The sequence below is a fragment of the Manduca sexta genome, chromosome 21 (assembly GCF_014839805.1).
Source record: "Manduca sexta isolate Smith_Timp_Sample1 chromosome 21, JHU_Msex_v1.0, whole genome shotgun sequence".
Classification (NCBI taxonomy): Eukaryota; Metazoa; Arthropoda; class Insecta; order Lepidoptera; family Sphingidae; genus Manduca; species Manduca sexta.
In genome coordinates, this window is record NC_051135.1 from 3,669,418 (window position 1) to 3,741,506 (window position 72,089).

The window sequence follows — 72,089 nt, forward strand, 5'->3', positions numbered from 1 at the left end:
GCTGCAATGGTCTTGTCCCTTTGTCTCTATTACGAGTTGTCCCACCATCGTTATCTACATGTGTATCTGTTGTTGGTATCACTCTATATGGGGACGGTCGGGTATTATCACATCAGGTTGCGCGTACAGGCGCACGGCAAGGGCCTCAATTTGCATACAAGCAAATATCTCGATCTGCGGGCGCTGCACAGGCAGATTACCGTCGCAACGCTTCCGCACTGTATTGAATTCGGTACCAATGGCCCCGACTCCCATTACAAACCGCGTTCTCGTTAGTGTGATTCTCGAATGATAACAATCACTGTAGATACACCAAATGGATATTGTATTCTATCTGCGTTTTCCCCGCGCACGCGTATTGAGTGCAGTTATCATAGATGATAAGAGAATAATCATATCTGTTTAGAAAGCAAAATCTATTAAAATGTTCACTCTCCAATGAGTTGCGTACGTTCTAATATTATAGATAGGTATAACCATCACGATATTTTCGATTTCCTCATACCTAAAACTCTAGTCTAACCTTAGTCATTCAAAATTACGCCTAAAAATAACTAATAGCAACAGACCGCAGACAATAAATTATCTGTACTTTTTTACAATAGATACCTAGTAGATATCATGCAATAAATAAAAAATCTACGTAAGAGTTGTTTCAACTATTATAAGTTGCTATAAATAAAATATTTACATTCAGAGGCGTAGAAATAAGATCATTTTGGGGTGAACTACATTTAAAATGATCTTCTGGGTATGTAGCAAAAATTAAGCTATGATTACAAGTACTCAACCGGGGGAAGAGCGGAATTCTGGGATTGCCCAAAAAGATACTGGGAACCCGGCGAAGTTTGTATCGTAAAAGTAGATATCTACAATTTATAAGATTATTTTTTTATTGTATTTTTATTGGACCACCAACAAAACATACACCATACATATTTATATGTTACATGAAACAATAAGTGAGTGCTTCTTTGCGAATATATTATAGGCTTTCACCGCATAAACATATTACATAACAATAAACAAATGGCTGCACCATAAGTCCAATATGTTCTAAATATAAGACAGAATATAAAACTAGATTTAGGTTTCAACAAGCAAGTTCAATATTCTCTTTTTAAAAATATTGAATTTTTGATCAGCGATTATCCCAATTAAACGTTCCAACTCCAATTGATTGAGATCCATAATACTGGCTGTTTCGTGTAGGTAAGATTTGAATTTCGTTGCGTTAATATCATTTTTTACGGCACGTAGTTTAATAAGGCGTTGACTCCAATAAAATATTAAACCCGCAGATGTGTGAAATAATATGATTATTCGGTTTATAGTGTATTTTATTTATTTGGTTAAATATTTTTCTTTTTAACTTTTTTGTTGAAATGTAGAACCTATCTGGAAGCAACCAATTATCGAAATAAAAAAAAACATACTTAAGTGGATCAAGCCGTTTTTCAGTTTTAGCAAGACTAACGAACGGCAATTTAATTTTTTACATATTTGCTGATTGCGGTACCGAATTAAAATACTAAAGTTGGAAAAAAAAAATAACGAAGTTTCGCTGGTGATAACGCCAAAATAATGAAAGTCGGATGAAGCTTGGAAAGTGGGAAGATAGAAGCAGGATTCTAAGCTAGCGAGAAGACTGTGAGAAATGTACCTACATGGAAAATACATTTATAATACTTATACTTAACAAAGACGATATTATGACGTGTAAAATAAATTATGTAAATACAAGTTGATATGCATTTTGCAACATCTCCGTAATGACAAATCCGCCCACTTTAGCAGTAATAAATCCATAAGAAATGAAGTCACGGTAAAGGGAAAACTAGTTTAACGAAATTACGGTACTTAAATGGTTTTAAGGTTCTTTACACTTGTTTACACTTCCTGTAAAATGCAGTCCGCGGGTAATGCACCTTCCGTAATAATTATAATATATGAAACCGTAAAAATAAAGTGTCAGTGCATGTTGTACCGTTTAATTTTAGTTATTTATCGATTCAAATGTAATGTTTCGATTTCCAGTATCCACGCTCTGCGTTTAGCGCCTATTTATACAAACGAGCAATCTTCTAGTAAAGAGCAAAAACATCTAAGAAAACTTGTCCAATAATCGTTATCGTTTATTTTTTATGATATATTAGCAAAAATAAAAATACTGATTATTTTTACAAAGAAATTTCCTAGCACCACAAAAGTATTGATGTTTATTGGTCGATTTACAGTCACGTTGTAATAGTAAAGGGTTTTGGCTCCCACACGGCAAGGAGATAACGGGGACATCAGCGCTCGGCTTGTATAGGCTCGGAATACACAGGATTGGCCGTGTAGCCAACTTGTACTAGGGAAAGAAGGTACCTACGTAGAAGGGTCAAATAGTGCTGCGTGGGAAACGGGCGCCGGCCATACGTCTAATATAAATGTACTTTACGTGGCTACAACTATTGAAACTGCTACCTTGAGGTATAAATCTTTAATTGAGAGATTGACAGATAACCGCCGGCACCAATAACCTGCAAGTGGAACCAAAATTTATGAAAAATCTAAATCAACATCGAATCAGCTAATTTAAAAATTGCTACAATATTCAAAACACTAACTCAACTGAACAAAAACATAGTATAATGTAACGTTGAACTTAGTAGAGTTATTTAGGTATCCATGCTTATTACAGTGGCATTGTTTAAAATGATTACTTTATTCGTACCTGTTTATAAAATAAATATAAATCATCCAGGTATGCAAGAGATATTATAGTGCACAAGTATGTGCGCATTACACAGGTGCACTCTCTATTCACTCATAATCCGGTGAGACGGCAATCCGACATGACCGGAGAGGGCTCATGCGCAGGACCAACGGCTTTATGTGCTCTCCGAGGCACGGGCATATCACACCGCCAACTTCGTGATTCCGAGCTGCGACTGAGTAATTTTTTAAGATGTAAAAACCCAGTCCCTATTATTTTTAGCCCAACGTGGGATTCGAACCCAGGACCTCAGCTGGATAGTCGTAATCGTGCCACGTACGCGTTACAACTGCGCCACTGAGAACAACGACTGCTTTTGTGACGTTTATTGTACCAGCACTACGACAAAAGAATAATATAAGAATGTCCATCTTCATGTCGAAATTAAAATTGCTTGTTTAATTTAATATCTATGTATAAAAATGTCTATTGTATACTACTTACACTTTATCTGATAAACGCTTACGTGATTAATATGTTTAAATTACATGAAAATTGATGTTAAAGTTCATAGAGCAAAGATGATTTTATATAAAATTACAGAGTGGATGTGGCAGTTTAGGTAAACAGAGGGCAGGCAAAAGAGTCATTGACAGGGGCATGCGAGGTCGCATGCCGAAGCCAGTCTGTCTAGGGCTTTAGAACTCACCTGTGCCCTGCTGACCCACCGTAAACAACTGTATAAATTGTCGTAGATGACAACTAACAAGCCGATAGTGAATGTTTTACTAAGTATAGCTTGGTTACACATGAACATAAAGTTGAGAGGTCTATAATTTGCCATTTATAAGAGGTCATTTTAACTCGTTTGAAGTGTTTGTTAAAATTAGTTAAAATGTTTATCTAATAATATATTAGAAACGACTGCTAGTTATATTAAGTTTATAAGTACTTATTGTTTACGCAATAATTTAAATGTTTTTGAGGAAATTTGGTTTAGCAACAATTCTAAATTTCCTAAAAATCCGTTTGCTACTTCTAAACATATTATTAAGTATTATTTACTTTGTACACAAGGCTTCATTAGATTTATTTTTTGAAAACAAGAATTTGATTTTTTTCCTTTGAATAGTCCCAGTGATGCAAAATTGGGGCTTTACTACATTTCCGAAGGGAAAGGTGTTAGTTGAACAAAATGAGGGAGGAGGGTAACATGTAATTATGTATATAAAAGACTAGAAGAAATAAAAGGACAATTAATGAGAATTCAATAAGAGAGACATACTTATAAGTGAAATTTTGTTCGCCTACCTGATAAATAAAGTACTGACCCTTTTCATTTTTTTTATTGGATGGTTTAATTATAACATAATACAATTTTCAAAAATAAACTAAATGTACCTGAATACCTAATAAGTACTATAATAGATTCTAACCAGCGAAATGCCATTGTGCGTTTTCCGTAGCACACAAAAGTAGGTAGTAGGTACCTATTAAATTATGTTCTAAATAAAATCTAAATATATTAATCTAGGACATGTCTGGATTAATATTAGATACCTACATAACATTGTACATAAATAACTCTATACTTATGTACAGTACTTAATAATAATAATATAATAATATCAGCCCTATATTATATAAGTACTGTCCCACTGCTGGGCACGGGCCTCCTCTACTACTGAGAGGGATTAGGCCTTAGTCCACCACGCTGGCCTAGTGCGGATTGGTAGACTTCACTCACCCTCAAAATTCCTATAGAGAATTTCTCAGGTATGCAGGTTTCCTCACGATGTTTTCCTTCAGCGTTAATGCAAGCGATAATTCACAAAGAATTACACATTTTACAACTTTTTTAGAAAAATCAGAGGTGTATGCCCTTGGAATTTGAACCTGAACCTCGGCAGTCCGTTCCACACCCTCAGATCCATACCCAACTAGACTATCGTCGCTTCACTCTATACTTTAATAGGATCATCGGATTAATCGATATGTCAAAATCCGTCTAAGTACCTACCACAGACCTATAGCCAGATAGCTGCTTCGTAATAATTCTAAATGTACTTAAACCCCAAAAAAATTGTTTTCGAGAATAACCTGCTCAAGGCTTTAAAAAGCTCTTGATTTTTTGTACCCCCAAATTTCTGCCGACGGAGTTAAAATCCCTCAAAAATTGGGAACTAATATCCCCCCTATGTTGCAACAGTGTCTGAGCAACAGTGGCCCCACTGCCATGCCGCCCGTTATCGTTGCCAGGTGACTCCAAATACATTCCCCCAAAACTTAATTTCAGAAATTGGCGTTTTTGCTAAAAAAAAGTAAGCGAGGGCCCTAAAAAATTACTATTTTCATGCTTTGATGCAAAATACTAAGGCTCGACCGAGATCTCGGTCTCGGCATTCTCGGCTATAAATCGAGCTGAGAATTTTGTCTCGGTTCTCGGCTAAAAACCGCCGAGATTCTCGGCAATTACCGAGAAACTTTGTACGGAACAGAATGAGATTCAAATCAGCGCGCGGCCATATTCGTCGCTCAGTGTGAGTGAGTGAGTAGGCAGTCTGCGTTGTGATTGGTTGGAGTCCCAGTTGGTGAACTGCGGCCGCCTTCACGCCGTTCGTTCACGGTTTATTTAGCCATTGTTGATTGTTGTTAAATTGAAATTAATTAAAATATTCTAGTTAATAAAAGTAAGTAACAAACCCACATTAGGCCAGCTTGGTGAATGCCTAAACCCTCTCAGTAGTAAAGGAGAGATGTTCCCAGCAGTGGGATCCAATATTTAATACATTGTATTAATTATGTGAAATTATTTTTTGGTTTTGAGTGGTTTTTGAAGGCGGTTAAATTTTTTGTTAAAATTATTTTATAAGTATTATTTTGCTGAGTTATTACTTGTACGATAAAAGGGAGACACTCTTTCAAGGGTGAAAATACCGAAAAAAAAATTATACTATATTATGTTATTTGACTTTGATTGTTAAGCGGTTTTTTTTTTATAAAACAGTGCCTACTGTAGTATACAGTTAACATTTTTTATAGTTTATTCATGATTTGTCTATTCTCGGTCTCGGCCGAGATTTTATTTCATTCTCGGTCTCGGTCTCGGCCGAGATTGAAAAACCCGTCTCGGTCGAGCCTTACAAAATACGCAATATTTTGCTCTAAATATACTTATTTTTCCGACAGTTCCTCCAAACATTTTATGACCCAAATTTTCCTTCCTTTCAAAAAACCAACTTGCCAACTGTGCTGACGGCAGTTGCTACTCGCTCCAACGTGACTGAGCAGTGAATAATACCTCTTAAGATGCACAGATGATACGATGCCACACAACTGTCGCACGACTGTTGCCATCGAATAATAATTACGACAAATCGATCGTATATTACATCTAATATAGATATGACAGTAGAAACTAAAAACGTTACCCAAAATAGCTGTAAACAATGAAAAGCCGCATCAAACACCAGTGAGACGGTCTGCACAATCATTGTAACATGTATGGCCTATCTTGTCTTGTTTTTCTAGTGATGTAGTTCCGATGCTACAATATCCCTGAGTGAAAAAAATAGATTTTAAATCGATATTTTAGTAATGTTTCATTTATATAATATAATATAAATATATTTACTCGTCACTTGAGCAAATCTTTGAATTATCTACTATTTAGAACATGTGTCATTTATTGCGTTGGCTGTAAATTATAAAATTATTAAAAGTGTAATGATAAAAATAAGTTATTCCATTGATTTTAAAACTGCATTACCTACTTAATTCAATTAATAACTACATTTGTTTTAATATACTAATAATGCTACGTTATTTTATACATTTTTAACGAAAATGTTGTAATCGTTTCTAGAGCACGCCGCTATTCAGTTCGGCCATGACAACAGTACCGGCTAAGGGCTAAAGGGTCCGCCACGCTTCACCATTTCTAAAATTAAATATCCCATTTATTATCCACGCGTTGGTATTCTAAATCGTTTATCGATCTAAATATCGAGTGTGTCTTAGTGATGTTTCAATTCCGATGGTTCAATACATTGAAAATAATAATTCACATGAACATCCCTATTGTACTTATGAGTTATGACAAAAATGGTGCCCGTTTACCAGCTGGCACTTATTGTCTGATGATAAAAAATCATCTCTACAATTTAATAATACACACCTGGAATGGCGACTGTGCTTGATTCAATTAAACGTTATCAGCATATTATAGAAAGTAATTCAGACGACGAACATAAAGTAAGTACATATTTCAGCGATAGAAACCAAATCACTAGGTGCTGACATTTTTCTCAAAAATGCATATGTGCTGAATAAAATATATTAATTTGATGATGAAAGAAGCCTCTTTTTGAGGAAGACACACACATACTATGACAACGTGTTCTCAAGCTACCTCTTGAATAAAATTGTTTACTAAAGGTGTGATGTGTATAAAATAACCATATGTGTAATAGACTGTAAGTAATAATCGTGTATAAGTTTCATAAAATTACATTATAGGCTTTGTAAACCGTAGCCCAAAACTTATTAATTTTGATCTGAATACGACAGAGTGCAACTTAAGAAAACAAGAATCAAGTTTACCAGCAATCTATAAACAAAAACTTTTTTCAGATTTTAAAATGCATAAACAGATTATATCATTTGGCCGTAACAGTTCAACACTTACAAGATACAGGTGTGGGACGGACAATAAATGCCCTACGAAAAGACCCTGGAGCAGTGGGCCCTGCAGCTCGCTCTCTTGTTCAGAAATGGAAGGAGATGGTGGAAGCAGACGAGAGTGACGAGGGATGGACATCAATATCATGAAAGTTGGTACAAATATATCTAGTTAATAATTATATTAATAACAATCTTGTTTAGTTGCTTGTGATTCATAGCATAATTAAGAATATGGTGACATATAAGTACTTGCCTAAAAACAGAGGTAATATGTCAATATACTTTGAAATGAAGACATCCATATCAACATAACCACTTATATAAACAATGGTAGGTTGTTTAAAATTATTTGTATATGAGTTGTCATATATTTACATTTACAAAGAAAGTGTTGAGGTTACCTAATTTCTTTAATTGATGTTGAAATTAAAAATAAAAAAAAATAAAAATGCTTTATTCATCACATAGGCGAACATGGTTGCACTTATGATAAGTCAAGGTACATGAGAACATTTAATTATTACTTAATTAGATTAGCTTATATAAATAAAGACAATTTATATTGAAAATAAAATAAATGAAAAATATACCTAGTAAACAAAGAAGCCAGCTCGGGCTGGCAGGGAAGAAGAAATAAAATGATGTATATATGTATTTTTGAATAAGCAATAAGGGAGAAGCAGCGTCGCGATCCTCACCAGTGAGGACAATAAAAGCCCTAACCTAGCTAACCTACCAGCCTTTCACTAACTACCTAAGCGATGACTACCCGAAGAAGAAAGGCAGAAAGAAACTCCGGGCTTTATTTTTTGTCATCAATTGTCCATTCTTTTATAATATTGTTATTAAATTATGTCGAATGACCTAGAAATTTATGCATTTTTAAACCAATCTTGAGTATGTCATGTGGCCAATGTTTATATATTGCATACAAAAACAAAAGTTTTATTATTTTGACAAAATTTTATTTCTGTTCATTATATTTTGACCTTGGAATAAGAACATTTTAAATAAAGAACTTATACTATAGAGTATCGTATGGGAATCATATTTATGCCAGTCAACATGTTCTTTTTGTTTACTTTTTACCAAAGACGATATAAAAGGCACAGGCGCCTTCATAAAACATTCAAATTAGGCTCAATAAAAAACTTGCTGTATACTTTTCTGGGATTAAAAGTTAGAAAGCAACTTTAATATGCCAACCAAACTCAATCACTATGGTAATCCACACTGCCAATTATACCAGGACATCAGCACCATGTAACGATAAAAAAAATGCTAACTATTCAACCTAATTCCTAGAAAAAAATAGTAGTCTTACACTAATTAAGGACATATGTGCTCAATTTCATAAAGGCAACTGTTTATACAGGAAAACCCACAATAAAAATTCCTGTATAAAACATATGAACTAACAATATATAGATTGAAAACTTTTGGTTTCTGGTGCACACTTTTATTTGTATTTTTTTTTTTTTTATAGCATCAACACATAACGGCCATGGCAGCGGAAGAGAATCAGATGATAATGGAAGGCAGGATATAAGATCCAGTAACACTAATTCTACCTCTAAAATGAATGGTACTAACAGTGGAACGAAGAGGGAATATCAGAGTAGCGAGGTATGTGGTAGTCATACTAATATTATAGATGAGAATGTTAGTGATCATACTTAAATGTTATTTGTTTAATGCTGAAGGGATTTAAATTAAACTTAGCATCCATGATAATTAATTTGCTTGTTTACAAAAAGTTATGTATACAAAGAAATTTTAGTGTCTTATATACTTATTTTGAGTAATGTCTATAATTTTAAAACCCTATTTTTTTATAACATACAAAATGCGAATTCCATATAGATAGATATTTTTAAACAAAAACCTCTCCATAACCACACACCACAAAATGATTACATTTGTAAAATAATACAAATAGTAGACAGAAAGTACATTACCCAAGGTTACATTTTACTGTTAAGGTATGGTAGAGTGGGGTTTAAAGGTACAATTTAATAATATTGCCTCAAAACTATTTAACGTAAAGGTCCTGGAAAAAATTTATTACATTTATGAATGAATATATTATAATAAATATTTATTATACTTTTTAGGATGAAGAGTCTAATGCAAAAAGGTCAAAATATTCGTATGATGACCATAACAAAAAAAGTAGTAAATCTAGAAAAGAAGAACCTGTGAAATTAAGAAAAGATGATTCTGTTAAATCGTCAAGAAGAGAACCAGAATATGACAGTCATGAATCAGATGCTTCAGATTCTGACCAGAGTAATTCTTCAGAGTCTTCTGTTGAATACAGCAAAAATAAAAAGCCGGATAACAAGGAGTCATCAAGTAATCACAAATCGTCATCTAAACACTCCTCCCACAATAATCATGTTACCGAAAAAAGGGACTCTTCCAGCTCCAAAAAATCGAGCCAAAAAGAAAGATACTCTGAACATCACAGTTCAAGCAGCAAAGAGAGACATTCATCTGAAAAATCATCAAGTAAAGAGAAGTCTCACAGACACGACAAAGAGAGTTCACACAAACACAAGAGTTCTGATGATAATAAAGATTCAATACCTGACAAGAAACAAAAATCCGATCATAAATTAAGTAGTAAGGAATCTAAAACTTCAAGTAAACATAGTAAGTTAGATGATAATAAATCGCATAAACATGACTCCAGTGACAAACATAAAAGTAGTTCAGAAAAGCATATAAGCAAATCTGACAAACACAGGAGTTCAAGCCAATTACAAAATACTGACAAGGAAAAGCATAAACAACCAGAGCCAGAAGTAACTAAACATAAATCAAAGGATAGTCATAGCAGTAGTTCCAAGGAGAAACATAGTTCCTCTAATAAGGAAAAATCAAAAGACAAAAATAATTCAAGTAGAGATAAGTCCAGCAGTCACAATAGTGACAAACATTCATCATCAAGTCACAGTAAATCAAGTAGTAGTGAACATAAAAGCAAATCTGAGAAACATGAAATTAAAAGTAGTGAAAAGAAATCTAGAAGTAAGTCTAGTTCATCGTCAGAACATAAAACTGTCAAATCCAACAGTAAGACGCAGGAAGATGTACCAAAGAAAAAGGATAATGAAAATCATGAAGACAGTGACGATGGAATCGATTGTGGTTCAGGTATGCGCTAAACACTTAACACTAAATATGAAATCGCACGATAATCTGAAGGTATGCATTTCGGAGCCACTTGCTTAGTGCCTGTTAGTATGTGCTAAGATGAGAGCACCATTATAATTTTTTAAACATTATGGTAAATACTAATAATACTTCTATAATTACAGGTGCCAGTTTCGCTGAGGCTCTTGGCATGATAAGCCCTGCAAAACCCAAAAAGAAATTACCGCACATTAAAGATATACAATCACCCAATAGTTCATTTACTAATGATGTAAGTTAATATAACATTTTATATAACCCTGAGATGTTTTGATTATGTCTTATTATGTATATATGTATGTCCTAATTATGTGTTATAGTTGAGTCCAGCTGCCCTATTAGCGCCTACAGCCAAATTAGCCCCTCTACCAGCATTAGAGATTACTGCTTTGCCAGAAATTTCACCCAATTACCGACCAAGGCCGCCTCCAAAGGCCCTAATGCATTTCACGGATGATGAAGCTCTAAATGCGGGCATATCTTCCAAAAACCAAAGGTATTACCAGGCTTTTATTCATCGTTTGTATCTAATGTATTGCAAAGATATTCAATAACAATAGAAACATTTATTACAATTTTAAAATTACTGAATGATTGATTTGTTAATTTATATTTTGGTGTTCTGAATTTCGTATTTTCATATAAATCAAATCACAGATTGGACAATTTATTTATTATGTATATCTATCGTTCCAGAACCAAAGTTTACTCGGGAAATAAAGTGATTGGAAAAATACCATCACTTTACGAAATGTGCGTTCACATACTTCAGGAACATATAGACGGTGAGTATTTATTTCGAGGATTTGTGATAGCTTTATCTGTCATTTTCATATATAATTCTTTTGGTCACTAATGCCTGAACGGGTCCTGGATCATAGAATATCAGTGGTTTATAGACAATTTAAGTTTCATAAACTAAACACTTAAATGTCATGAGATTAGTGTGCGTGTTTTTTTAAGGTACGTAAAACATTGCGGAATCCAGAAAAATATATTTTTTCATTATAGTACCTATATATTATAGACATATAATACACACCTACAAAATTCTTATCAAATAAAAATATTATTTCATGAATACAATATTACCGCAAAAAGCAGGATGTACAAATAAACTATTATTCAGCCACAAAAAAATATATTGTTTAATAATTTTATCATTTATCATTGAAGCTCTCGAATTCACCGGTGGGGTGCCATACAATATTTTAAAGCCAGTGGTAGACAGAGCAACACCGGAACAGCTGTTCACGCTGGAGCATTATAATCCGTACCTAATGGAGGACACCGATCACCTCTGGCAAAGGTTCTGCGAGAAAAGTTTCAGGAACAAACAACGACGTGAAATGGAGTCCTGGAGAGAAATGTATCTGGTACGAGCTAAATCTTATAATTACTAAATATGAACTTTATCAATGAAAACCATTCCACTAACAGCCCTACTACAATGGCGAATTGCGAGCAATTTCAAAGCGAGGTGGGAGCGAGCTCGCCGTGAAGTCACAGCCTTCAGCCCACATAAAAAAATGCATGTTAAGAAATAAAAGAATTTGTATACAGGTTGTCCTGTCCTGTCCAAATAACATGAAATAAAGTCTCCAGTTACAGATTTTTTAGAGAAACTAACATCATTACAGCTCAAGATATATGTTTTACAATTTTTGTTTTCCACTTTTAATAACTTTAGTATTTTTCACTAAACTGAGAGTATCGTAACATTTTAAGCCGTTGCCACGACTATAACTTTTGAGTTACAAGAGTGTAAAACACAACATTACCTGAGCAAGTAATGTAGTAAACTTAGCTATCTAACCATCTCTATCTGACAATATACTTTTAAGTTATAGGACTGAACTATATTTTTACAGAGATGCCAAGAAGAACAAGAACACAGATTGAAAGCTCTAACAGCCAACATTAAGATAACACAGGAAGCGAAAAAAGCTCCAATCAAACAGACAAAAATGGCTTATGTGGATACTGTTGTGAAGCCCCCACGCAATATTGCTAGAAAACAAGTAAGTAAGAAAGGCATTTTATATTATTTGGGCTTAAAACTACATAAAGTGGGTTTTTGGTAAACCGGCTTAATAAAAGAAAGAAAAGTGTTTATTACTACAAAATAGAACCCAAACGCTATAAAATGGAAAAAAAAATACGGACACGGTCAAACAGCAAAGTTACCCCACTGCACCTGATGGTAAGTGAAGTGGGGTCGAATAGAATGTCGACTGACGAGAGATGATTTCACCTCGGTAGTCGAAACAATTATGCAGGCCAGTTGGAACCGGATATACACAGACTGCCCCGGAACGCGACACACTTGCGTGGCCCACTATGGCGGCTTTTAAGATCTTTACGGTGGTCACTATCCGGACGAATATAAAATACATATATCCTACCACCAGCAAACAATAATATAATCGTTAAAAAAATATGTTGTCAAAATTATCTCATTTTTTCACACCAAATCAAAAATAATACAATATTAGTCGTTATTTCGAAAACTTCAACTTATATCCTTTATTTCATTATTCTTTTGAAATCGCGTACGATTCATATTTATACGTAGTATAAAGAGATAAAAATGATCTATTTTTCCAGAAGCGTCGAAAACGGAAACGGAAATTGTTTACGAAGCTATTATTTCCGAAAATACATATTTAGGATATTACCTGTGTTAGACTCCAAATATTTAGGTAAATAATTAGATGGAAACTTAAAGAACACAACAGTTATGGGTACTCGGATTTATTATTTTAAAACTGTTTAAAAATATAGTGGTTCTTCAAAATTGATTCATCAAACCCTTCTCTAATCATAATAAAATCAATCTCAGGAACACTTGTACAAACGATTATATGCTCACGGTAGATATACGTTAGCTACTTACGTAATTATATTATGTTTTATCTTTTAAGGTAACCGTAACTCGAATTTTTGCGTAATCTTATAGACTAAGTTATGGTTTCGCTTAAGGCGATACCTCAAGGTCCATTTTCATACATTTTGTTTCGGCTTTAATCTGGGTAACTAAACAAGTATTGGCAAGTAAAGAATTTAAATTCACGTCTAGTTAGTGATTAGTTCTCGCAGTTGAAAGAAAAATGTAAAAATAATTAATAATCATGGATATTTCGGCCTTTAAAATTTAATACGACGAAATTTAAATTCTTTACTTGCCAATACTTATTTAGTTACCCAGATTAAAGCCGAAACAAAATGTATGAAAATGGACCTTGAGGTATCGCCTTAAGTATTTTTTGTGTGGATATTTGAACATCGCCCCTTGAGCGTACTTGAAATTAAAATGCGCTTGCGTGAACATTGGGTGCGAGTAGTCTTCGAATAATAAACCGAGTAACGATAGTTAAATTAAACTCAAATGTATTAGTCCATTGAAAAGTTACATTTAGGGTTGCGTTTTTTAGAGGACGCAATTTTATTTTTTTGAAGTGTAGGGGGGGTCAGTGTAAAGCTGAAACTAAGTTTGTGGGGTCGCCACCCTTGTCCCAAGACCGCCATCTTGAAAATAGGGGTTGAAATGGTTTTTACGATGTATCTCTTAAACTATTTATCTGACAAAAAAATGTATAAACATTTTTTGTTGCAAATTAAATTCTCTACAACTTTGGTTCAGTAACTTGTTGTCGTAGAACTATAAATAAAAAGTTATAAGCGAAAATGTTAAGAAATTCAATGTTAAGCAATGTCCATTGCAACGTCATCAGAACGTGTGTTTATAAGGTTCATAATACTTTTTTGTACTCTCATTAATACCCAAATACCCAAGGGACCATTAGGGAACAAAAGAACATCTGCCTGCTATTATTATTATTATTTCTAACCTCTCTTATTGTAAGAATAGCTGATAATATTGTGTTGAAGTTGTCGTTCAACTTATATCTTTTAGTTGTGCTACATATTTCTGTACGTGCGGATGTATTTTATTCTGTTTTTAATTGTGAAGACGATTTCGAATGATTTTAGATACTTTTTTTTTATTAGCATTTTGACTTTTTAAGTGTGCTTTTTTATTATTCCACCATGAGTGATTGTTTTATTTGTAAAAAACCTATAGGTGAAAATAAAATTAGAACTGTGAAGGCAAAATATGTAAAAACTTTAATAGAGCGAGCTGTAGCAAAAAATTATGAGATTAATGAACAATTTTTACGAACTATTTCGGAAGTTACTGTACATATTGCGTGTTATTGTTATTACGTGGACAATCGAACCGATAGTTCAGCGTCAGTTTCAGAAGCTCCAGAGCCAAACTTTGATTTTGTGAACAATTGCTTCATCTGTGCCAAAGCGATTCAGGATCCAAGTAATTCGCGTACAAACCGACAACCGCGGGTTTGTGTTGTACGTAATGAGAGTACAAAAAAAAGTATTATGAACCTTATAAACACACGTTCTGATGACGTTGCAATGGACATTGCTTAACATTGAATTTCTTAACATTTTCGCTTAAAACTTTTTTATTTATAGTTCTCCGACAAAAGGTACTAGACCAAAGGAGTATAGAATTTAATTTGCAACAAAAAATGGTTATACATTTGTTTTGTCAGATAAATCGTTTAAGAGATACATCGTAAACAACATTTCAACCCCTATTTTCAAGATGGCGGCCGTGGGACAAGGGTGGCGATCCCACAAACTTGGTTTTAGCTTTACACTGACCACCCTACACTTCAAAAAAATAAAATTGCGTCCTCTAAAAAACGCAAGGTAAGGCCTAAAAATGTAACATTTCAATGGACTATATGTAAATTGGCAGTTTACGACGTATAGTATTGTCAAACAATTTATGGGGGATAGAGGCAAGGAGAACCATCTTGTGTGTGGAAAAGTGTCCATGGAAAAGCATCGAATTATGGTGCCACCATGATAGTCCCTAACCTTATTGTACACCCTACACCGGTATACCAACTAATACCAAGCAAAGCTCGCGGTGGCCTCCCTCAGCGTATACTGGACGGCCCCTGGATTTCTTGTTGCCCCAAGCAGCTCGGAATCGTCCTGCGCGATACCGCCTTGCGGCCCCTTTATAAGCTAGAGAGTTCAAATTCCCCCAAACTTTAAAAGACAACTTTGGCGACTACGAGAAGGGTAAACTGACCATCCACATTGTCGTACATCTCAGAGGCGCTAAAATTTGAGTGAACAGCTCCCCCACTGCTCCCCCCGCGACTCTCTATAAGCCCTATTTAGTCGCCTCTTAGGTACGATAGACGGGATGCGGTGGCAGATTCTCTAGATGCCTCCAGAACGCAGAGAACGAGGCGCCGGTAAGTCGTCCACCGAGCGCCTCCTTCGTCTTCTGGCTGCCGACGGGATCATTCTGCTCATGACCCCGATCAGCGATCTTCTTCCGCGAGATGACGCATTCGCAGGAGGTCATCGCTCGCCGTGACCTTCAGCCGCCGACCATGGTGAACACCATAGGCGGCTGCAAGAGGTCTACGAGACCTGACCACGGCTGTTATAAGGTCGCTGCGTTTTAGATCTCAGGCCGGACACGCCTGACGAGTGCGGTTGATAAAAATAAATGAAAGTCTGTAATTGAAAACAGTCCAGATCCTTTATTTTTCAACATCCATGAGCTGTCATAGATAGTAAATATACCACGTTAGAGAATTTAATATTATTCAGCATTTTTATCGCATTCCTCATTTCACTGAGTGTAAGATAGTGTTCTTTGCCTCTACCCGCCATAAAAGAATTATAGAAAAAATATAAACATTTGTAATATTTATTTACTTACTCAAATTATAGCTAGGTACATAATAAAATTACTGTGCGTAATTCCTTATTATTCATGCTTGAAGGTACTGATTAATATTAGCTGTTTTTTTTTATAATAAATTCTTACCACCGCGATATTTCTTTTATTTGTTTAAAAAACACTTTTTAATTTGTAAATACTTGTAAAGAACCTTTTTTGTAGGAGACAAAATTACTGCTTTAAATTTTAAAAATAACTTCAAGTAAAACCAAAAATCCTATTAAAATTGTGACTTTATTGTTGTGTAGTATTTATAATATTTATTAAATGCAACATAGCAGTTTTTGCAATAATAAGTTTTTGGATGATGATGTCATAAACCAGGCTGAATATAGTTCGAACTCGACCAAGCTATTAATCTCTTTCATTAATTCTGTTTAAATCCTTACTAAGAAAAGCATTGGAATATTAAATATAAACAACTGAGAAATGGTCTATGACTATGTACTAATCTAGTCAACATTTCCTGTATCGTATTTATAACTTTTCGCAAGATGGCAGACGTTAGTCCCGGTTTTAGCCACGTTCATAACGATCCTCCATCGTCAATCGTCGACCTATAATCGCCAGAGGTACCACCCTCGAAGCTGATTTTTATTTAAGCTACATTATAATATAAAAAACAACAAACAACCGTATTCAATGAATTTTGAGCAAAACACTAACACACACTATTGTATGTGTTAGTGTTTTGCAATATAATAAATGATTTCATGAGTCTTCCCAGTCACAACGATATCTTGCAAATTCAATTATTGTACCAAGACAAATATCTGTTTCAGGTCAGAACTTATTATATGTCACTATCCGTTTATTTATGATGATGTATTTATTTGAAGGCGCTGCACGGCACTGCGCACGCGTCGACAGCGAGTCCGGCCGCCAGGGTGGCGTCGCTCGCGTCTGCGCCGAACGTGGCGCGTGCGGGCTCGGTCCGCCCGCCGCCGCCTGTCACTACATCGTCCTCTTCTGCCCACAAGCCCAAAAAAGCTCCTCTAATGCAAAAAGCGCTGCAATTCATGCGAGGGCGCAAACGATGATGATTCTGTTACCACTAATTTAGTCATTAATTGTGATGTTTATGAGGCGTGCACGCCATTTTGAGGACCGCACCAAATGTAAAATCTTTTCTGCCTGAATAGGGTAGTCGGCTTTAATTATTTTCCTTTTATCTAAAATTTACGCAATACATACCTAACACAAAGAAGAAGCCCATTAAAAAATAAACAAGTTACAGAGTTTTAAAACAAATGAAAGTGGAAACTCAAATAACAGAAAAGAGATAATAGACAGGTGTGACAATGCAGATTGTAATCATGCGGGCGTAAGAAAGAAATACCCATACCGCGAGCCAACTTTTATGTATTGCAATATTTGACATATGAATCTCTACCTCATTTGCTAATAGTTTTGATACTATATTCAGTTTTTTTTTTTTTGTTTACTATCTACTGCGTGTAAAATAATCTACAAAATGACATTTAGACTCAGTAACTACCCTATTATCTCATTAATAACCATAGCCATACCGCCATTAGTGTGCGTGTAGTGTGTTGGGGTTACGGACTTGATTCGTACTTCCGGATGGATTTTAAAAAATTACGGTTAAAGAAACTTTATTATCTCATAAGAATTCGATTCACTTACATGAGATACAAACAAAATAAAATAAGTTGAAAAATTAAGGCTCAAATTGGCGTACTCGTCTAGTAATTAGAATAGGTAGGTGATTACTTTCCACATTGAATGAAATATCTACAAATTGTTGGAAATACATGACTGATTGAAATAATCGAAACTAAATTATAGCTCATTTCATCCACGAAGACGAACCTCACCATTTTATGAGCGTAGTGTGCGTGACGCGTGTGCACTCACGCTGCTCACACACACTGTAAGCGAGTAATAAAAGTAGGTGAGCGCGTTTTCGTGGAAGAAATTTTCTATGTTATATTGTATACTTTTACAATAATGATATTTAAATACTATACACATCTCACAAAAGGGCAAGATTTAATGTGAAAATAATAATATACTTTCATAAATTTTAATTTTATTTATTTATTACCTCATTGATTATTATATTTCTTTGATATTTTGTCAATATATATTTTTTTGTATTTATATAAACTATGTTATGTAATTTATAACTATCCTTTTCAACCAATATTTCTAAGTCAATTGGTCGCACTCTTCCTTTTAACTGGAAAAAGTAAATCGATAGTTCACAATAGGGTACCGGACTCATTTTTGTTCTTTACTTTTATCAAATATTTACATAATATAAATTATAACGCAGAAGGAATTTTTAAAATCCGGTAAAAAATCAACAAGTTATAAGTCTTTGAATTTCGGTGGAAGGGGTAATTAACAAGAAACAGAAGAGACGAAATATCCACATGTGACGTCATCGGGAATTACGACGCGTGCGAAAGAAAGAGGTGTAGCGATATCCCCACATCGCGCCCACTTCTGCACATTACAATATTTTAAATATGAATTACTCGCTCATTTTTTAACCAATTTTTATGCAGTTTTCGCAAGAGTACTTCTTTTTCATATTATTAACCATTACATATAGAATAATAGACAAAATCAAGCATAGGCCGGTCCCCTATTATGTGGTAATGAAATCACGAGTCCCGGTAAGATATCCATAGTATCTAAATATCATTAACATACATGAATTTTATTTAACATCAATTGCACTGTAAAATAACTTTTTCCGATTTATGTTTATATAAAATCACTATAATTTTTATGGTTGTAGTTAAGCATAGTCGGTTAGGGTCCAAGACAGCTGCGATTCAACTTATGCTGAGTTATTATAAATACAGTTGATTTTGGTTGATCTTTATTATGATCTTCGACTATTTTTGCCTCACGATTACGCGTATCGTTAAAAGGGCTGTAGCATAAGAGTTAATTACAAATGTTACACTTGCGCGTCACGTTTTTTTTTATAGTATGCATACTTTTTAAATAGACAAAATAATTATCGTAGATCAAGATAGCAATGCAAATAAATATTTTAATTAAAAGTTGTCATTAAGTTCTCTGAAAGCTGATGTACTGCATAAAAGTTTGTAGCATGACAGAAGCTAGAATATAAAAAAGGAAAAAGTAAATGTGCCAAAGCAGGTTTTTTACTTTCCTGGTCAGTTTAGCTATTCTGTAAGATTACACTATCGACCTCGCATCGGAATCCGCAGTGATATAGAAAGTGTTGTTTTGCATCTCTGCTGTATAGAGTCCATTGTAACAATGTAAGTCTTACCTCAAACTGGATTCCGAATATTTAAATAAATTATTTTACGATCATTTAGAATTAACCCCCACGTACATATAAAAATAGGACCCCACGGCAACGCGAATAGCCCACACACACACACGGACGGCACCAGCTGTTTCCAATCGACACGGCTAGTCCGCGCGGCCGCGGCGCGCGTCAAAGCACTTGTGTGTGTATGCTGTGTGGTGCGAAAATCATCGTTGCCACACGGAGTGATTCCCATTACACGGGTGGTTTTATTTTAAATTTATTTTTAAAAATGTAATTTTTGGTACTTATTTGTTCATTGATTCGTGTTCTATAAGTGAAGTATACCGACCTCCGTATATTTTTGCGGGGATGCAAAACATCACCTTGTTACCATACTAGCGCCACAAGGTGAGTATGTGAGTATATAAGCGGTATTCTGTAAACAATGATATCTATTGTCACATTGACGTTATCGCATAATATCTCTGGTGATTTCAGTCACCTCACTTCACGCTGTAGTTTTATAGAATTGCAGTACGGGCTATAATTCTTTCAACATGTTTTGATTGACATCAGTGTGAACATGTCCATTGTGCGAACAATTCTTATAGTATGAATGAGGCTTTAGGTACATGTAAAATTTTATGGTAAAGTATAGGTATTTAAATTTTTTCTTATAACACCTAAAGACATCTCCGATTGATTTTTGTAACGCATAAGTAATTAACTTTGTTCTACATTGTAATACATATATAGCACCTTTAATAAAATAATACTTATTATGAATTTTGAACCTCAAATAATGATAAAGTTTTACTTATTGTAAATAAATCTGTCACAGGTCATTATAATTGTACTTAATACAATTGCAATGACTATAATATTTAATTGCAGTTATTATGGCCGTAATACACACTGTCATTATTATTACTCATCTGTTAAATAATATTTTTTGTTCCTTTCGAAACCAAAAATAGGCAGTGTACAAAAATGTAAAGTAGGAACAAATAACTAATCAAAATTTTGTAGTATGTAAGCTCGAATATTTGTAAAAATAGCATGTTTTATTTCATGTATTGCAGTAATTTACATTTCTTATTCTTCGCTCTTTTTTGTGGGCTATTTTAACGTAGATATAGGTAATAGAATGTGTCGTTTGTACCAAAATAATCCCACTGCTGTGATATGTTTGACATAAAACATAGAATTATGGTATACATGAATTTTGTTATTGTTTTAAAAATACCTTTCAAAGAAGATCACTACATGACGTAGGAATATTTCCTTTTACAGTTCTTTATTTCTGATACTTTAAAATATTTGTATTGGGGTTTTCTCATAATAAATAATCTACTTAAAATCAAATTTGTCGCCCAATTGGTTTAGTAGAAACCGCAGCACGCAAATCGGTGGATTTTTAAAAGCTGGTTGGATTCCCAGATAGTACAATCAAAATTCAAGAATTTTAAGTTTTAAAAATGTGTGGTGTGCATAAGATTGGAATGTTCCCAATATGACGATAGGTTCGCCCACTATCGTGTTATACGACGGCAGCAAGAAACTGTGAGTGCTTAATAGCACAGGTCTAATCATACATGGATTCAGGGCGTGAGCTTACGTTAAAATAAATTAAATTAGCAAGTAATTGTAGAAATAAAACAGTTATTTCTTCATCACAATATAATATCTTTAAACGTCATTATGACACAACATAATATCAGTAGATATTATTATATCTTAATACTGTAGGTATCAAGTTTTAAACACTTTAAATATAATGTAATTATTACCATTCTTGTAGAATATAGACAGTAACATTATGTCTATGTCGTAGTAACATGAAAATATTTAATGAAATGTTATTTTTGTATAAATTAAACCTAGAATTCATCATGAATTGTTTGCCTGGTGACTAGAATAAAATTTAAATCGGGTCCTTAAAATAGTGCTATTCCTTAATTTTTTCTTGTTAATCAAATGCCATTATTTGTACAGAAAATACACTTCAGATTTTATAAATTGTGTTTTATTTATTGATTTATTATAAGTATAGATTTAATTCTTTAATTAATTTCTAATATAACAGAACAATATCTTTGAATTTTGATTTAAGCTGGCTCACATAGTCCGTATATATTAATATAGGACATTGATAAACAGCTAAAAACTTGAGATTAGTGTAATATTCAGAAATAACATCAACAATGATTGGTGAAATGTATCCGATCCTAGATAGGCTTAAACTTTGCAGTTTCATTAAATTTGGGCTACTCAGTGTTTTTAGTAAATTTATTTCAGAGAAAACTATGTTGTTCCAAATTTGCAGATGCTGTATATTTTTCAAATATTTTAAATATGACAATCCTTTATCTGTCAAGAGGTCACATCTTATTATTGCAAGATCTTTTAGACATGGGCACTGGGATAGCAAAAACAAACAATGATCATCAATAGAATCACAACCAAATATATGAAATGCTATTAAAATATCTTGTTTAGATAATATCAAAGCTTTTGTATATTCTAATGGAAGCTCTCTAATCTTTTCAATTAAGATGTGTGTTAAGTACTTACAATGCAGCAAAGTATCACAATTATTAGGTGACAATCCAAAATCAGACAAAGCCAAATAGTTTAAATATTTAAACTGGTCAAACTGGATATCTAATTTTTTACTATTCAGTAAAAGTGAATTTTTCAAATTTAACTTTTTCAACTTAGGCCATTTAATTATGTCTGTTCCAAATTCTTGCCCTATCCGACACATGACCAACTCTAAAGAAATTAGATTAGGACATATGTTAATGACTGAATTAATAATTGAGTAATTATAAATATACTGCAGCTTCAAAAGACGGACACATTCACTGTGTGTTTTAATGATTTCCATATTTGCCTCGCATGCTTCTGTCATGCCTGTTTTCCCAGAGCACACTATTTGTATATGCCTCCACAACCCAGTATCTCTTGCTAATCTCCTCCATTTTTGGCAAACACCTTCACATTCTACTATAGCTTCCACTGGCAGCAACTTAAAAATTTCTAGCATTATTTCTTCAGGAAGAATATCAATTTCACTGTCAATTAAACTATCTGTTTCATCATTACCATTTGTAAGATCATCCATGATTCTGAAAATGCAAAGAGAAATACACAAACAAAAGCCTTGTTATAAATAATCCCCTATAATTAAACTCTAAAAAATAGAATATGTTTGTTCTTTAATTTTATTATACCTACCTATAGTACCTAGTAATATTTTAACACAAGAGTCCTCACGTCAGGGGACTGAGGCCCAGTCGGGGGATGAAAGTATGTTATAGACATCCCACGATGTGGTATATTTAAATTTTTTATTCCAACAAAAAAAAACCTATATATCGTACCATTTTTTGATGAGACATATATAGAAATACACACCTGAAATTTATATCACCTTTTTTTCCATCAGGGGTTTAAAATTTTTATAAATACTTAAATACTAAGGTACAATTAAAGTATTTTACCCGACGCAGTAATTTTTAAAAGAAACGAACCTTTTACGTAATAAACTGCGCAGATCATGAGCGTAAAATATAATTTATTTCTAGTTCCAATTTTAGAAACGTAATCATTGACATATTTTTCTATTGCAACTATCCTTACAACAGGTATATATATTATTGTAAACGAAATAAAATCGCCTAGAAGTAGATATTATGTATATCTAATAAGTTTAAATGTATGCGAAAAATTTTATATCTTTTAATGGGTTTTTTTTGTATAATAAATTACTAAAACGCAGTTCAGTAATTTTCCTTATATGATCATAAAAATAAAGAATTGTTGCCATGAGCAGTGAATATCTCAAAATAATAAATTAAAATGATGATTGAACTTACAAGACAAAAGAGTAAAAATCTACATGACAAGTCACAATATTTCCTTGAATTAACAATTAAACAACTCACACTGTCAATTGTTCTACTCTGTTTTATTTAAAATTTATCTATATCGGAATAACCAGCGCACTGAAAATAAGCATTCACGAACTTACTTTTTAATTTGATACTGTAGAATGTAGAAACAAAACTCCGAGGCCCATTTTACATATTTTCTGACTCTGGAGACTACACATTGTATAGCAGCAGCCCGCAACCAGTACATAATGTTTCTACTTACAATTTTGAATTTACTCTAGATTTCCTAGCGAAGTATGTTAAAATCTGACACAGAATTTAAAAAATCACTACATATTTGATAGAACACTAAAAAACAAATAGCTTTTTATCTAGTAACATAGAGAGCAGATATTCAACTAGACCTTGCACTAAACATTTTGTTAAAACATTAAGTTTGACTTTATTTTAAATTCCCATAAATCCCTTACGATGGGAAAACCTTGACGTATAGAAAATTAGGCTTTTTCTTCCCAAAAAATGATAAGTCGCCCAAAGTGGACACAGATCGATATAAAAAAAATATATAAATAATTTATGCTGAACACTGATCCATTAAGCCCTTCGATTTTTTTATCAAGTTTCAATCAACCAAATCTCATATCTAAAGCAATACGTCCTAAATAATATACAAATATATTATGTTTTATGTGAAGTAGATATATTATGTATAATATATGAAGTTTCAATTGCCATATGAGCTGGCAACATTAATTCAGTCATTTTTTTAAAGTTACGATTTATGACGCTTGGGTATCAAAGAGAATACCATCATCATGTATCCATTAAATTATATGAGGACTCGAGTTACAAAATATAAAGTATGAATATTTAAAAGTAGATAATGTGTCGAAATTTGGTTTTTCATCCAAGAGTCAATAGTCATAATTATGGACTACGCACACTTACATTATAAAATGCAGTTTGAAATTATTTTTGTATTCTTGAATTTACTATTAAAAAGAAATCGAAGTTCAAAAAAAGCCGCAAAAAAAATACAAACTTGAAGCATACCTACTTATAGATTGATATCCGGTAGGCACCCACCCGAAGTTTGACAATATGCGTATGCCTTTATTGACATACCTACGTCCTCATACAACTTCATTTCAAACTTATTTCTCTATCGAAAACTGCACGAGTAAAAGAGATAGATTATCCGCATACGAGCTGCGGCCTTTTTATTTTTTACCGTCTGTTACTTTATTCAGTGAGTCAGATTCCGTCGGGGCGGGTCGTCACTGTAATCTGTTATTCTTTATACAATATATTATTTGTGAATATTATAATCATAGTTAAGTGTAGGGCGACCCGATACCTAACCCGACTTTTGTACTTAATCAGTAACAATGTTGCATCTCAAGAATATAGCCAAAACAGTCGTTCCGCCTCTAAAAAATACCGTTCAAAATGAGGCCCTCAACACAATGCTAAGAATCGCACCAGCGGGGGTGAACGTTTGCTGCCGCACCTATGCAAGCCATGAAATTCCAGAGAGGCTTAGAGACATACCCACAAGTGCGAACCCCAAATTCTTCCATATGGTTGAGTACTTTTTCCACAGGGCATGTCAAGTGGTCGAAGATAAACTAGTGGAGGATTTGAAGTCGAGAATGCCCGTCGAGGACAAGAAAAAGAAAGTAGCTGGTATTTTGAAGCTTATGGAGCCATGCGATCACATTCTCGAGATTCAGTTTCCCTTAAGGCGCGATTCTGGAGATTACGAAATGATTTTGGGATACCGGGCGCAACATTCCACACATAGGACCCCGACAAAAGGAGGCAAGTGCCATCTTTTTCATTCGGTTAAGATTTGCTTACATCATCTATATTATGCGGACATTTAGATTTTATTATTGTTGTAGGGAAATTTATTTATAGCTTGCGGGACACGTGATGTACTCGCCGAACATTGATGTTACGTAGGTAGTCGAAAACATGTGAACTTATATTGTATTTTTCTTCACCTGGCATCATCATGGTTACTGATGAAACAGGCTTCATATATCTACCTAAAATATGTATTAATTGTGATTGTCATAGTAGCTACATAAGGTGCAAAACCACCGCACTAAGTTAATAACCAATCTACAGGTAATAGACATCTATCTACCTTTTTCATTACGTTTTAATAACTAACCTAACCTACATAATATATTGTGAAGTACAGTTATTAGTTACAATGGTAACCAACATATTATAAATTATGAACATTAATAATTATAATAATGCATTTAAGTCCAGGACAGCCGTCAGCGTCATGTTAAAACAGGCGATTTAAATATTATGTAGGTAGGTCATAACATATTTATTTAAATTTGTCTAAAATGCTTTCTGCTTAAATACCTCTATCAAGAATTATTGCGCTTGAAAGGATATTGACAAATATCACGTTTTTCAACAAGTGGTGGGTTTTAGTGATACTGGGTCTGGTGCATTTTACGATTTCGGTTAATTATCTACCTAGATTAAGGTAACTTAGTGTATGTTTAGTAGTAAATAATAATCAATATTAAATAAGTACTTACTACTCTTATAACAAGAAATTAGTTACAAAAAAAAGGAATACTACTATCTGATTGAGACAAGGAGACATGTAACAAGCATGTGAGTGTTGGCAAAGGTAGAGCAACTACTAGGAGCTAGTTTTATGCTAACAGTGGTAGTTAGTAGTGGTACCCTGTACCAAAACTAAGTAATACTGTATCTGTGGTGGTTTTGTAATGAGCTTATTGGATTTCATTTTTTTATGTATATTGTTATGAACACCTGTGAACCACATAAAATTACCATGCTAAATGAAAATTTCACCCTAGTCTGGACTTTTCAGTGGCCCCTTAGGGTCTGCGTCCAGTGGCCTTGCGCGATGTTTTGCCGCCAGGTCCCGACTCAAAATTTGCCTCCCCTAGGGACCGGGTGAGACCAAAAAATGCGACAACATGAAACTAAATCAAAAAAAATTAGAATCTTATATTTTGGACATTTACGCTCCTCCCTAATAGCGCGAGCCGAGGCGGCCGACCCCTATCGCCTTGGACCACCACCAGTAGGTAGGTACCTAGGCAGCGTTAGAACTGCCATCATAATGAAATAAAAAATTGCTACGTTTTTAGAGACCCTAAGAGCCGATGAAATTGGTAACAATTCTAATAGAAACTGACTAACTAAATCAGAAATATAATCTATAAAACCATATAACACTATTGTCTCTATGTATTTATTGTATTTATAATAACTATGTCGTTTACGTAATCAGGAACTCAAAAAACTATATAAAAGGATTTGATCGCAATTCGTTAGAAATGTGAAATTTACTTATGAAATATGTACTTAATATATTCTTACTGACTTTATATAACTTACCGGTATCCTACTACATAATAGTTTGTGTAAAATGTATATACCAGTGGCGAGGTTTGAAATTTTCCGAAAAGTAACCCGACACAACATTTAAGTACTAATGTGCATAAATGCGACCTGTAAATCATTCTAGTGATAATTAGATTTTGCATAAATTACAAATTGCCTGCAAGAAATCGGTTGTATAGACCCTTCGTCATTAGTAAATACTTATAAAAAATATTTGGATATTTGTTATAAGTGAACTCGGACACCGCGAAATCGATTTGTGTAAAACTTGCCTCATGGGTACCTACTTAGGCTACTTTTTACTTCAAGAAGGGCTTTCATGTGGGCAGAGCTACAAGCAAAAATTATAAATATTACACATATAAGATATTGTCAACCATATTAAAAGCAATTGTACATTTCAACGTTTCAAGTCGTCTAAATACTTCTCTGTTCTTATCAACACTTTTTTCTTTACAAAAATAATATGAAAGGGCTTTACTTTACTTCACCCAAAGAAAAAACATGTTTAAATTTAACTTAACATGTATAAACGATTTGGGGTTTCAAGTTTGTTCAGTCACTTTTGTGGCTGACTGTAGATTTACACATGTAAATTAACAATTACTCGTTTGCCGGACTGTATAATATAAATATAACTACAATAGGGACCTAAACCAGTAATTTGATGGTGCTATAAATCAGTACCGTAATTTAGGGATTTTTGGAGCTAGAAAGTCTTTTAACGCGGGAAAAGTTGCAGGCAACACTAGTAATTTATAATCAACAGAAAACCTAAGTAGCGAAACTTCCACAAAACAAACGCAAGATTTTCCAATTAGATATGTACCAATTGCTTATGGATTTAAGGATTTCTCTTTACACCCAAAAATCCATTTGCGAAACGGCCGTAATCTACCATGTTGGGTAATTTTCGTAATACACAGTTGGGTAAAGAAAAATTGCAATAATTAAATTTAATTGCGATACAGACCCGTTTTAAAAACCACGATAAATTTGTCAGTTAAGTTGCCGCCATCACCTATAATCTGCGTAAAAAGTTTTCAATAATTCGAAAATCCCGTCACAGATAAAATTGGTAACCCCAAGATCGTGATAATTCTGTAATGGAAAAGAAGACCTTTTTCATAGACGCCACTCGCCGTCGGTAAGGCAAAGTCAAATAAAATCAGTCAAAACCGGGGTATATTTTTTGTCATAGATGTGGAAATATTTTATTTAAGTATATCAAAAGTTCAGTTAGAAACAAGTATGTTAATGGCGATATATCTAAATTCAACATAATATCAAGTAGGTAAGATAATTTTTTATTTGAAAAACAAGATAAAACTGTAGGTAGCTAAAGCTGTGAGCTGGCAACGGGGGGCGTGGTTGTGACGTTGCTACCAGCCTGCTAACATTTTCTGCACGACGTCAACAAATTGCGCAACGTCTAAAATTAGTTACGTATATTTTAGTAGTCAATAAGATGTTCATAAGTAATTCACGAGCAATGCTAAGTAAATTATGACAGGAATCAAGACATATTGAACAGCATTCGTTTCAGTTTGTAGTCACGTTTCGCCAATCGTTCGAGCATTGACATCATCTTGTTTTTCATGCATGAAGACAAGTTGATCGATAAGTAAATTGATAACTTGTTATTTATAACTAAAGCTTTATCTCAATATTCTAAAAGCTTAAAGCGCTCCATTTTAAAATATGACCTCTATAACAATTTACGAATCGACCTCCGAGTAATTTGGATTCCTATTGGAAACCTAGTTGCTAGGGTATTAATTAAAGTGTTTATTTATTCCAAAACCTCCATTCTCGGATCTCGACTCAAGCTATGACCGTGGCGGAGAACAACGTAGTATCTACAGATCTGCATTGTATTGCATAACATAAAAGTATTTTCTTACCGGACATAATGTGAGTGTATTGTAACAAATATGTAGAACTAGGTTATGCGGTTCAATCGAGATTCGGTATTTCTGAACCGAAGTAACTGCAAGTCGTCTAGCATTATCAAGAGGCAGTCATAAAAAAGACGTAGCAAATTGTAATTATTTTGTATCTGATTGTATAAAAGGCAATATTAAACAGTTTGTTGACGTCAAATGACGGTTCTAGCCTGCGTCAGGTCTTGCAGACTAGACTGGCAGACATCTGGGGACCTATTTCTGTGTATCGTCGCACCCCCTTTGGCTCATGAACTCTAGCTCAAACCAATAGAGGTAGATATAAATAGAAACTCGTAAGGAAGAGTACCCGAGGCTTATGCTGAGACGTAGGTGTAGGTGGGTAAATCTCAAATCATTTGCATTATCATACATTACACAATTGCGTTGCAGTATACTTGAACAGTTGCGCGTCGCGGCATCCTAAGGCACAAGATCAGCGTCAAGTCGTTATCATGACAGTAGCGACTTAATGTTATTTTTCAATTGGAACATTTTGGGATATTAGGGTAGCCTGGTTCCTACTTTAGCTATCAGCTAGGTAGGAAGTTATTCATGTGGAATAGGTACATTCACCTCACGAGTCACGAGTATTAGCTGCCGCCAGAATAGCCAGGCTCTCGATATTCTTAAAATAGTACAAAGAATATTTCCTCATTTTTTTAGTAATTAGCTTGTGTTATGGCTCTATACGTAATCTTTACAATGGTCTAACAAATACGGGATGACGGATATAATTTTTTTCCTTAACATAATGTAGGTGATCTCATTTTTCGCGTTGCTACAATATAAAATGATGTAAACTTTTCTTCCAAATGCTAATACAAATAAATTAAGTTATAGATAATTATATAAAATGTTGTGATTTAGTTACTCTTATATTTAAGAAGGTATTAGGAGAAATAATTAGAACTTCATTCTTGCAGTAGGTCCCTTTTTAATTTATTAAAATTAGAAATGTGGTTCTCATGATAATAGTGAGATGATGACTTGTGATAATATATGCGTCGTGATTAAGAAAGTTTTTTTTTCATAAAACAAAAGTATTGTGCGTCAATGAATTCTAGCAAATGTTTTATTTATTCGAGACGCACTGTCGCTTAGCTGTGCTATTTTTACATCTCAGAAAATATGCCAATGAAAACTCGCCTCCGAACCCCAATTAGATCTAAAAATATATAGATACTCCCGTTACTATGGTATTTTTTTTTTTGGAAATTACTAGCTTCGATGGCTTTGTTACAAAATTGCTACAAAGCATTAATATCGAACTTTATTCAAAATCTCAATCAGGTATAAACTATACAGTTATCTTTATTTAGAAATGTTTAGATAAATGGAGTTTTACTGATTGTTACCTCTGCAAGACCGGACAACAAAAATATGCTACTAAACGACAAGCAAAACCAATTTTTGTATCAATTTAGCATACGGCTGATATTACAAAGTTTGATTCCGGGCTCGATTTTTTCGTTATGCTTATATAATAAATATTATCAGCAGTTGATACCTATGTGAAAGGTCATAAGGTTGAGTTTGAAATTGTTATCAAATTCATTCGCTGCCACCCCATCCGCCGGCGTTGACCCCCAGTGTTTTATCGACCGAATGTAATATTACTACGGAAGTAATTTTCGTTCACCATTTTCTTCGTTTTTTGTGCTAATGTGTATTCGTTCGCCATTTTTTTCTTCATTTTCCACTAATGCATTTTTACACAATTCTTTCCGAGTGCCAACTTTACACCATCATGTGCCTAATGCCTATTACTATTTTTACAGACTGAGTTAATAATTCCCAAGCGTACTAATGAATATATGAAGTTTATTTTCTATTGTTTCCATGTAGATTCTAGATAATATTATTTCTTAAACGTGTTCTTAACTGAAGTACCTATTATAAAACAATTTCATCATCCACGAATGTATAAGATTACACTTATCACTTAGTTACACAGCCCCACAGGGGAAAATTATCATAAAATGTGTACTATCGTGTGGTACGTACTACTTATTATTCGTCACCTGACATCGTTTGAGTGATTAATTTATCATAACTTGCCATACGTGGGTTTAGGTTAGTCATTTATCACAAGCATAATAATATGTAGGTACGAGAAGGAATATATGAAACTAGCTTTGCCTGCGGTTCTGCACGCGTGAAAAAGTCCTTCTGGGATAAAAGGTAGTCTATCGCATACAGAAGCAATTGAGATCCCCATTAGTGGAAAAAAAATAAAGTCAGTTTAGTAGTTCCTTAGATTAACACGTTCAAACAAACACACTACAGCTTTATATATAAGTATAATTTTTACATTTGTATCCTTTTACACTAAAGGGTTAGAAATGATAAATGCGAGTACGCAATAACTGTACAATTTATTTGCAAACTTTAAAGATCATCAGGGGATCCATTTGCACGTTTCTTCCTTTCTTCCATAAAAAAATAGTACCTCTTTTTACATCGGGCACAGATCCAGTACCCAAGGAGTTACCCAACCACTAGATAGAACCACGGCGTAAGGAAAGGGACGATGTGGTCCGCCCCGGGTGTTAGCACCAAGAGGTCACAACGACAACGCACTCATACGGTCAGAGAAAATATACAGAAAAAATATTCCGCAAAAATATGATACAAAAACCCAAATAAATAGGTGTCGTAAGCTGACATTTGCGTACTTTGTACCTTAGGCTCAAGATAACTAGAGGCGGCCTTCACCTTTGAAAAAACAAGGGGTTGTTATTAATAAGATATTAATTATTATATTATAAACATATTATTGTTAGAGATAGAATAAGTTCAAGTATCTTATCATATTTGTAAATTAAGTAATAAGAAATAAAAAGCTTTTTATTTTTATTTTATTTTCTTGTCTTTGACCCAATGTAAAATTCGACATTGAATGAAATACAAATGAAAGTAATATAACAGAGAGGTAACAAAAATGACTAAAAGAACCGTGGGAATAATAGTCAAAGAAACCAAATTTCAAAAAATCCTACTAAATATACACATTAATAATCGTTATATTTTTGAAAAAATAAAACGAACTGGGAAAAGATTGCTCATTTTAACAATTAAACAAAAATATTAAATTTAAAATCTTAAAAACTTACGACACGAATAAATAATGTATGCCACATAAGTGTCGGTAAGAACTTACCCAAGCAACACCCCCCCAAACCTCCCACCCCGCCTCCCTCACATGGTATTCACCCGGCTAGTCACTAGGTATAAAATAAAATGTTGATATGAGAAACAGATAATATTTGTACACAATAACAATGTTCGGTATATTTATATATCATATTTTGGGGGATGTTTGATAAAACAGTCCTTGGTGCCAGCTCAACTCACGTTTCACCGCAGCGACCATATTACCGCCTTTGCGTAATTCTTCCATTTTCAAAAATTCTTTGGAACATTACGTTGTTGCTGGCCCAGGATTTCGATCGACTTCCGTTTCATGACTTAATTCTGTTGCTATTTGGTTAACGCGATACTTATTTATAAATATATTCAACTAGTTGCCCCGACAGATGTTGTCCCGTCTTAACTATGAATTTGCAGCGCGCATTCTGTCAATCGCTGACAGTTATTTCAAACAATTGACAGTTATATATAATTAATATTTTCGTTAATTTTTCCTCAATTTTCTAAGTATCCGCGCATTTTTTAATTTTTTTTCTTTCAAAAGAACCTTCTCCTGATAATAACAAATACAACAAAAAAAATAGTGAAATCAGTCCAGCCGTTCACGCGTGATGGCATGACCAACGGAAATAGAGATAATTTTGTATATATATATAGATTATATTTCTTAATAATTATATGTCTGCCACGTTAAATTAACTGGACCTGATGTTAAGGACAGTATTTAATTTCATTATATCGCGACATACGGCCAAAATTACGCTGTATTACCTTACTTAGTGCTCTTAATGAATAATTGCCACTAATTACGACGGCTTATTGCGTGGCGTATTATGTGAATTGCGTCAAATTCATCCATTTATTTTTAGTATGTCGATAAACGAGTTCATGGCGCTTGATGACAGGACCTGTTTTATTCGAAATAGCTTTTGTATGCGACTCCGCTCACGTAAAAGAGATTATTTGGGTTATTTTCCCGCGATATTAAGTAGCCTATAGTACTCAGGAGTAATGTAGCTTCTTGTTAGTGAAAAATCAAAGACGGTTTAGTAGAAGATTAGCGCGTTCAAACTTTTCAGCTTTATAAATATGTGTAGATTAACATGGGGAATCTTCGATAACCTTCATTGGCTACAGCTTAGTTTACCGCCTAATCTAGTATGGCATCCCTGGGAAGTGAAGAACTGTTCTACCATCTATTGAATTCGTTTATTTTATCACATTACATAATATTTTGTAATAGTATTGCAACGCGGAATAAAATATAAATATCAAGGATATAAAAAATAAGTTGTAAAATCGGTATATTAAAAAATTAATTTCATTTCATTTCATTTATAGTTCAAGGTCATTGCCATCATAAGTCAGTTCATACTACCTACGAATGGAGGACGTCTTGTGTTAGTCCTGTTCCAAAATAAAAGTTCCACAGGGTGACATGAAACATGTTTCTTTTTTAATTAAACGTCAAATTAGTCTATATCACATTCACATTTTAACAATAAGTATATCTTGTCCACAGGTATCAGATTCTCAACGGATGTGACTCGTGATGAAGTCAAAGCTTTGTCTGCTTTGATGACATTCAAGTGCGCATGCGTCGATGTACCATTCGGCGGTGCTAAGGCCGGTATCAAAATCAACCCCAAAGCATACTCCGAGCACGAACTTGAGAAGATCACGCGTCGCTTCACTCTTGAGTTGGCCAAGAAAGGATTCATCGGTAAGTAGAAAGTTAATAATACTTTGACAATGGCTAAATATTTAAAGACATCCGAGTCTGAGATCATTGCGGAAATTTGCTTCAAAAGACCAGAAAATCGGTTCATACATTTCTTATGAACTCATCTGCTGAAGCTTCGATGTTAGCCAATAACTTATGAGGTATATTTCTACATTCAGTAATTGACGACAAAGTGAGGTATTTTATGGACTTGATGGATGTGATTCTGCCCCAAGTGATTGATGTCGCGCAATTACACAATTGACTACGACGCGAGCATTGAATTTGATTCTTCTATTTCAGTAATAGGACAATCAATTGTTAACAAATGTATGTACAGTCACCCAGAAAAGTAACCGAACAAATATTTGTTTTTTTATATTCTCTTCATTTATCTCAAATAAAGTAAACGGTTTGGAAGTTTAAATAAATGAATAAAACTATTTATGATAAGGTCTAAAGTTTAAAGGCGATTTGATTTTTTGTGTGTTCAACTACTTTTGTGGCTGACTGTACAGTCACATGCAGTCTATGTTCATGGACGTAACATCCGCAGATTTCTTTATTGGATAAAGCCACAAAAACCAGAAACATGTATCTAATTGATTTTAATTTTGACTGGTTATACGTTATATTAGTATTTAGTTTTGTTTCATGTTTTTCAAATGTCAACAATAATAGATGCCAACGATTAATGACAATAAACGATGTCATTTGTTTTTAATGTTTATCTAAATATTTAGTGAAATGGCCCCATTGTTAAAAAGTTCTCAAACGGCTGTCGATTCGGCCTCCAATAGGTCGTCGACTGTCAGTGGTCACGGCGAACAATTGGTGGTCACCATTCTAAGAAATACCTGATGCGTTAAATTGAGTTTTTTTTATTGCTTCGAATGACGAGACAAGCTTGCCGTTCGCATGATGGTATGCGATACGACTGCCCATAAAGAGTAGATACATCCAACATCTTGAATTATAAAGTATTGTTCGGTATTCCACTGCGCTCGTCATCCTGAGACATGAGATGTGTCCAGTAGTTACACTGACTACAATGTCCTTCAAACCGGAACACAACAGTGACTAGAGACTGCTGCTTGGCGGCAGAAATAGACATTGCGGTGGTACCTACCCAGCCGGACTCTCACATGTAAAAGACCTACAACCAGTAGCGTTTGCGTTTTTTAATTAAATACTTTGTTTGTATCGACAACAAAAGCCAGAATCATGTGCAAATTTCATTCATAATCATTCTTATCTCCATCACGCTAGCTGAAATATTATTGATATTAACGTTCATTTGACTTTGATAATAAGTTTGACGGCCTATATTGATCGCGTGGTAACTGGCAAACGATAACACAAAGAAATCGGTATGCATTATAATCAAAAAGTAATCTACGCGACGTAATGGAGTCAATAATGGTAAACTGATAAACCTATGGTTATATTTGCACTATCTTACAAATACGATATGAGAAATTGGATTCTGGTAACAGAGATACGAGCGAATCTTTTTAATTCTCAGTATTGTTACGTGTTTAAGGCCGAAGATTTGAATCGAAGCAAAATCTAAATAGTTATGCAGAAAATTCGAAATAGATACATCCAGTCTATTTAATACGTTAGGGGTTATTATATCCTGCCCGGATAGCGAACACCGTACAAAAGGTTTTAAAACTCGCCATAGTGGACCACGTAAGTGTGTTGCGTTCCGAGATTACCTTATGTATATTCGGTTCTAACAGGCCGGCATAATTGTTACGATTGTCGAGGGGTAATCAACTTTCGTTAGTCGACATTCTATTGGACCCCACTCCACTAAGTGTAGTGTGGTCTCTTTGCCGTGCACGTATTAAAAAAACTATATTTTTGAGTTCACGAAATACGGTTTATTATTGGTCTTTTTGATGCACGTAAGGCATATTACCTAAATGTAATTTGTTAAGCGGAAATAAACATAGTAATTTGTCTGTGCGGAGTTGTGAATTAGTATTATAACCAAACACAAATTACTTTATTGTTTTTGCAAACTAATTTAGTTAAAGCAAAAACAATACGTCGTAACTAATCTCATTTTATAGTCGATTTTATCACCTTCCGTCTATGTTGAACCTCCTTTATATATCTAAAATGAAGAAATCCAATTGTATATCAGTGACAAAGGGTCTATACAACCCAAATTCCTGTCAGCTTCCCTTTCGTAATTTATGTAAAATCTAATTACCATTAGAATGATTTCCAGACTGCATTCATGCATACTAGTATAATATTATGTTATGCCGGGTTCCTTTTCAGAATATTTCACCCTTCGTCACTGTTATATGTCGCACTCTTAATAAAATAATGACCTATTTCAAAATTGTTAATTTGTGGCAGTCGTCGGAAAACTAATTTTTGTTTGCTACCTTTTTTATGAAGTTGCTATAAAATTGAGCTTATTAAAGATATGTAAAAAATGAAACCTATAGCGTGAAAAAAAGGGAAAAAACTAAAAGGTCGCAAACAGAAATTGGTTGTTTGACGATTCCCACAAATTGGCAATTTTGGAATAGGTCATTATTTTATTAAGAGTGCGATGTATAGTTAGTTTTGGCATAGCTATTTATCTACGCTCAGGAACAACTTTTTTATCAAGCAGAAGATTAGTACGAGTCCAAGGTTCCCAGTCTTATGATCACATGTTTAAATACAGGGCCTGGCGTGGATGTACCCGCTCCCGACATGGGTACCGGCGAGCGAGAGATGTCCTGGATCGCGGACACCTACGCGAAGACCGTCGGCTTCCAAGACATCAATGCGCATGCCTGTGTCACGGGAAAACCCATCAACCAGGTAATTAGATGTTTAAATTATATTTGTGATGGCGTACGCGATAATATTTGATTAGTAGGTTTTTCCAGCTAACATCATTCATTTGTAGAAAATAATTTTAGTAAATTGTAACATTATCCTCGTTTTATTGTTGTGACACACCATTTGTAACCGTAGTGTGTACTGTGTACGTTCATAATTCATAATATTATTCATGAATAGTTCATTTAGTTTGATATCGAAATACACTTGCACATAAAATTGATAATATCCTATTTGCGTACTTGTAAAATAAACTGAGTAAATCTTTGATTCTCATTAGCAGTATCGTTTTTACATGTAGCAAGCCATCGTGTTCGCATTTGTAATCATTAATGTTTCATTAGGGCGGTATTCACGGAAGAGTTTCGGCCACCGGCAGAGGAGTGTTCCACGGATTGGAGAACTTCATCAACGAAGCCAATTACATGAGCATGATCGGTAAATACACATGTTTATTAATCTAATTCAATTGTAAACAAGCATTTATATGTACATTTTTGCATACGTTCAATGTTTATTTGTCCGGTCTGTGTAAATATTTGTATGCTAACGCTGTTACAAAGTGGGAGATTAGTAAACAAGGTTTCATTATATTCATTAACAAGTCGGTCCAAAGCGGGGATACGTTGTGTCATTTTTAGTTTGTTCAATATGACGACCAATTATGCTGCAAAGTTATGTATCATATTATCTTATAGCGCGATGTAATGTCGTCATTAGAAGCGGAATACGTATTTAATATGTAGCGCTAGTTCAACGAGGCTGTTTACTCATTTTGTACTAGTTTGTAAGTACTTATGATAACTTCGTACAACTCGACTGGCTTTAGTTTTTATGCTCCTAATCCACGCGATATTCACTCTTTAATGTTTAGATTCTATCGCTCGTAATTTTCCGTAGTCTACACACTTCGACTGTTAATATGTTTGTTTCAAACCAAACTGATATTATAAATGATAGATTCAAATAATATAAATATCAAAACTGTTCTATGAAATAATAATAATTGAATATTTTTCGGATTGAATCCTATAATGTGGTTCATGGATATGTAAATACTCAATACCCGTTATCCACATCATATTTTCATATGATTTTAGTTCGTGTTTGAAAGTCCTATAATCTCTATAGTTGTAGGGCCGTTGTCCGGCCGAGGTCACGACCGGAAGGGTCGATATCGCGTTGTTTCAGCCCACTTCATGCTTACATAACGTTAATTTTGTTCTTTTTATTTTAAATCAGTTTTAATAATGTTGCAAAAAGCTTGAAATGTAAGCCCATGCTGAAATAATAAATTTGCAATCAAAATCAGAGACAAATCTTACACCAAATAACCAATGATAATATATTGTTTGTTAAAATGCAACACTGTTTCCACTTGTTTTAGATGCAGGAAATTCTTTCCACATGATAAACAATAGGAAAAGACGTTATCATAAAACCATCAACTTTAAAACATAAGCTCAGTTGAATGAAATGAAAAATAATTCTTTATTTTTATATTTACTAAAACTAGTAATTAATTATCTTATTAATATTATTATATTATCTATAAAGATTTTTCTATAGTAATATACATTTCACCAGGTACAACACCCGGTTGGGGTGGCAAGACGTTCATCGTCCAAGGTTTTGGTAACGTGGGTCTCCACACCTGCCGCTACCTGGTCCGCGCCGGCGCCACTTGCATCGGTATTATTGAACACGACGGATCCATTTACAACCCCGACGGTATTGACCCCAAGGTAAAATTTAATATACTATGAATAAAATATATATTTATGATTTGTTAGCCATGAGATTAACAATTATGTTGGATATAACTTTGTGGTGCGCCTTTTCCTTAAAAGTTTAGAGGCAATTTTATTTCTAAATGTAGACAAATTTGAAATGCTGAACCGAGTTTCTCAATGTTGAAACAAAGAATATTTGAAATTATTTTCTTGTTCTAAGATATAATTAACTTTTTCTGGATAATGTCGGTGATAAGATATATTATAAATTACTGCAGTTTTATATTGTACTGCGGGCCCGTTTTGACTTCAATTTTATCACTTTACAGGTTGATTTACATAACAACGACATTCTTAGCGAATATTTATATTTTATTAAGCCGCAATACGGAGAAAGAATAAGTTATATTTGTAGCAAAGATTAGTCAATTCAAGTCGACAATCGATTCGGCATCTTGTGTTTTATGTAACAAAAGTCTAAATCTTAAATAAGAAAATGTATTAAAGATTGGTAGTAAGAGATCATTGACTTATACAAGAAGATCTCGTAAATTTACACGGCACAATCAGTGTAAGTGGAAACCCTATGTATTAACACACTACATACATACATATAAGTTATTAAAAAGGTGTGATAGATAATTATTTATCGATATGTATACTTATCAATAGGAAAGAATGATTTGATGCTTTCTGTATATAAATTTGGCATATCAGAATGACGAATTGTGACCTTCGATTTCTATTGGAACGTTTAGATTCTTTAATGATTTTTTTTTATCATTCGTTTTATAACAATTAGAGTTAGTGATGTTATGGTGATATTCACGCTTCACAGTCGTGTCTATTGGAATTTTAAATGAAACTACGTATCAAGCATAACTTGTTTTGCCATCCAATGTTCACGGACTTTTTTATTGTGCTTTAAGCATAGCAACAGGACTAAGCACTACTGGTGGTAGGTCTCTCATATGTGAGAGGCCGCCCGGGTAGGTACCACCACAATGTCTATTTCTGCCGCCAAGCAGCAGTGTGTAGTCACTGCTGTGTTCCGGTTTGAAGGACATTGTAGTCAGTGTAAATTCTGGACTCATCTCATGTCTCAGGATGCGAGCGCAGTGGAATACCGAACAATACTTTATAAATCAAGGTGTTGGATGGTATTTCTACCGTTTATGGGCGGTCGTATCGCTTACCATCAGGCGAACGGCAAGCTCGCTTCGTCATTCAAAGCAATAAAAAAAATAAGCTCACGCCTGTTTTCTATTTTATGAATGATTTTCATAAACGCCCAAACTTTGAGAATATTATATATATATCTCTGAACATCACGTGATAACAATCAATTTTGATTACATGGCCAAAGGATTATATAAATACAGCACGTCACAAATTAGACAATTCAAAGCCAATCTCACAAGTGGTGATAAGTTGTCGTTTTTAAGTGGATTGATGTAGAGTGGGTTTATTTCGTGTTTAATTTCATAACGGGTAAAGCAGGGTGGGCGTAGAAGGTTACTATAATGCCTACACTATAATTGACTAATGAGATATTAACTGTTGATATTTAATATTAACTTTAGTATGTCTTAACGAACTATGATTACTAAAATTCGTTTAGGATTGTCTGTTGTTAGCATCGAAGCGAATTCTAATTAAACTGGTCCCATTTAATTGACGAAAAGACTTACATTCTTCAAGGCCTCAAAAAGATGACGCTCCAACCGTGATTAAGAAGCCATCCATTCTATATTTATAAAACATATAGAAAACATTAACTAACCGTCATATGTTTAGAATATGTTGTCCCTAATTTGTGTATAATTTGGATATTGTTTCATTTACTTTATAATAAAAATGCGCCTAGTTATTGATTACGTTCATCTTCATAAGCACATAATATAATTTTAAATTGAAACCAATACTATAAGACAATTTAATCGGACAATTTTATCCCCGGGCCGGGCAAAGTGATATTAATTTAGTTTCTACTTGAGTATCAACGCGGAGTCTGGAATTTGTACCCAATATGGCGATAGGTGCGCCCCCCCTATTACATCATGAAAGGAAATACACACGGCGGAAAGTGGGTACACTTGTTGAGTGTCTGCCTACCCCTTCAGGGTTAAAAAGCGTGAGCGAGTGTGTTTAAAATTGTCAAAAAAAAAACAATATATTTTTGAGCCATTCGTTTTTTGTTTTTATATTGTCGCCCGTAATTCATGCCTAAAAAAGTATGTTATGAATGCCCAAGGTCGTTTGCTCGAGGGAGGGCCTTAATTTCGTAAAGTGGGTCAACTAACAGTATGTGATCATCATCTTTAAACACCATCGCAGATTAATTGTAAATTCCTTATAGATTATGACGGAAATTAATAGGAATTTTGAGCTGTAACTTACCCACATGAAAACGAGTGTCATTTTTCTTAAATTTTCCTTGTACTAGCCATAATTACTTACTTACCATGTTTAGGTCATGTTGTGACGTGTTTAATTACGCTAATGATACTAGGTGATACTACCTATTGTTTTTTTTATCCCCCCAGCAACGAGTAGTTTATCAAAATTTTCGCAATTACTCCTTAATTCAAACTGTAGATAAAATGATAAGGTGATTTACTGTATGATTATTAATCATACCAAATGTTTATTGCATATATTTAAATAAATTAAACTTATATTAGGTACAAGTTATATAACTCAATGTTTCAAATCCTGTCACATGCGAGTTACATTATAAAATTATTGTCGGAAGTTAATTGTAGAAAACACAAGAAAAAAAAAATCCAAAACAAAAGTCATCTGGATTCACACATCTCGAAGTACTACTATGACATAATATTATTGATATTCTTAACGATTTTTAAGTATTGCCATAGTAAGAATAAAGCGTTCGTTTACAGGGTTTCCAAACAAACTATAATATGACATGTTATATTTAATTAATATAATATTAGATATGATTATAAATCTTTCTTCATTCCTTGTGTAGGATACGAGATGCAAATTAAAAAAAAAAAAAAGCATTAAACACGTACAACGTATAAAGCACAATAAGGAATCTCGTGACATCGATTCTATGTCTCGTGGCATGTACGAATTACACGTGATATGTTTTTACGATGAACGTTTTACACTGGCTTATCGTTGTTCAAATTAGTCATTACTAATCGCTGATGATGATGTAACATTCTATTCTCTGACACAAATCGTCGGTTTACTGCAAGAACTCATTAACTGACAAATACAAAAGTATGAATTAAGCCACCTTTAGTTATAGTTATATTGTTTTTCCTATATTATCTCAAATATAATTATGTTTAAAAAGTAAAACAATATTATATTCTTGAATATTTTTATTCTTAAAATCCAGTGAGTATGTTATTTATATATTATGTTCAGGGCGTTATAAACTGTACTCCATGATTTTTTGCAATTAGTGAGTTCTTGCAGTTAACCGACGAAATATACTCACGTTTTTAATCCCCGAAAGGATCGCCAGGCGCAATTTGTACATCCACTTTTCGTGTATTCCGTCAAATTTGATCGGGACGAATCGCCTCAACACATTTTAGCATTAAGAAGGCTTTAATAAATAACATTTTTACAGGCCTTGGAAGACTACAGGATTGAGAATGGCACTATCGTTGGATTCCCTGGCGCCAAAGCCTATGAAGGCGAGAACATGCTGTACGAGAAATGCGACATTCTTGTACCGGCCGCCATCGAGCAGGTTATCCACAAGGAAAACGCACACAAGATCCAGGCTAAGGTGAGCACAGTCTATTTTTACAATAAACTTTAAATGTATTCTAACGCGCATTTTTTTCGCATATTTATTTAAAGAACACGAACGTTGTAGCTATTGGTTGTGTAGACATGAGAAGACACAATATTTATTTAAGGCTCGACTGGAATCCCTCTGTTTTTACGAGTCTTAAATTTGACTGATTTTGAACGGAAATGTGTGCTTTGTATTCAATTGTTTTTCCGTTTTAATACTGTAAAAGTCGCAATAGAAATCAATTTGTATTGATGCATTTTGTATGTACAATAATAAACACTGCATTATTTGTTTGTAATCTTTGAATAGCGATATGGCAAGCTATAAATTACAATATTAAAACGAGTATGCATTAGCTTATAAGTACTTGTAGTACCTTATGTAATCATTTGTAATAGATTTTAAAGATTACATTAAAACTTTGATGTCTTGATGTCAGCGTCCGTACCCTTGTCACGTCAAAAGAAAGAATTTAAAGAACAATGATATCTTAGTAAATACTGATAAAAAAGATAATTTTGTTATAGTAATAAGATAATGTAAGCAGCCTGGAAATCACTATACCTATACATTTTATAATTATTATTATATTACGTGACATAAATCTGTTATTTCAAGCTAAATCCATTTTATCATCGAATTACTTTAAATCTGCTATAATATTCCCTCTAACGGATTATGACGTATTGTTTGTTCATGTACAAGATTGATTAAATTTGCACGGCCGGAATATTTTTTTTCTGGATAATGTTTATCCCTGAATATAGGAGTATTTAACATCTTGTTACATAAATTATATCAGCTGCAACTGCAAATTATTTTTTATTGCATCAAATCTCATATTCAGGTTACGAAAATTCATGAATGGCTCAGCTGAAATATAATTGTTTAATACCGTTCCAAAATGTTCTAGATCATTGCGGAGGCAGCCAACGGTCCCACGACCCCCGCTGCGGACAAGATCCTCATCGAACGCAACATCCTAGTCATCCCTGACTTGTACATCAACGCTGGTGGTGTGACAGTCTCCTTCTTCGAGTGGCTCAAGAACTTGAACCACGTGTCTTACGGACGTCTCACGTTCAAATACGAACGGGAATCTAACTACCACTTGTTAGGTGAGTTTCTAGTATTAGTAGATAGTACTAACTATAGTACTATCTACTAATAGTAACCAAAGTGCCAGAGCTATGTTGTCAAGTACTAACTTGACAACATAGCTCTGGCACTTAGGCTTGGATAATTGATAACGAATATTTAATGTGGTCAGCTTTTGATAAACCAAGCAATGTATATGCAAAACTATGTTATTCGAATAGAAGTAAGGATAGTGCGTTGTGCTTATGCGATGTTTTTATTCCGTATTAGTGGTCTATGTTTATCGCATTAAACGCGTTGTTGAGTTACACATAGTTGGTTTATCAAAATGGTCAGTTTTGATGTAAAAATTGGTATTAAACTAGGTATTAGTAGTGTTTGTAATCAACATCGTGATATCTAGAAGTAGGTATAGGCGTAAAGTACAGTGACACACATACATCCTGTTTCTAGCCAAAAAAAAACGATGTCTATATATTATCTAAAATGTTGTTACTATGCACAGTCAGCCACAAAAATAACAAAATAACTTTCAAACCGCCTTCAGTTTAAACATTTGTCTCCTCATCAACGACCATTTTTGTTCAGTAAAATAAACTTTAGTGTTAACTCTATTTTATATAAAGAAAAAACAATATTTCAATATAAATTGATGTGTAGAAGCGTTATGAAATTGTGAATTTGTTCAGCAACTTTTGTCGCTGACTGTATATGCAGCTAGTCTTTTTATAAATAGGTACTCAAGTTATTTTCCGACAATAGTCAATAGATATGTAGGTGTGTCCGGTAAGTATATCGGATTTATAATCATGATAATTTATTGATAATGATTTGCGCAAACTATATTTGACCTTCATAGATTATTAAATATACAGGTGACTTTATGCCTTACAAAAACACATTTTATGTTCAAACATGATTTTCACACTCAAGTGAAAATAACATTAGACGCGGGTAAATTTAAAAATACGTCACGCAATCACGATAATGTATTTAAGTATTCAATTTGTAAGTAATTTTGTTTGTAAAATCTCATTGCTACTAATTTACACTGCTTATTTTTATATGCAACTGCATTAGAAATATAATAAATGTGATTTATATTTATTTACAGAATAATATTAGCACAAAACTACCAGGCAAAACGTCTTATTTAGAAAACGTAGGATTTTGGTCAGTCTATTTCCTCAAGTTGTATAATCTAATAAGTCTAGTTAATATTTTGTTTGTTTCTAGAATCCGTTCAAGAGTCTCTGGAGAGGCGTTTCGGTCGCGTCGGCGGTCGCATTCCAGTGACACCTTCCGAGTCTTTCCAGAAGAGGATCTCTGGTGCCTCCGAGAAGGACATCGTGCACTCTGGCCTCGACTACACCATGGAGCGATCGGCTAGGGTAAATTATTTTTTGTATTACATCTGTTGGTAGGTCTTACATTGCCATATTTATGAGTCTTTTTGCCATATTTATGAGTGGGATGCTTACTGAATTTAGTAAATAAACCTATAACATTTATTAAAAAAACGAGGAAATGAGAAAAATGCGCCTATTTGTAATATGCAATTTAATTTAGTCAACATTGGAATTATTGTTTTATATCACATGACTTCCTGATATTAGTTCTGGTAATTATTATTATAGCATTCAGACCCGTGCGTTTCGAATACAATGAATATAGGTAGGTAAGGGTACGCGCATGGTATGCATTATCGTTGGATCTGTTTACAAAAGCGGGACAATTTTGCTCTAGCTGGGATCAATGGGACAAATAGCCTAAAACAGAGACTGTCCCGCCCAAAGCGGGATGTATGGTCACGTTAGTAATTATGGGGGAAAATATGCATATTTTTCGATACCTAATTAATAATTATGTTTTGTTTTATCACAGGCTATTATGAAGACGGCCATGAGGTTCAACTTGGGCTTAGATCTGAGAACAGCGGCGTACGCGAATTCCATCGAGAAGATATTTACGACATACGCCGATGCCGGCCTTGCATTCTAAACACTCATTAGATAAAATAAAGTATTGTCTGCATTTTATGAACTCCATTTTAGTCCCTATGCACATAAGTATAATTTTTAAGACATATTCACAGTATTTTTTGTTTGTTGGAATCATGGCTTTTTTATTTTAATGTTAAGCAAAGCATTGTTACAACTTTTAAGTGAAAATTTAATTTTCCAATTGTATCATCTTAAATTTTGAATAAATTGTTTCTCTGTTATTCCTTTTATTACATGTTTGAATTTAAATCTTAAAGTACATCCCCAGGTCCCTACCCCTAATTTTGAGCAATCAGAAAAGAGCAAAAAAATTCTGCTTTTAGAATTAGAGACTATGAGAACTTAATGCTTTTGAAGGTAGCGAAAACAGACTAATATTTCAGATCTGTTTTCTTGTAGTTACAAATAAAAGTGAACTGAGAAGGTAATTGAGCAAAGCCTGTGCGGCCAAAAGTTGTGTGTGTTCTATAGATATCTAGCGTAGACCCTAATGTCCGAGACGTACAACTCGCATTCTTTGAGCTACACGATCGCTTGATCTCTCTCACTTAAAAACAACCGTCGTTATTCATATGACATCGGCTATGCAGCTACGCGTCTACTACTTATGGACGGGCCGAATCGTAATTTAAACTGGCGAGTATTTTTGTGTACCGGTCTAGGTTGATTTTTACTATAATTATTATTTAAAATCATCATCATCATCATCATCATCTCAGCCACAGGAAGTGCACTGCTGAACATAGGCCTCCCCCAAGGATCTCCACGTCGACCTGTTGGAAGCGGCCTGCATCCAGCGACTTCCTGCGACCTTAGCCAGGTCGACCGTCCACCTTGTAAATATTAGTTAGCTTTACATTTTACGATTTTATATCCTAAAAAGGAATAATAGTGAATAGGTTATGACCAGCAATTTGATGTAGAACAATGTTAGATGAACAAAATTAACTATGCCAAAGCCCGGCTTCGCAGATTTTTCGATTTTTAAACATTCTACGATTAATAGATTAGCTCTTTCTTTAGGAGTTAGTTATAAAAATGGCGTATTTTCATGATTTTCCGAAGCGGTCCGGCCCGTAATGGACACGATCCTTACAATATCTTTGTATTCATAATCCATTTAAATATAATATTTTATGAAATGAGCCTTGAGACTGTGATGTGATTAGCAGATTCACTAAACTGGGTGTGCTGTTACAAAAATCCGCTTCATATAGGTAAGTTTCTATAAATTATGTGTCCATTGGAGAAAAATTATTCATTGATTATTCAATTGTTGAATTTCTCGAAAACTCTGAATTTTTTTTACAAGATTCTATATTATTTTCCTCTTCTAATATAATCAACGTTAACATCCCTCATCATTTACCCGTCAGATGTACCTTTGTAGAGCCGATGCAAAAAAGAAACGAATCTAAAATGGCGGCTTACTTATACTTACGTTGACAGATAAGTAGTACAGTTAGCATATAAAATTTTAGGTCCCATAATTATTTTTTTTTCAATTAATACTTAAATTAGCATTCAATCATAACAATGATTATTAATGAATATAAAATTTTCCATATCAATATTCATTAATGTAAAGAGCATATATTATAATACTACAAAAGAGTACATTAGTAGGCCGCATGTAGGTGAATTTTATTAACATTATTTAAATGCTTTCAATACTAGTTCTTTGCGCATTTTCTTCGTAGTATTTTCGCTTATACACTAGTGCTGTCTATACTCACTTAAGCGCGTACCATAGACAGAAAAATAATCAATCTCGTGTTTTGTTTTCATGCCGCGCCGTCTTGATACGATCAGTGATTTTTGTTACGAATTCGTTGTTATCATTTTAAGTTACTTTTCAATGATTACTTATTTCTTATTTTTGTTTAGTTTACAATGCAAATGTAAAAAAATGTTTAGCGACGGTAGCCTAGTTGGGTGTGGAACGGACTGCCGCGCCGCGCCGAGACGAATGTTCGCAGGTTCAAAACCGAAGGGCACACACTGCTGTCTTTTCTAAAATCATGTGTGTATTCTTTGTGAATTATCGCTTACTTTAACGGTGAAGGAAAACATCGTGAGGAAACCTGTATACCTGAGAAGTTCTCTATAGGACTTTTGAGGGTGTGTAAAGCCTACCAATTCGCACTTGGCCCGCGTGGTGGAGTAAAGCCTAATCCTTCTCAGTAATAAAGGAAGCCCGTGCCCAGCAGTGGGATAATACAAGGCTGATATTATTATTATTATTAAATTGGAGAAATGGTGGAAAAGAACCCCTACCATTTAATGATCCCAGGGAGGGACCTATAATATGAATTATTAACGCAGCACATATTATGCGAAAATGTTTATCGCGACACAAAGGCCAAAGAGTTTGTAATCACTACGTTATACTTTGTGCCCCTCAGAACAATAACAAGCATGTTGTGCCCCCTGTCTCTTATTGACACTTTTAGATAGGTACTTCCTCTTACCGCCATTTTCAATAAACGATCCCAATCGATTTCTCTGATCTATTTGAAAAATAGACCAATTAGAACATTTTTTTTTCTTGACATGCTTACAAATGTCTTGCGTTGATTGGTTCATTCTCGGAATCGGATTGAAGATTGAAATGAGATTGTTTAGTAATAAACGATCGAACGAACGATTCGAACGATCGAACGATTAAAATAGAAATAAATATCTTAAATATAAGATTTCTATTAAATTTTTTTCGAAATCGATAGCTTCCAATCGGATGTAAGGTGAGTTTTTTCGCGAACATTGTACTCTTATTGCACCAAATATGTCTTGCATAAAATTAAATCTCAGTTTTGTGCATTTGTTATTCACGATAAATATATTTTGAGTTTAGAAAATATATTCTGAGATTTAGATAGCAATTTTTGTTATATTGGCTGAAAATTAGTTATGAATGTAAATTTCATTTTTTATAGATTTGGAACGCAGCCAATTACGTGGTGTAATGTCAAGTTGTCAATCGATGCGTTTGCGAATTTCTGGGTATTTTTGTAGAATCTTTTGAAAATTATTCATGAAAACATGTTCATTTCGCCACTTATCGTTACCATACTGTTAACTATAATAAATGGAATTCTTTCGAAAAGTGTTGAGCTAACATTTGAACTGCCTGATAGTGCAGAAGAATGTTTTTATCAAGAAATAGAGAAAAACACTTCAGCCGCCTTGGAATACCAGGTTAAATTCTATAATTATTAAATTCTGTAGCTATTTATAATTTATCACTATTTATGTGTAAGATATAATGACTGTAAGAATATGAAACATAACCTATAAAAGGTTTTCCTACAACTGATTTCATTAATTATTGTTTTCCTGTACATTACAACAGCAATGTCTTTTTCTTTTAGGTAATTACTGGAGGCCAGTATGATGTGGACGTTAAAATCGAAGGACCAAATAGGCAAATTATTTATCAACAACAAAAAATGCAGTATGATTCACATCAGTTTACTGCACAGAGCACAGGTATCTCAAAGTTAAAATTTATGGTAATGCTATATCAACTGTACAACTACAAATGTTTTGATCATATACATAATTTTATTTGAAAAACAAAAGATACAATTTTTAATAATAATATCATTATGCAATTTAGTTGGTTACTTACTGATAAAATTACTAATTAGATTTGGTGCATGTATAGCAATCATGTTTGTAATGGCTATTAACATATTGCATGCTTAAATAGTTCGAAAACTGAACTTCCATATTACAATATTCCTAATGTTTTAGGTGTATATAAGGTATGCTTTAGTAATGAATTCAGCACATTTTCGCACAAACTTGTGTACATGGAGCTGAATGTGGGCCCAGAAGAACCTTTGCCTGGAATTGGAGAACATGCCACAGTTCTCACACAGGTAATATGAAGATTTTTATTAATTGAATATTTATTTCTGTCTAAAACATTGATTGTAGCACTAAACTTATAGAATATTCACTATTCTTTGGCTACTATACTTGCCTCTTGCTAGTTAGTATACATAAAAAGTATGAATGCAATATCCTAGTAATGTTATTAATTTAATGTGTTACTATACATACTGGAAACTGTTATAGTTTTTATTTTAATTATATTTGTTTTATGCAACATTCAAACAAAGCATTTTCTGCTAAGTCTGTACAATCTTTAAAATTATCTGTTGTTTATATACATTTTTTATCTAAGGAGAAATTATGACAAGTATAGATTATATAAAAAATGTAGATATGATTGTCTTAAGTACCAATGGGTGGGGCAAAGGACTATGCTGATCTGTTTTGTTGTACTTCTAACTGCATCAACCTACATTCACATCCTATGAATAGGTCATATACCTAGATATCTTGTTCTGTAAACATGAAAGTCTTGTTGAACTGGTGTTCCATATAATGGCAAAACGCATTAAATGTTCGATAATATGACCTTGCCATTTAAAATGATGTATTTACATCCTAGTAAATAATATTTCTACTTGTTGGTATATACATGTTACAAGAAAATATTACAATAACAATTAGTTTCTTCTGTACTCTCTGTGTAGTAACTAGTAAAATTATGATATCAAAATTATAAAGTTTGATTAATGAGAAATTGCAAAAATACAGTTATGAATGTTATTAACAATGTACATTCTTTAATGGCATGATTCCCCACACACTGACTTTCAAATTCCATTTCTAAAATTATACATTTTTTCAGATGGAAACTTCAGCAGAAGAAGTCCATTCTGCCCTTAATAGAATTATTGACCACCAAACACACCACAGGTTAAGAGAAGCACAAGGTAGAAAACGGGCTGAAGATTTAAATGAAAGAGTATTCTGGTGGTCTATGGGAGAAACCCTGGCTATTCTGGTTGTAGCATTTGGACAAGTTATGATACTAAAGAATTTCTTTAGTGACCGACCCACTTTGTACAATCGAATGTAAAATAGTGCTTATAATAGTTTATTTATTAAAACATTCTTGGGTTATTATAAAATTTGTTTTATTTATACAAAGTTTCAATAGTTAATTCAGTTAACATAATATTTTTATGTACAAATTGACAATGTTTTAAAAGAAAGCTATAGACTATGGGCCTGTTCACAGATGTATTTAAAAAGAGTGGAAGATGCATTTTTTTTTTTTAGTTGATTGTAGTGAGCACATTTTGTATAACAGCAAGCAATTTGCGACTCTATGGCGTTAACGTTTTAATTAGTGTGTTATCACCTTATTTAAAAAAAAAACATGTGCATACATTAAATTATCATTTCAGTTTTAGCACAATGTTTCATGGAAATTATCAAAATTTTATATATATCATTGAGAAGTAATGTAAAAAAGGTAACATTAGTAATTAAGTAACACCCAGGGTGCAGAGAAACAACAACAAACATGGGCCAAATAAATATAATTAGTACCTCCATTTTCCAATACTGTTTACATATTATGTAGGTATGATGACTAATTGGCTTAAGGCAAGAGAAGGTATATACCTTCTCCTACATATGCATGTAGGCAATGATAAAGTCTTGAATTGGATGTAAACATAAGTTTGGCAATTCATCAGTATACTGGTTTGTCATATGTGAGACCTCTGTCCTTGTTATTTAAATTTAAGATAGTATTTACACATATGATAATTTTATGAAGGTCATGGTAGGTTATCATTAAAAAAACCAACTAAAGATACAATTAACAGTATGTATGTACTTAAAAGTTGTAGGGTGCCAACACAGATTACCTATATACCACATTGACAGAAACATGTACAATTATATATTTATTGTATTTCTAGAAATTGATTGAACAAAATATTTGAAAATAAAGAAATTCCATATTTATTTTTGTTCATTGTTTTAATTATTTCTTTCTCATAGTACGCCACAAAAAAAAACTAATCTGTAGGTGCAAGATTCATTTTCATATTAGAGAATAATTCATTTTTATTATAAAATACCTAGTTTGGGAATAAAATTTAATGGGATAGGAATCAGACTCATACAACTAATAGATTAGTGATATCACTATTATGCTATGTAAATGTTTGTAGAATTTTACAATTACCCATCATAATAATGTTTTTTTAAATAATATATAATACATATGGAATAATTTCAAACATAATTAAATACTTCATTGCTAACACAAACAAAATTAAAAGCACTTTTCTTAGCCTCACTAAGTTATGATACAAGCTGGATATATTACTATTTAAATCAATAACATAGGATGAGTATTAAAATATAAAATGATAGGTTGTATAAAACTTCAACACAATAATGATAATTATTTCATAGATATTTATTAGTATCACTATTGTTATCAATTATATTAAAACAATACTAGTAATGCAAACACTCCATTCACTAATGCGCACGGGTAGGCTATGAGCGGTCTCTGTTCTGCATCTCCTGACATAGTTACAAACAGCCTGCTAGCCGAAAGGGCTGACCAAATTACTGCAATTGCAGACAGAGTTAATCCTATTGTGCCTTCAAGGGAGATAAAAATTCCTAATCCAGCTAATACGACCATTGGCAACATACAATAACCAAGCACACTGGCTACACTGAGTATTGTAAACACTCCTTCTGAGCGACTCATAAGTGACAACAAAAAGTACATCAATATAACAGACATAACAGATAGCCCATATACATAACCAAAGTGTGCCTTATTTCCTGCCAAAAATAAACAAATGGCTAGAGCTAAACAAAATGCTATTGGGCCTGCAATATCAGTGTCTCTCAATAAGAATGTGGCATCGTCAGCTTTTGATTGCCCATGGAAAGGGTTAAGAACAGCTAGTGTTTTTTCTAAAATTCTATCTGGGTATATTTCTAGTTCATCCAAAAGCGGGGGTTCATCAAAATCAGTTGTTTCTCCGGGAGCATCTCCTGGTATTGGCGCTGGGGTAAATATGTTTGGATTGTAGTACTGGTTGTTGTTTGCGGGCATATTCCCTTGTGTTTGATCGAAGGAATAATTTTGTTGGTCCGTCGGGAAGGTCTGAAAATCTGAACAAAGAGATTAACCATTAGAATTGATGAGTACAAAGATAATTGATGAAGCGTTTAACGGGACAATTACTAGCACTTACCCAAAGTTTGAGCGGCATCACCGAAATTATTCGACATGTTGAAAGAATAGTTTTGGTTATTAGTTTGATTTTGCCAGGCATATTCATTAGGGTTATTAAAATTTGCCATATTGAGAAATATGTTACTTATCTAAGCCAAAATTCTCAATGTATATATGTGTAAATGTCGTTTCTAAATTTCAATTTTCGTAAGTTTCCAAGTCTGAGGAAGCTCCAACAACACAAACAATTGTCAAAGTCGCTACTGTCAATTGTCAATGAGTTACTGACTAATGAGTTTGTCAAATCATTTGTCAAACGTGGAAATATCATAGATATAAGTTAACTATCTGTTTACGGGTTATATTCTTTTTGGTCAAATCCAATTCTAAAATTCCAATCCTGTATGTAAGTATCGTTATTCTGAATCCATTTCATTTGTTTGACCGATGACGTTGTTTTGTTTTTCCAAGATAAATGTTAACACTGTATACTTTACAGCAGAGAGGAATTATAATATGTACTGTACAGCCTAGTTTTTATTATTCCATCTTATTTAATGTATAATATTTAGGGTACCATAGCTCAAAAGGAACCTTTTATAGGATCATATTGTTTTCCGTTGACGATCTTTTTTAGCTGTGAAAAAATCAAATATGTAAGGATTAATGTGATCCAAAGATATGACTGTTAAATCGCATATTTTGTGATTTCACTAGGGAATCAATACCTTAGGATACTTCCTGTGGATCTAGTGCCCGATCTAACTCCCACTTGTCCGGTTTTGTTTATGTGAGACTAATTATTGCATGTTTAGTTGCACTAATATAGTGCTAAAAAACTTTCATATGCGTTTACACATGCGGTTTCTGGCAAGACTTAATTCTTGCATTCTACATGCGAGTTAATATAAATGTTAGCACGTTTGCATGTATATCACTAGTAGGTAAACATAGAAACTGTTGAATAGATTTAGATGAAATTTGGCACACTGATTACTGATATACCATGTGGATTAATATTAGGAATACTTTGTATCCAGGAAATTGTGGAGCGGTTACGGTGTAACATGTAGTTTGACCTTGATTTTATAATTTTCGTTTTGGAACCAAAATATGCTTACTTAGAACAATTTTTAGGAAAAAAAATTGTAATGAATTGTAGTTACTTAATTGAAAAAAAAAAAAAGTTTTTGATTTTATTTTTCACTCATGCGAGTTTGATAATGATAGTAACGTTGAGACAATTATTCATAGTTATGAATGGCACCGATCGTAGTAATCGTAGTAGTACATTCTGTTGCACTACCACGAGTTCTAATTTATTATGCGTATATATGCAAACAAAATAATTTACCAATTTTTTAAGGAAATCTTGTCTATAAATGCTATCGTAGATAAAAGGAAATTCACTTTCTAAGTACAAAATAAAATAAATAAAATGGCTTCGTATGGCGTAGGTATTTTATTAAGTATTGTTTTGTTGACTGGTTCTATGTATTGTGGAATGTCTCCAGGTTTAATATGTTACGATATTATTATAAATACAGAGTAATAAATAGTTTATAAGTTAGACACTGGGCCCAATTCTAAAATTACAAGTTGATATTTTACTTTTGCTTTGACTATTTGTAATATAGGTACTGATACAGTTTTACTTTCAGAACTGTGCCCCATTAAAATATGTACATAGTAGAGTGTTAAGTAACATGAATCAAATAATGGCGTTATACAGTATCACTTCATATTATGTTAGGTAATAGTAGTATTAATATACATATTACATAATTAGTTTTACCATTTTATATAAACCTCATTTATATGAGTTTGAACAAAAATAAAATAGCAATAACTTATTTTTCTACATGTTATTTAAGACAACATTTAAGTATAACAATCGCAAAACATTTAATAATATGCATTACAACAAATTGATCAAAAAATATCAGAGAAATTCTATTTTTTTTTCTGTGGACATAACATGTAAAAGTCTCACACATCACTTTTAAATACCATATTGTGAACTTCATATTTTAAATAAGTTCAAAATAAATAACAAACTCAACAACAGTAATAAAGATTAAAAAAATGTAATTAACAGTCTTTACATGAAATGTAGACTTGCTTTTAAAATTTTAGATAGGAATATACAAAAAATACACATATAAAAATGACTCACCACCATTTCCATTACTGAATAAAGATAATATTTAAAATTGCCTAAATCTATATACAATCTAGGTCATACCTGTAAATTGTGTACAATATTACACAAGTCTACAAAATCGGCAAGTGTAAAAAAATATTACACGTTTGAACACACCATAAATTGGAGATTTCATTGAACAAAAATGCACAACACACACAGACATTGTATTAATATAAAATCTTATTGGAATAAACGTAAAATATTTCGTAATATTTGTATATCACAGATACCTAAGTGAGATATAATTGATTACATCTCTCAATGAGGTATTACACACCTACAAATTCTCTAAAATATAACTATACTACAAATAAATTAAAAGCACACAATTTCATGTACGGAGAATACTGTCAGCATGTCCTACTCATATCAAAACCTCAAACCCCCCTGATCTTTCTTTTTCTTAAAAGACTTGATATCTTTTAAAGAATGTTTACACTTGAAAGTAATCGCTTACAGTGCCTTCGGGATTGCTACTAATACTGGTTTTCGGGTCCCTGTTGTTCGGAACGTTTATTTTTTCATATCCTGCCGACGAGTCTGATCTCTCGATATTCTTTGAGTCAGTTGCTTCGTCATTGTTCACCTTTTCATAAGGCGGGTCTTTTCTAGCAAGCTCAAAATACTTGACACTTTCATAGTTGGGTTCTTTTCTTGATCTAACCGAATCATATTTTGAATCCTTTGAACGTACCGATTCGTATTTCGGATCTTTACACCTCAGTGATTCGTAGTTGGGATCTTGCGAATTTATTCTCTCATAATTAGGATCTTTGGGACGAACGGATTCATAGTTAGGGTCTGACTCGCTTCCAGTGTTGTACATTGGTTCATGTGGCATTGATTCATAATTGGGTTCAGTAGTCGGTTCATCGTTACTGGTTGTAGGCCAGTTGTTATATTTAGCCGGCGTCTTGTTGACAGTTGAGTATGTGGGTTGTACTTTGTAGTTTGGCGCGATAGTCGCGTACGGTGGGGTTGGGGGTTGGTTTCTTAACACCTCATAATTTGGATCGGAGTCAGATGCGTTATTATCAGTCTTTGAAATGTGTTCGTAGCCTGGATCGCTGCTTACGATGCTGTTAGGTCCGCTGTCCGATAACAGAGTGTTTAATTTCAGATTGTTATTGCCAAAATGAGCATTTTGTCCTGCCTTATTGATATCTTTAACAGTCTCGTAACCGGGGTCTTGGTTTTGCGAACTTTTCCTTTCCTTATGAGCGATCGTTTCATATCCATGGTTCAGAGACTTCTTTCGGTCAATAGTTTCGTACCCAGGGTCGTCTCCGCGGAATTTCGACGCATGTGCTTCGCCGTCGTTGTTGGGAAATTCTTTAGATCGTCGTACAATTTCATCCGTCCTGGTTTTAGCTTTTTTCATTACTTTTGCATACATTTCTTCTACATTGCGTGAGGGACTTTCTGTAGCATGGTTTTCGGAATTCAAACTTGTGTTGGCTTCGGCCGAGGAGTAGTCGCTGTATCCGGGTCCATCGATAGAGTTGTAGAGGTTGTCAGCATTGTTTTCCCGTTGATCGATGTCGAAATTGAGCTCCCTTGCGACTAGCGGCCGTATAAGATCTCCGGAACTAAACCTGTGTTTTTCGACAGGGTAGTTGCAACCATAGAAGTCGGATGAACTGACGCAACTATTGTTACGTTGATGTTTTTCGTTGAGACTACGGCGAAGTTTATCGTGATTAAAATGCAGATCACCTGTAATTAAACATATAAATTGTTGTTATTCATTCGTTTTTAGCGAAATAAAAAAAATAATCAGCAAAAGTTCACCGTAGATAAAAAAATACGTATAAACTCTATTACGTGTTAGTATGCTTAGAGCACAAAAAAAATGTATTCGTTCAATATGCGTTGCACATTCGCTTGATAGCTGTGTTTCTTTATTTAAACAGTGTAAGATATTGCCACTACCATCACTATATATATTTGAGATTTGTATCTTTGTACATAAGAATATAAAATTATTTGACATGCATAATGATGTTGTACGCAGACCAAGTCGCAAACGTTACAAATTACATGTCCCAAAACGGAAGATAAAATTATTTTCAAACAATGTATACTGTATGGCAATATATATCTATAATAAATTACCCAATGATTTCAAAATTCTTAAATTGAATATATTCGAATGTAAATAATTTAAGTTCCTTCTTGATAAATGTTATTATTCTGTAAATGATTTCTTTCATGAAATGTTTTAAAGAAAATATTTGTACGCTGAAAACGGCAGAATACTATGAGCTAATTAATAACATGTAACAACTTTTTACAGTATTCAACAAAAATAAATGCATTATTATGTAAAAAAAATAAACTGCTTTAATTGGAGTGGGGTATTTATTCGCGTAAGTATGCCAGTCAGTCAGAAAATCAATATAACAAGAACATAACAATTAACAATATAGATACAAAAAAAAAAACAATCATACCGGTGCTGGACATTCGCTGGTGTTTCTGCGCCAGCGCCTGCTCGACGCGCGAGGGCGGGTGCGTGTGCGGCGCGTGCGCGTGCGAGGTATGAGTGGCGTGCGACGCGTGGGGTGCGTGCGGCGCGTGTGGCGCGTGTGGCGGCGGCGGCAGCGGCGAGTTGGCCTGACGCTTCTCAGGCTTGGGTGAACCTAGGGCACCCGTCGAGTTCGAACACGATGACGACGACGCTGCACATATACAAATAACTTGTTATTACCAAGCCTAATAGTTAATGGTTTATAACGGCAAAAGTAGAACAAAGAACTCGAATTAAGCTAGTAAATACGTCTTATTTCAGTTATCGAATAACCCACATCAAATCATTATTACTTCACAACGCAAAAATCGGTGCGGTGTGGTGCGGCGCGCGGCATCTGAGCTGTTATCAATATTTTACGTATATTCAGTATAATATTTATTTTACCTTGTCTAGAGTGTGTTGCGTTAGATGATGGAGCACCAATTTCAGGTGGTGCGCTTCTCCTGAAAAATGAAATTAAAACCATTATAATAAAGTACTAAACCCGCAATCGCAGTTAAATAAAAAAAAATTGTTTAACCACAATTGTTCACAATACACTCGCCTGGTCAATAACAACATTAACACCGAGATGGTTATTGTTAATAGTTTATTACGTACTAGAAAAATAATCCAACGCAAATATAAAAATCTTTGAAGTAGATTAAATGTTATCATTATGAACTCGCGATTAGAATATCTCCATTATAATAATGAAAAACATTTTTGTATACGACAGTCTCCCGTCTCGGCGTGACGACTACTTTCATTAATCATAGCCATTGTTTTCAAAAAGACGTAATTAATTAGTAGCCAAAAATATTGGCGACAGTTACCTGGCCAAATGCGTGGGGTCCGTATGCAGTAGGTCTGGCGTGGGGTCCCTGCGCCGCGGCTCTGGCGCGATCTGGGCGTACGTGTCCGAACCCTCGCCCACGCTGGCTTCCTCGATCGCCGCGTACATCTCATCTTAGAACAGTATAACAAAATATTAATCTAAGGAATAAGTATAGCTGTCGGTAAACACTTTGGCCCATCGAGTATCTACCAAACGATTGGTACATCAGTCAACTTCCGACTCTCGCACTGCGCTCAGGCCCCGCCTACTGGGTCAAGTCGTTCGCCGACATCTATCATATTGTACTACTTATAATATAGATAAGTAGGTGCATAATACACTTTAAGGCACATAATCGTAATTTCGTATTCGTATTATTTGAAAGTTAAAAACCTAAATGATTTAATGTGTACTGTTTTTAATAAACCTACCACAAACGGTTGTAAAATCTTGTGGATATTTTTTTCTTTTTTGTGTTTACGCGAATGTTAGATAACTGATAGTTTTATTACAATGTCTTGTAGAAATTTAAAATAGTTATAATTTGCTTACCGGAATCATCGGAGACAGTGGCATAGTGTGGCTGTGTCGGAGGTTTAGTACTTTGTGCTCTGATGTTACTTAAAGGCTCACGTACGGATATACTGGTGTATCCCTCTGAAATAGCGAAATAATGCTTCATAATATATCGCATAAACCAAATGCCACGCTTTTTCTTATCCGTTATATAACCTGTTGGCGCCAGTGGTAAGTACATGGGAAACGGATGTTTTAATAACAATTATACAAGTCGCATAGCCAAGTCTAGGGACAGTACGGCGATAAAACTGTGTAGTGTGTACCACGAGTATACCGGCTATAACATGTGTAATTTAAAATATTTGCGTCAGCTCCATAAAACACACCTTATGTGTTTTGCCACAACTGTAGCGTACTTTTTCACATGTGTAGCAAATTCGTTTGGATGCTTCTAGTGTTTTTTTAAACACGCCTTGTGTGCGCTGTCGTGATTCGCCGCATTTAAAATCACAACAGGTGTTTGCGCCACATTCAAAATATTAATGATGATGTTTTACAAGACACTATAGTCACAATGGGAAATAAAGAAAACGATAATTTACTTTTTACACCTTTTTATATTTGACGCTCGCGCCACAGTACGGAAACGTAATTATTTAGGTAAATATAATATCTTAATCTAAAACTCCTAGCACCTCCAAAGATAAACAGTCACGCACATCATACTTATTATTATTTAATTATAATACCGCCTATAGAATTTTAATTGACCCAATAATTCCATCATTATAATGATCTACAGTTTAAAATGCAATTAACAAGATATATTGATAAAAGTGTTGTAAATATTCTTAGTGACATTTTATACTGATGTTATCGTGTTTGCAATTTTCCGATTTCTGAGAAATGTTTGTTATAATTTATATCACTTATTATAATATATATGTTTCGCTTACGCGGCATCCTGTTCTTTTATAAAGCTTTCCAACTTTTTAAGAAATTTTGGAAACTGTTTTAGGAATTTATTGCATTGCATTTGCGGCCCTGAAAGTATACTAATATGAAAGACCAGTAAATTAGAAAATTATAAATCATTACACACAGCTCGTGAAAACGCATAGCAACATAAGAGTTATGGTTACTTATAAAAAGTCCTGAATCTGAAAATTAAATTAACCTATATACTATTTGATAGACCCTTTAAAAGTATTGTAAAAATCGTTAATGCCTTTTTGGAGACTTAGTTTTGGAAACTGCGAACTACCGTAATATCTAGCTTAAAAAACGTTATTTCTAAATCAGCTAAAGTTATTTGTAATTTGAATTTAATAAAATATAAAATTTTATAAGTATATGAACTTTGCTACATGTATGCCATCATTACTTCAATAAAATTCTTTTATTGTTTATCAAACACATCTAATCATATCGCAATCAAATCTTCAGGGACATCTATATAATGAACGGTCACGCTCGTGGTACGGAAAGGCACCGTTTCAAGTTCATTAAACTGAATAATGAATATTATTTTAGGATTGGACACGTAGATAACTTTGGAATTATGCTACATCGGCAAACAGGAAGGCAGGGATACAACTTATATAATTATACTTAATATTACGTATATTCGCTTTCAATATTTCCGTCTCATAGGGTACATATAGGACACTAATTCTGACCTAGATTGAAGTTTTTTTTTAGAAACCAAATCCTTTACAATATTTTAATATCACCACTTTAGAATCGGCTGCGGTATTGCATCCAAAGAATTCTGTTATAAAATATTAATAATACTTTATTATAGGTATAATTCGAATAAATACAAAGATATATCATCAATTTATTTGAAACTAAAATATTCTGTGAATGATTTTCCTCACACGGATTCTTTGAATGACATAATTTTACATGGAAATTAAAATGTATTTTGTTTTTACTAACTATTAGTAATTACTTTAACCGGAGGCGTGATTCATTGTATACAAGCTAGATTAGTGATTATCTTTAAATATTTGCCCTATCAACATTCGAAGTCTATGCTACTGAATTACTTATAACTGACGATTAAATGTACGATTGAATGCACTTCAATGTATTAAATAAAAATATTTTACAACAAATTTACGAATACATGATAGGCAAGCTTATGAAAACTGGATTAGAAAAATAAATTCATTTTGTAGTCGTGTTTTTGGGAGTCCGATTTATTAGAGATAAACATGTCAGCATTATTCTTGCGACGTACGATATGTGATTGGTCGGAAAATTAGTTGTAGCTAAATTATAGAATAAAACATTAAATCAAGAACCGAAACGACTAACGAAGGAAGACTATAGGAAACACAACATACACATTTCGCATACGAATGTGATCTTGATAAATTAGAATTTAATACACGTGTATAAATGATTTGAAATATATATTCTGATATCTTGGCACACAGCCCGCGAGTCAACTTAACTGTTAGAATTTACAAAGAAATGATTAATTAATCAGAAATTACGTTTGTATAACGATTCAATAATAACAATCATGCACGTTTTGTTCAGGGTATGACTTTGGTTGCCAAGGAAAAAGTTATCAACGAGGATATAAAATATGATATGAGTATCCAATGTTATTTTTACTTATGACTTTTTAAGACGTAGTTATGCTCATACTGAAATGATTGGGATTTTATATTTCTTTTTTATAGGGGTACGACAAACTGACTCCATTGAGAGTGTGCAGAGGCTTTGAGAAAATATTAAGTGACAACAAATTATTATTCCTCGTTATTCGCGAATCCAATATTCTCATACCGGCCTATTTGAATCCGGATATATCTAGACTGATCGACGCGGCACATTGGGTAGTGTTCGCTTTCTAGGCGGATAGATATTTATTTATTTATATGGAAACCAACAAAACATACCATACATATATATTTCTTACATGAAATAATAAGTAATCGGTATAGTGCTGTTTTATTTACAGGCGGTCTATGAATATATTAAACAACAACAACCAAATGGTAAAATAAGTACAATACGTACTAAAATAAGACTGAACACTCATACTAATTAAATTTAATTATTGTTCACCAATAACTAAATTAAACAAACACACATCACGCATTTATCCCCGAAAGGGTATGCAGAGGCGCAACCAGGGCACCCACTATTTGCTCAGTGGATCCGTCCCATGATGTGATAGGGGGCGAGCCTATCGCTATATCGGGCACAAATTCCAGACTTCGGGCTGATACTGAGCAGAAATAATTAATATCACTTTGCCCGGCCCGGGATTTGAACCCAGGACCTCAGAGCGCCGCCGTACCGCGCATGCAGTACAACTACGCCACCGAAGCAGTCATAACTAAATTAACCCGTTCTTTATCGGAATGTCATGCTAGTTCTCGCAGTAGTCATGCTCAAACAAAATGGACCTTGAGCTACCACCTTAAATGGGTTAATCCCTTTGTAACACGCATTACCACTTACTTGCAGAATCTGTAGAGTCGCCACTGAAATGCGTCGTTGCGTCGGTGTTAGGCCGCGGCGAGGGTGGTGTAATGTACGGCAGCTCTTGGCTCGAAGGTAATTGTCCACTTATTGCTACCGACGCCGATATTACCACTGATTCTGCAATAAGTTGCAAAACGCAACGCTATAGATGAAGGTAACAGATCACGCGTTTCAATAAAAATGAAAACACGTTAATTTTACAAAATTCTTACCTTAGCCAATATACTTGTGAAGGAATATTGTCACTCAAAATACAGGTTAACCTAGTTTGGGTGCCAGGAGATCAAAACCTTGTTATGTAAAAGTATTTTTTGGGAAATAAATAAACAAAAAAAAAATAAACACATAAAAAAAAATGTTGTGCAGTTGATGTATATAATAATTTACAGTTTATTTATAATAATATTTATTTAAACCATTTTTAAGATAAAACAAATTTTTGAATGAATAATTTAACACATACTTAGGAACTTTGACTTTGAATTTTTTTTTTAGTAGGATTGATGTGGAATTTCCACATTTTGTATACAGTTGTTTACAACATTCATACCATTTTCAACTTTATGTGAATATTTGTAAGCTTGAATGTTTATTTTAACCGGACAAATATACAAAGATTCTTAGTAAAGATCCTAATCACTATGATAGGTTGCAATGAAGATAATAACAAAGTGTATTAATTATACAGGTATTTGCCATTATTTTTAATTAATTCAGTGGATTTTATTGATAAATTATAATTAATTGGACCACAGTCATTGCATAGTAGATTTCTGTCAACTATTACAACGATCTTTAGTAATTGCAAGTAGTTATACGAACCTGCTACATTTTGTGCGGTTTCCCGTTCATCTATTTGTATCTCGTTGTCGGACCTCTGATCAGGAGTTATTTCTACACTTCTGTAAAACAGAAATGCAATCTTAATTCTATAACAAGTTTTAAAGGTATATGTTACTAGAAAAAAAAAAGAAAAAACCTCAAGCCCCCGAGCAAACGGCCTCATCCATTAGTTTCTTTCAAGTACGGCATATAAGTAAGGACGGAAATATGCAACTTTATATCTTTTTGAACATTTTAAACTACCAAAATGTTCCTTACCAAATTGTCTATATCATAGTGTTGGTTGCGAATTAATATTATGTTTACGAATATGCATCGATTCAATATTATTGGAACTTTTATAACTAAATTAATGAAATAATATTATAGCATTTTTAAAGAATCAATGTTAAGATAATAATAGATAGCATCTAAAAATATTCGCCGTTTTGCTGGGGGTACCGCCTCAATTTATATTTATAAATATAGTATAATGCTTCAAATAAACTGAAGCCTCAGATCATGTAAGAATATCCTAATTCTTTACTGATAAGTCGGACTTCTGATAAAACAGGCAATCCAATTTCAACATTATACGCACATATTGTGGGATTCATTTTGAAGTTTGGCGTAAGCGTGCTCGTAGGGATGGTCTCGACTCGTGGACGCAGTTGCTACCGTCTTGTTACCTGCAGATAATAATAAAAATAAAATAATATTAGCCCTGTATTATATACGGACCCACTGTTGGGCACGGGCCTCCTTTACTACTGAGAGGGATTATCCCTTCGTCCACCATGCTTACTAAGTGCGGATTGGTAGACTTTACACACCTTCGAAATCCCTATAGAGAACTTCTCATGTATCGCGATGTTTTCCATCAGCGTTAAAGCAAGCGATAATTCACAAAGAATACACACATAATAATTAAAAAAGTTAGAGGTGTGTGCTATTGGGTTTCGAACCTGCGGACATTCGTCTCGGCAGTCAGTTCCACAACCAACTAGGCTATTGCCGCTTCTTGATAACAATTCCATTAAACCAAAGACATTAAACAGTATAGTTAGCTATAGACCGGACATCAGAGACAAATTAGTGCTCCAAAAGTTATTACCAATTGATAATAAGTCGCTGCCTTATTTGAAATGTCCGTGTGACAATAAGTCACAGCGCTTTAGATATTTATACAAAAATAATATAGTTACAGAAAATATGCTAATACGCGTAGTAAAAACGTGCAAATCATGCTGTGGAAAAAATATGAAGCATTTTACATTGTTTTTTTTGTTATTTCACGGTAGATTGTGTAACCATCGCATAATCGCAAATTTTTTACTTGAAAATGTTCCCAATGTAAGCTCTATATAATCTTAGAACTCTTTGCATTACACCAATATGTAATAAAACAATTGCCGGTTGATTGATCGTTTTTGAATTCCGTATAGCGGTGCTTTTATTAAATATTTCAGTAATTATATTATCGCAATAATGATAACGTATGAGATTGTTATCCGACACACGCTCCCACTAGGCGTAGAGTGGCGAAAATATCTTAATCAGGACGAATTTGTTACATATTTGAGGAATTACGTAATGTTTTTAATTTGGCAGCCTAAAGTTCTTACAATTATAATTATTAATTTAATTAATTCATTGAAAATCAATGCGAGACGCTTGCGCATTATATATCGGACTATTCTAACTATATAAAGAATTAATATTAAAAATTCCTATGTTAATACCTTCTTGACTCACATGTGATAAAATTAGTTACTTCTCTTTGACTCACACTTTGTTGTAGTAAACAAGTGCATATTGAGGGATTGTACTGCATGGATCCTTTTGCACTGATTCATGCTTGTGCAAACTGTTTTTGAATTCATAGCTATGTTTAGAAAAAATATAAAAATATATATGATATGCCTGGAAATAGTAAAACATTTATAAAATGGTTTCTTACTTTACTCACAAACAGATTTCACTTTATGTAAATCATTATAATAATTTCTTATTTTTCCTCAATATAGATTGCATTAATACACCGTGTTTGGTAACCCTATTTGTGCCTCATAGCATTCGTGAACAAAATTATTTAGCGAGTCTACAGAACGCACTCCACATAGCACGTCCAGTACATAGCCTCTGACATATACGACTCGTACTAAACATAATGCCGGCGCCACACACAGACGAATATTTGAACAAAGACTTTGCCACACATTTGAACACTACGGACACAACACTACTACTTATGGCTTTTACTTTTAGGTTTCCATATAATCGGTTCTCTTTCAAGTGATTCGATAACTTTAAACGCTTTGATGTGTGGTCGAAAAATCGATACCGAATGGCAAATACGCAAAAATTTCAAACAAACTTTGCACAAATACGCAAATACCCGTGCCACACATGAGTTCAAATAAGTGTTCAATTATTTTAGCTATGTGTGGCGCAGGTGTAATGGAAAGTATTGGGCCACTTCAAGATGATAATTGATAACGATTCACTTTCAAAAACTTTTTTCCTCATGCCCGTGAGCGTTATCATTATATTGTTTTGATTGTATCTATCGACGTCCTAATTCTAAGCGCCTTTGAGCGATTAATTAATCGTCTGTTATAGAACTTATCTGGCAAACGGTTGATTGACGTTCGCGTGCAACTCATTTATAAAACAGTTAGAACGTTTGTAGTCATAAAAATAGATATGACGTAAAAATACTAAAAAGCGAGTCTAGCTCAATCATAATCTATCTGACTTTGTTTTGTATAAATAAAACGTATGGATGATATTGGTAGGATTGATTAGATCATTTCGTCGATCTTGATATAAATATCACTACATAGTATAAAACAAAGTCACTTTCTCTGTTACTATGTGTGCTTAAATCTTTAAAACTACGCAACTGATTTTAATGCGGTTTTTTGAACAGATAGAGTTATTCAAGAGGAAGGTTTATATGTATAATAACATCCATTAAATAGTGGAGAAATATTGCACCCGTGCGAAGCCGGGGCGGGTCGCTAGTAATGAATATAATAAGGTTTTTCTATCTTTACATAAAGTATCGTGCGTAGTTTCTTACTTTTCATAACCCATTGATTGGATGGTGGCTATAAACTTGCTGGGATTAGACATGGGCGCCATCTGGAAAATTCGCTGCATCGGCGTAATAATATTTGGTCGGTGGCGTCGAATATTTTGATAAATATTAATGTCTCACATTACAAAATTTTATACATATAAATTACTATTAATATAGGCGCAGAGAAATGGTAGCTGCAGCCAATCAGCCTGTTTGTAAACAAAATATACCTTTCGACATCAATGCCCTCTGGCATTCGCAAAGTACCGATTTTTTCTGTTTCGCTAGGAAGATATTATGACTACTGAGCCCTTTCTCATGTTCAGAAACTATGCGGCTATATTATGGTCTGCGCCCTTTTGTCCTAGCGTCATCCCGCCTACAAATATGGTAAGTCTCCTTACACTTATCGGCCCGTTTCTGGTCCCAGTTAGCATTCTCCTTAGATATAAGATCTTCGGAAAGTAAGCTATCGCATTATATGATTTCCGGCTGTAGACTATAGATGCCAAGTGCCAACACAGCTGTCTAGCTGAACAGACGGTCTAGTTGGGATTCTCATAACGTTGTTTCGTCCTTATGTACGAAAAAAAAAATATTCAGGTCGAATTGATAACCTCCTCCTTTTTTTGAAATCGGTTAAAAAGTAGCCGTATAAACGCATGAAGCCACTGATCGTCAGACAAGACGTCAGACCTGTGGTACCAAAAGGTAGTCATATGAATAATGTTTTCTACCTTTGGTAGCTAGTTGGTACATATATATTTATAAATGGGTAATAATATTACTATACTTAACTAAATGTGAAATCCAGACTAACTACATACTGCATGTAACTTTGGTCACTCTCTATTGCCACTTAAATATACATCGATTGCGTGACATACGACAGTGTAATTGGAATTTTTGTTTTCATATTGATTTGCATCACATGAATAGATAAAGTGTGTAATGTAAACTACTAAAACCACGTACAAATATTTTTTCGTCTTTTTGGAGTACCTCTATAGGCATAGTGAGAGTTTTTTTTGGAAAACAACTACGAAGTTTTTCTGTTTCGTATATTTTTATGTGGATTTATTTGCATAATATGTAGTTCTATATAAAGCATAAACTCATTGCTAGTTATACTATCGTGAGATGTAGACACCGTTGAAGGAATACGAATGTACTCGTTGTACTTAGTAACTATTAGCTTTTGGTCGCGGCTTCGCCCGTGTGCAAGTTTTCCGGAAGAAAAGTCCCGCTATATATGTTCCTGGGATAGTAAATCTATAGCTTTTCCTGGATCTCAAAATATCTCCGTACCAAATTTCATTGAAATCCGTTGTTTAGTTTTTAATTTTATCTCGTTAAGAAAGATAGACAGATGCGGCGAAGGACTTTGTTTATAATTTATATGTTTTAGAACTATTTAAGAGGGACAATTCCGTCACACATGGTTGTTGCGTTTTAACCGTTTACGCAGCGCACGCAATGGAAGATTTTAAAAGGAATAATTTTTTCCCGTTTTTGCAACATTTTTCATTAATGCGCAGCTCCTATTAGTTCTAGCGTGATGTTATAAAGCCTATAGCCTTCCTCGATAAATAGGCAATCCAACAATAAAATAATTTTTAATTCGATCCAGTAGTGCCTGAGATTAACGCGTTGAAACAAACAACTCTTGAGTTTTATACATATAACAGTATAGATTTAGAAGAAAACACGCTGCTTTAATATTATGTTAGTACGCACCATCAACCAAATTCACTGTGGCATATATCTCGGATGCTGTGTCGCCACTGTCGTGTCGGCCGACGGGGTGTGGGATCTCTGGCAAACTTCGCTGACTGTTTTGCGTAGAGGTTCTGTGTAATAAAAATGATTATTTAACATATTTACGGACATATTGTCATACGTATTTAAGGGCTGGTTTTTCACACTGTTTTTCGAAATCTTCGTTTCAAAAATAGGTAGAGTAATGTTTATTAGTATATTAGCTTTTGATCGCATTCCAGGATTGAAAAAAAGTGTCACTGTATTTTTCCTGTAAAAAATATATTCTTTAACTCGGCGCAAAATTTCCTCCAAATTTATTTATCGGTTTATGTGTGATGTGCTTACAAATATCGTTTTTTTTTTCGAAAGCTTACATTTTCATTGGAATTGTGTTATTGATTAATCACAAGCTTTATTTTAAAACAAGATGACATTCAGCTGTTACATGTAGAGATCACTGTTTAACGGTTTTCCTGTTTTGTTACATTCAATATTATGAAATCCCTACTGCATTACTAATCAAGGTCAAGAATAGATTGTGTTTCTCGTTACACATAAATTGCAACAATTAAAATGACTTCTATGACATAGTTACATTAAATTAGTATAACTTATTTACAGCACAATGGAAACTATAATCTTAAGTTATAAGTTAAAAGAATTTATAACTCTAAACATATAACACCAACATGCAATTAACCGAAGAGTTGTTTATGTTTGCTGTTGTCAATGATTAGTAGCATGGAATGATTAGAATTGCTGTAAAGCAAAATATAACTGACAATGTTTACAATTATTTAGCTGTAACAATTTATATTTTATATTCATGCACCTGGAACATAACTGTTTAATCTACATTAACTCATGCAAAAGGAATAGAGTCTAAACATAAATATTGTTGAGAAGTTTTAAGAAATATGTTAGTTTAAGCTGTATATGCAGTCTATAAACACATGTAAATAAATATATTTAATTATCCTGCTTGATCATACACACTTCTAACTTCTATCACATGTACCAAAATATATCTATTGTATCTAGTTAGCTTGCTTAGATATTATACTGATTGGTTGATGATAATAACATGTACCCTAGCACTTCCTAAGCTGTAAAGTTTACTGTTTTTCTTTGTATCTATCTCAGTTTATATTCAGATTGATAAAAATTAAATTAAAAAATACAACACTGGCATAGTGTGCATTAAAATTTTTCTGTTGTCATTTCGATGACGGTAGCCCCGCCTTTACCCCAACTATCACACCATGTTACGCCACTGACTTACAACAAATATAATATAAATAGTTTTATGTATTTAAATAACAATAATATATTTATAAACTATAACATCTAATCTAGATCCAAGATAAACAGGTTATTTAGTGTTAAACCCTTTGCGGCAGTCAGGTGAATATACAACACCTAAAACATTGTTTTTAAACACGAAATAATATTAAGATTATAATAAGCATTTAACATCCGTTTAGAAAAAATTTAGTATGTTATAAACATGGTTAGGCCCTTGTTAGGTTTTGGTCTCTAGGGCATGCTGGGACTACAAAACAAACCGCTTGATTGAGGCAGGGGTGGTGGGCGTCGGAGATGGTACCTCCTCGTCAAAACGTATTTTGACCACACCGGCCGTTCCAACCAACTCACTTCTGTTAAATGTCAAAATGAACATTTCCTATAGTATACACATAATATTGATTGACAGCAGTACGAAATGTTGACATAGTGAGCTGAATTAAGTTCATAAATGTCTAGTAAGGTAGATAGGTAGAATTTTACATTGTCCAGTATGTATTACAGCATTTTTATTAGTTTAAAAAGTAACAACTATGTTGAATTATTAAAATAAATGTCTAATTCCAATAAATGTATATTGGAATTATGACACTCAAAAGAAATAATACAATTTATGACAGTGTGATTAAAAAAATAATGCATCAGAGGAGATATTCATGTTTTTGATTTTATCAAAATTATGTTACAGGAATTTCAACACTTCAGTGGTAACATATGGTTTGAAGTTTGAATATTATCTTGATATTTTAATGATTGGAGTGCTATATGTAGCAGTATTAAAATAGCACATGCTTTTGCTTGTCTGATACACAAATGACTTAGTTCATTTATTAATGTATATATTTCATTTAATTATATAATTAGATTTAGGATCCTACTAGAATATTTATATAGTTCCTACGAATTTAAAATTTTAATACTATATAGTGAATATATGTTTAAAATATGAATAGGTATTACTTGAGATTATTGATTTTGATTGAATGCATGATTATTTTCCGTTCAATATAAAAATATTCACTTACTTCTGATTAGAGTTCTTGCAGCCGCATACACATATTGAAAGTACGGTGACGAGGGTGACAAGCACCCCGACACTCAAAGCTATGTCTATTAGAGTATACATAACAAGAGTTCTTCAATTATTTGATGAAATTTCCATCCCAAGCGTGTATTTTATTAAGTCACTACACCCTTAAATAGAAATGCTCCTAATATACAACTTTCTTCCATTGGAGTAAAAAGTGTTGAAATGTAGGACACTCCTAATCGTGAACACATAAACTTAATCAAGGGTAGTCCACTTCATACACTAGGTTTTTATTAATCTTATGGTGTTTTTCATTAAACTTTTTGCGATATAATCACATATCAATAGTGTTTTAATAACGCCTTATAATTTCATGTATCTTTGCTAAACACGTCCATACTACACAAAAGTATTCAGCACCAACAAAAGTAGTGTTTATATTCTCTTTGGCAGCAATTTTTTTTTTAATTATTCGTCTACTGAACAGCCTACAGTCTTTCAACCATACTGCCTTGTCTTTGGCACTAACCATTCAGCCAACCTTAATATTATGTTCTTTTGGATCAACTACTGATATAGGGTAGACCAGATTGTAATAATATCGATTTTTTTTAAATTATTTGGGAATTTTCGCGCAGTAAGCAAATAAATGTCATATTATTGGGTATCCTTTATAACTTTATATATTATGCTTTTATTTCATGTAGTTGTTCCTTTTTATAACTACTAATTCTAAAATTGCAGGGAAATACGCCCAGTTTCGTGAAAAGGTTACCGAATGACTTTTAAATTATGTATAATTAATTTTCTATTGGATTGAAAAAAACTACGTTCTTGTTCACTTGCAATTAGCATTCTAATAATTAAAATGTGTTAAAATTGTTCACAGGTCAATTTTTATGAATGGATCTATGTTAAATTATAATATGTATAGATAGAATAAAGGCAGCACTCGGATTATCCTTGAGTGCGTGCATGATAATATCAATTATTGCACGTTTCCCAAAAAATGGATTGAAAATGAATATTTTGTTTTTATAAAATACTTACATTTTTTTTAATGGAAACAGAATTATAGTATAAAAACCACAATATTTGGAACCGGTCAGTAATGTATCTGATTACATTTTGAAATCACCTACTCTAATAATAATAACAAAGATTTTATTAAATTTACACATACAATTATTCATTTATTTATCATTATCATTATTACATTTCATTACATTGCATATCTAGATCCTTATGTTATCACTGAAGCAACATACAATAGTGTTGGATAGTCCATTATTAATACGGTATGATATACAAGTGGAGTATGAATGACAAATGTTGCAAAAACGAGGAAAATGTATTCCTTTTGAGAGCTTCCGTTGCGTGCGCTGTGTTAACGATTAAAGTTACACAAAAAAACATGTACGGCGCAATTCTTTATCATAGTTCAAAAATATATATTATAAAACAAAAGTTCCCTGCAGCATCATTCTGACTATATGAACATGATCAACTCAAAAACTACCCAACGGATTTCGATAAGGTATGGAGATAGTTTGAGACACTAGGAAGGACTTTTATCCCGTAAAACCCTTTCACGTGGACGAAGTCTACCATAGGAAATCTACCATACCAGTCTAAAAATAGATTGACCTTTTAGAATATCTAGGGTAGTAGCTGATATCGATTAGGTTCGGTCGTCAGGGCGCAAGTACGTCACTAGTCACTACTCCATATTTCATTTCAAGTTGCAAGCTAAAACGGCAGTTTTTATTTTGTTTTCAAATATGTCGGTTAAAATATTGTATTGTGTACTTTTGTGGATATTCTACGTGAAGGAAGAGTTACAAACCATTTATGAGAGTCGCAAACGTGTGTACAAAAGTGGTTTTGTGTATTTGAAACAGTAAACGTGGGTGCCCTTAGAATTTTCAGTTAAACTGATTAATTTGAACAACCTCCACGATGGTTACGAAAAATGATATATTTTCCCACAGATTGATTATTTCAGTATTATGGAACATTGCTATGCAAATTCTACTTGCTATTGTGTTAGTTTGGCTAATTCAAATCGACTTGGTACATCCGATGACATGGATATCTTCTACAATCAGCTACATTTTTAGTTGGAAAATGTTCTTTAACATAATACTCCTGGGATTGGTTTCATTTTTCCAAGCTTATATATACGGGAGTTACT

The 72,089-nt window shown here is 33.6% G+C and overlaps 7 protein-coding genes across 13 annotated transcripts in view; 4 read left to right on the forward strand and 3 right to left on the reverse strand.

Annotated features, from left to right (window-relative positions):
- The first annotated feature begins 6,762 nt into the window (after positions 1–6,762).
- LOC119189993 (transcription elongation factor B polypeptide 3-like) lies at positions 6,763–21,657 on the forward strand. Of its 3 annotated transcripts, XR_005112709.1 has the most exons (11): positions 6,763–6,955; positions 7,334–7,533; positions 8,871–9,010; positions 9,499–10,543; positions 10,708–10,814; positions 10,903–11,078; positions 11,279–11,367; positions 11,759–11,958; positions 12,454–12,603; positions 17,216–17,980; positions 18,063–21,657. XR_005112709.1 is itself a non-coding variant. In XM_037440934.1 (10 exons), the coding sequence occupies exons 2-10, from the start codon at positions 7,416–7,418 to the stop codon at positions 17,414–17,416; spliced, it is 2,226 nt and encodes a 741-aa protein (XP_037296831.1). In that variant the 5' UTR covers positions 6,763–6,955; positions 7,334–7,415; the 3' UTR covers positions 17,417–21,657. The 3 variants fall into 3 exon arrangements, 2 of the variants coding, with proteins under 2 accessions (XP_037296831.1, XP_037296832.1); XM_037440934.1 differs by having other exon boundaries at positions 17,216–21,657; XM_037440935.1 differs by lacking the exons at positions 17,216–17,980; positions 18,063–21,657 and adding an exon at positions 13,190–13,420.
- LOC115444613 (F-box/LRR-repeat protein 7) lies at positions 21,304–24,212 on the reverse strand. Of its 4 annotated transcripts, none has more exons than XM_030170464.2 (2): positions 23,175–24,212; positions 21,304–22,769 (listed from the first exon to the last, which is right to left on the reverse strand). In XM_030170464.2, the coding sequence occupies exon 2, from the start codon at positions 22,763–22,765 to the stop codon at positions 21,713–21,715; it is 1,053 nt and encodes a 350-aa protein (XP_030026324.1). In that variant the 5' UTR covers positions 22,766–22,769; positions 23,175–24,212; the 3' UTR covers positions 21,304–21,712. The 4 variants fall into 4 exon arrangements, with proteins under 4 accessions (XP_030026324.1, XP_030026333.1, XP_030026316.1 ...); XM_030170473.2 differs by having other exon boundaries at positions 23,520–24,211; XM_030170456.2 differs by having other exon boundaries at positions 23,675–24,210.
- A 565-nt stretch (positions 24,213–24,777) lies between these two features.
- LOC115444505 (glutamate dehydrogenase, mitochondrial) lies at positions 24,778–45,465 on the forward strand. The gene is made up of 9 exons (XM_030170287.2): positions 24,778–25,358; positions 33,564–33,764; positions 36,457–36,596; positions 36,962–37,055; positions 38,205–38,362; positions 41,961–42,122; positions 43,048–43,252; positions 44,469–44,623; positions 45,117–45,465. The coding sequence occupies exons 1-9, from the start codon at positions 24,926–24,928 to the stop codon at positions 45,231–45,233; spliced, it is 1,665 nt and encodes a 554-aa protein (XP_030026147.1). The 5' UTR covers positions 24,778–24,925; the 3' UTR covers positions 45,234–45,465.
- Positions 45,466–48,171: 2,706 nt separating this feature from the next.
- On the forward strand, positions 48,172–50,223 carry LOC115444604 (transmembrane emp24 domain-containing protein 3). The gene is made up of 4 exons (XM_030170443.2): positions 48,172–48,433; positions 48,607–48,724; positions 48,992–49,119; positions 49,941–50,223. The coding sequence occupies exons 1-4, from the start codon at positions 48,278–48,280 to the stop codon at positions 50,169–50,171; spliced, it is 633 nt and encodes a 210-aa protein (XP_030026303.1). The 5' UTR covers positions 48,172–48,277; the 3' UTR covers positions 50,172–50,223.
- Positions 50,224–50,618: 395 nt separating this feature from the next.
- Positions 50,619–52,606, reverse strand: LOC115444595 (protein YIPF5). Its single transcript, XM_030170432.2, has 2 exons — positions 52,330–52,606; positions 50,619–52,246 (listed from the first exon to the last, which is right to left on the reverse strand). Exons 1-2 carry the CDS (start codon positions 52,436–52,438, stop codon positions 51,561–51,563), a joined length of 795 nt encoding a protein of 264 aa, XP_030026292.1. The 5' UTR covers positions 52,439–52,606; the 3' UTR covers positions 50,619–51,560.
- A 1,147-nt stretch (positions 52,607–53,753) lies between these two features.
- LOC115444658 lies at positions 53,754–70,359 on the reverse strand. 2 transcript variants are annotated; one of them, XM_030170523.2, is made up of 11 exons: positions 69,891–70,359; positions 69,126–69,218; positions 67,537–67,649; positions 63,316–63,403; positions 62,715–62,794; positions 61,869–62,009; positions 58,419–58,523; positions 57,865–57,997; positions 57,434–57,492; positions 56,970–57,197; positions 53,754–56,232 (listed from the first exon to the last, which is right to left on the reverse strand). In XM_030170523.2, the coding sequence occupies exons 1-11, from the start codon at positions 69,989–69,991 to the stop codon at positions 54,950–54,952; spliced, it is 2,424 nt and encodes an 807-aa protein (XP_030026383.2). In that variant the 5' UTR covers positions 69,992–70,359; the 3' UTR covers positions 53,754–54,949. The 2 variants fall into 2 exon arrangements, with proteins under 2 accessions (XP_030026383.2, XP_030026392.2); XM_030170532.2 differs by lacking the exon at positions 69,126–69,218.
- A 1,143-nt stretch (positions 70,360–71,502) lies between these two features.
- LOC119189994 (nucleoporin NDC1-like) overlaps positions 71,503–72,089 on the forward strand; it is a 3,551-nt gene continuing 2,964 nt past the window's right edge. The window contains 1 exon segment of the mRNA XM_037440937.1: positions 71,503–72,089. This exon segment is cut by the window's right edge and continues 867 nt beyond it. Coding sequence (XP_037296834.1) covers positions 71,855–72,089 — 235 coding nt within the window. The 5' untranslated portion in view covers positions 71,503–71,854.

Bases quoted from the DNA above. Each gene is read 5' to 3' on its own strand.
- LOC115444658 (XM_030170523.2), bottom strand. From the start codon at position 69,991: ATGTATACTCTAATAGACATAGCTTTGAGTGTCGGGGTGCTTGTCACC. The intron at 67,650-69,125 runs GTTTGTTTTGTA...TTTATTACACAG, and splicing joins ACCCCTGCCTCAATCAAGCG to AACCTCTACGCAAAACAGTC. The intron at 57,198-57,433 runs GTAAAATAAATA...GTATATGTGCAG, and splicing joins CGCAACACACTCTAGACAAG to CGTCGTCGTCATCGTGTTCG.
- LOC119189993 (XM_037440934.1), top strand. From the start codon at position 7,416: ATGCCCTACGAAAAGACCCTGGAGCAGTGGGCCCTGCAGCTCGCTCTC. The intron at 9,011-9,498 runs GTATGTGGTAGT...TATACTTTTTAG, and splicing joins GGGAATATCAGAGTAGCGAG to GATGAAGAGTCTAATGCAAA. The intron at 12,604-17,215 runs GTAAGTAAGAAA...ATTTATTTGAAG, and splicing joins GCAATATTGCTAGAAAACAA to GCGCTGCACGGCACTGCGCA.
- LOC115444505 (XM_030170287.2), top strand. From the start codon at position 24,926: ATGTTGCATCTCAAGAATATAGCCAAAACAGTCGTTCCGCCTCTAAAA. The intron at 37,056-38,204 runs GTAAATACACAT...ACATTTCACCAG, and splicing joins CAATTACATGAGCATGATCG to GTACAACACCCGGTTGGGGT. The intron at 43,253-44,468 runs GTGAGTTTCTAG...GTTTGTTTCTAG, and splicing joins ATCTAACTACCACTTGTTAG to AATCCGTTCAAGAGTCTCTG.
- LOC115444613 (XM_030170456.2), bottom strand. From the start codon at position 23,784: ATGTACTGGTTGCGGGCTGCTGCTATACAATGTGTAGTCTCCAGAGTC. The intron at 22,770-23,674 runs GTAAGTTCGTGA...TTGCATTTTCAG, and splicing joins CTACAGTATCAAATTAAAAA to AATCATGGATGATCTTACAA.
- LOC115444595 (XM_030170432.2), bottom strand. From the start codon at position 52,438: ATGGCAAATTTTAATAACCCTAATGAATATGCCTGGCAAAATCAAACT. The intron at 52,247-52,329 runs GTAAGTGCTAGT...CTCTTTGTTCAG, and splicing joins TGATGCCGCTCAAACTTTGG to ATTTTCAGACCTTCCCGACG.
- LOC115444604 (XM_030170443.2), top strand. From the start codon at position 48,278: ATGTTCATTTCGCCACTTATCGTTACCATACTGTTAACTATAATAAAT. The intron at 48,434-48,606 runs GTTAAATTCTAT...TTTTTCTTTTAG, and splicing joins CAGCCGCCTTGGAATACCAG to GTAATTACTGGAGGCCAGTA. The intron at 49,120-49,940 runs GTAATATGAAGA...ACATTTTTTCAG, and splicing joins ATGCCACAGTTCTCACACAG to ATGGAAACTTCAGCAGAAGA.